Here is a 72,089-nt window from a genome sequence, read left to right on the forward strand (position 1 = left end):
CAACTCACTGTTTATACTGATTTAACATATGTTTGTTGTTGTTGTGGTCTTCAGTCCTGAGACTGGTTTGATGCAGCTCTCCATGCTACCCTATCCTGTGCAAGCTTCTTCATCTCCCAGTACTTACTGCAACCTACATGCTTCTGAATCTGCTTAGTGTATTCATCTGTTGGTTTCCCTCTTCGATTTTTACCCTCCACACTGCCCTCCAATGCTAAATTTGTGACCCCTTGATACCTCAGAACATGTACTACCAACTGGTCCCTTCTTCTTGTCAAGTTGTGCCACAAACTCCTCCCCAGTTCTATTCAATAACTCCTAATTAGTTATGTGATCTACCCATCTAATCCTCAGCATTCTTCTATAGCACCACATTTCGAAAGCTTCTATTCTCTTCTTGTCCAAACTATTTATCGTCCACGTTTCACTTCCATACATGGCTACACTCCATACAAATACTTGCAGAAACGACTTCCTGACACTTAAATCTATACTCGATGTTAACAAATTTCTCTTCTTCAGAAACGCCTTTATTCCCATTGCCAGTCTACATTTTATATCCTCTCTACTACGACCATCATCAGTTATCTTGCTCCCCAAATAGCTAAACTCCTTTACTACTTTAAGTGTCTCATTTCCTCATCTAATTCCCTCAGCAGCACCCAACTTAATTCGACTACATTCCATTATCCTCGTTTTGCTTTTGTTGATGTTCATCTTATATCCTCCTTTCAAGACACTGTCCATTCCGTTCAACTGCTCTTCCAAGTCCTTTGCTGTCTCTGACAGAATTACAATGTCATCGGCGAACCTCAAAGTTTTTATTTCTTCTCCATGGATTTTAATACCTACTCCGAATTTTTGTTTTGTTTCCTTTACTGCTTGCTCAATATACAAATTGAATAACATCAGGGAGAGGCTACAGCCCTGTCTCACTCCCTTCCCAACCACTGCTTCCCTTTCATGCCCCTCGACTCTTATAACTGCTATCTGGTTTCTGTACAAATTGTAAATAGCCTTTCGCTCCCTGTATTTTACACCTGCCACCTTCAGAATTTGGAAGAGAGTATTCCAGTCAATATTGTCAAAAGCTTTCTCTAAGTCTAGAAATGCTAGAAATGCTAGAAATGTAGGTTTGTCTTTCCTTAATCTTTCTTCTAAGATAAGTCGTAAGGTCAGTATTGCCTCACGTGTTCCAATATTTCTACAGAATCCAAACTGATCTTCCCCGTGGTCGGCTTCTACCAGTTTTTCCATTCGTCTGTAAAGAATTCGAGTTAGTATTTTGCAGCTGTGACTTATTAAACTGATAGATCTGTCAACACCTGCTTTCTTTGAATGGACAGAAATCCCAACAAATGATTACACATCTGATTCCTCTCATAAGTATATACAAGAAAATATAATAATAATAATAATTATTCTTATTTTTACTAATAAATAAAAAATAGTAATAAACATAAAAAATAATTTTTATTTTATTATAAAAAAAGAAATAAGTCTCTCCCTGTCTAATACACACACACACACGCACACACATTCACAAAACAGCTGACTGCAGAAAACTGAGAATGTTGGTAACACTTAGAAAAACAAATGAAATTCTGTATTAAAAAGGCAGTTAGAGTGATGTGTAACATAAACAGTGAACTGAAAGAGAACTGTAAGATGTCCACCTGGTTGCCAGATGAGAAAAAGCAGTTTGCTTGGATGCAATTAATTAGGAGTTAACCTGTAAGTACCTTTCCATTTCATAAAAAAAGTAAGGAACTTTTTTTAAAATCTATAACCTAGATGTGAAACCATAGCCTATGCGTAAAAAGGACAAATCATGTAATTTTACAGGACCCCCACTGATGATGCCTTGTAAAAAAGGCGAAACGCGTCTGGGTGCATAAATAAAACTAAAAATTTCCATGAGCAGCATGCAAAAAAGGCATTTTCTTTGAAACAACTGCAATTTATATACAGCTGCTGCGAAAATGGCCACTACAAAAAATGTGTTATTGGGAGCATTTTAGGAAAGAGTGGTTCACCTGTAAAGGAGACCGCATATAGGACACTGGTGCGACCTATTCTTGAGTACTACTAAAGTGTTTCGGATCTATACCAGGTTGGAATGAAGGAAGACATCGAAGCAATTCAGAGGCAGACTGCTGGATTTGTTACAGATAGTTTCGAACAACACGTAAGTATTACGGAGATACTTTGGGAACTCAAATGGGATCGCCTGGAGGAAAGGCGTCGTTTTTTTTTTAAACACTATTTACAAAATTTAGAGAACCGGCATTTGAATCTGACTACCGAACTATCCTACTGCTGCCAACATACATTGCGCGTAAGGACCACAAAGATAAGATACGAGTAACGAGGGCTCATTTGGAGGCATAAAGATATTCGTTTTTCCCTCGCTCTATTTTCGAGTGGAACAGAAAAGGAAATGACAAGTAGTGGTACAGGGTACCGTATGGTGGCTTGCGGAGTGTCTTTGTAGATGTAGATGTAGCAAAAATAAGAAAAGATTGAAACATCGTGCCTAGTTTTGAAAGTATTAAAATAAGTCTGAAATCAGCAAACGAACTAGTAGAATGAACTACAATCGGCGCAAAGCATAAAACATTACGTGCCAAGCATGCGGATATGCTCATGATCAGTTCCCTTTGAACTTACCGTAATCACATCAGGTCACTATCCACTTCCAGTCTTTCATGACTTTTGGTGATACAATTACGACTCTGCTACTGGGAAACGTATATATTACATTGGACTGAGAGTTCATTATTATAAACTGAAGAACAAAGAAACTGGTACATCTGCCTAATATTGTGTAGAGCCCCCGCAGAATTGCCGTAGCACGACGTGGCATGGACTCGACTAATTTCTGAAGTGCTGCTTGAGAGAACTGACACCATCGATCCTGCAGGGCTGTCCATAAATCCGTAAGAGTAGGAGCGGGTGGAGATCTCTTCTAAACAGCAGGTTGCAAGGGATCCCAGAGATGCTCAACAACGTACATTTCTGGGGAATTTTGTGGCCATCGGAAGTGTTTAAACTCAGAAGACTGTTCCTGGACCTACTCTGTATCAATTATGGACGTGTGGGGTGTCGCATTGTCTTCCTGGAATTACCCAAGTCCGTTGGAATGCACAATGGACATGAATGGATGCAAATGATCAGACAACATGCTTAATTACGTGTCACCTGTCAGAGTCGTATCTAGACGTATTGGGATCCCATATCATTCCAACTGCACACGCCCCACACCATCACAGAGCCTTCATCATCTTGAACAGTCCACTGCTGACATGCAGGGTTCATGGATTCATGAGGTTGTCTCCGTAGCCGTACACGTCCATCTGCTCGAAACAATTTGAAAACAGACGCGTCGACCAGGCAATATGTTTCCTGTCATCAACAGTCTAATGTCGGTGTTAAAGGGCCCAGGTGAGCGTATAGCTTTGTGTCGTGCATTCATCAAGGGTACTTTGGCTCTGAAAGCCCACGTCGATGATGTTTCTTTGAATGGTTCGCATGCTGACACTTGTTGATGGCCCAGCATTGAAATCTGCAACAATTTACGGAAGGTTTGCACTTTTGTCACGATGAACGATTCTCTTCAGTCGTCGTTGGTACCGTTCTTGCAGGATCTTTTTCCAGCAGTTGCAATGTCGAAGATTTGATTTTTTACTGGAGCCCTGATATTCATGGTACACTCGTGGAATGGTCGTCTGGGAAAATCCCCACTTCATAGCTGTCTCAGAGATGTTGTGTCCTTCGCTCGTGTGCCGACTATAACACTACGTTCAAACCTACTTAAATCTTGATAACCTGCCAGTGTAACCAATCTAACAACTGCCCTAGATACTTCTCTTATACAGGCGTTGCCGACCGCAGCGCCGTATTCTGCCAGTTTACGTATCCCTGTATTTGAATTCGCATGCCTATACCAGTTTCTTTGGCACTTCAGTGTATGTTGACATTAACAAGACATGGAATATTACTTTCATTACATTTTCCTTCTCTTGTTGGAAAAGTCACGGCCGCCTTTAGTAACTGAGAAATATGGAAGTAACATCATTAAAAGCAGCAATTTATCCGATTATACCATTCCATTCTTCTGTAACTATGCACCAGCCACTTAGAGCACTAGCATCGCTTCACCTATCAAAACTTTTGACAGCTGTGACTGGCGTGTAGTAACTTGAATCAAAAGATTGCACATTTTTGCCCTTTTGAGATTTGTGACAATTTGTCTTAGTCTGGGGTACAATCATAAACATATAGTTATTTTCTAAAATCCACGGTAATTATCAATAAATACAGATACAATGATTTCCTGTTTGATATTGTAAGTAATCAGTCGTCCTCTGTGTGATGGTTAAGAACAAAAACAAATACTTTTCACTTCTTGTGATGTTCATTGCTCCATAGTAATTACACAGAAGTTCGGAACAGTTCTTGACAGGAGATGTTTTAAAAGCGTATCGATATTAGGCATTCGTGACATAAATTTAGTTACCTTAAAGTCATATTATTTCATGTTTTCGTTCTGCTGATAGCACTCTTATTGAATAAGGTCCCTATTGGACAAATAATAGTGTATCTGTATTACCATTTCTGTTAGGTTGTCACTGCAACTACTTTTCTCATAGAATGTGGGTTAAGTCGTAGTGGAGAGAGTTGCCTGACTTGTACCACGTGCAATATTTTATTTATTATAGTCTACATCGTGAAGTTACAAAGTTATTGAAACAATACCATCCTCAATTGCAGAATGTAAATATTGCTATTTAAAGAATGGAACTTCTGAGAAAAATAAACAAAGTACACTTAATTTTCTAAACATACATAAGCAGTCAAAATAGCCCATCCGGTTTCCTAATTTGTACCAGTGCGAGCATAAATTGTATCACCATTATAAAGTACCTGAACTTGAATTTATATACTAGTGTAAGTTTGTTGTAACCTGTTGTGACCGCGACCAGAACGGTCGCGGGGTGGCCGGGAAAGCGCGGCGGGACCAAATAGAGAGCGGCCCGCAAACAAACAAACGAACAGAAAGGACGGACATGAAACAACGACGGTTGATAGAAAGAGACCTTACGATGACAACATGCAAGAAACAATGGAGTGACAGAGACAACCGAAGGAATCCAAGACATCCACTAGTAATAAAAAAAAAAGAATGATAAACAAGCTGTCTGTCGTGAAGGTGATGTGTCGAGACTCATGGAACAATTAGACTTGCTGGCTGAGCGAGAGGCCGGCTCTTAAATACTCTATTGCGGGCGCCGCTATTGGCCGCTGGAACCACGTGTTCCACTGTGGAGCCCTCACACTAAATACGAGCCAGGACACGCCCGCTGCCACAGCATACGGCGCGATGATGCAGAGACCTCTAGGGGTCTTCGACATCCATGATGTCTGGCGGGGATTCATATTCCGTGGCGCGTGGTACCAGATCCCTCCCCCCTGAGACTTGCGCATAGGGACGGAAATGCCCTGAACGGTGCCGAGGTGGGCGGCCGTCGGGAGAAGAGCCGGGCTCATCAACCGCTACTGGCGGGGAGGAAGGGACACCTGAGGTATCCATGACAGCCGATCCAGAGTCCAAGGTGGGAGAGGGAGCTGCTGATCCACCCAGGGGTGGAGAGGGCTGGCAGCAGGCCCACAGGGAGACAGCAACAGGGGGCAGGGACAGTGACTCGAGGACCACGTCTGCACCTGAAGGAGGTAGGGGAAGAAGCGGCGGCGCGACTCCCATGGGGGCACGTGGGTGGAGCTGATTATGATGGCGGTACTCCAACCCTTTCGAGGTCTACACCAATATCACACACTGCCCATGGGCTGTGACGACTATGGCGGGTGTCCAACCCACCTTGCCCCCGTACTCACGGGCCCACACAACTGTGCCAGGGGTATACTGCTGAGAGGGCTGGGAGTGGGGGCGGGAGGGGGATGGTGTCAGCAAATGGAGCAGGGTCTGCGGCTGTCGCCCATGAAGGAGCTCTGCCAGACTGCATCCGTCAATTGGCGTGGTGCAATAGGTGCTCAAAAACAGGGTGAGGGTCGACATGGTTGGAGATGTGTCGACCGCCTTTGTCAACTGGTGTTTAAAACTGTGGACAAGACTCTCCGCTGCGGCATTGGACTAAGGGTGGACAGGCACGCTACGGATACGTTTGATACCGTTGACCTGACAGAAGTTGTGGAAGGAGGATGCCATCAATTGGGGACCATTATCGGAGACCAACGTGTTTGGCAGGGTCTCAATGGCAAGAACCTGGGCCAGGGCCATGAGTGTAGCCTCTATGGTGGTGGAGGCAATGCGGACAACATATGGGTATTTGGAGTAGGGCTCAACGATGAGTAATCACATGGACCCCAAAAATGGGCCTGCAAATTCGATATGGATGCGATCCTAAGGCCGGCGAGGCACAGGTCAGGGTGCAAACGTCTGAGGGGGGGCTTGCCTAGTGACATGCAAAAATGGTTCAAATAGCTCTGAGCACTATGGGACTTAACATCTGAGGTCATCAGTCCCCTAGAACTTAGAACTACTGAAACCTAACTAACCTAAGGATGACACACACATCCATGCCCGAGGCAGGATTCGAACCTGCGACCGTAGTGGGTGACACGCACAGACAGTGCACCCACTGACCAGGTGCTGAATATTGCCATCAATGCCAGGCCAATACACGTGCCGGTGAACCAAAACTTTCATATGGGACATGCCCCAGTGCCCGTGGTGTAACAAACCGAGCACCCAAAGCCACAACTCCGGTGGGATGACCACTAGATGGGCATCTGACTCTGTGGCCAACAGAAGGACATCATCAACCATGGAGAGCCTGTGGGACAGGTGGCGCCAGGGGCTGAAATTAGACTGCATTTGACGAGTAACGTAGGAGGGCCACCTGTGGACCATGTAGTTGAGAACCTGCCACAAGACATGGTCACGGCGGGTAGCTGCAGCAATGTGAGCAACCATAACAGGCAGACCATCCAACACATACCGGTGGGCGGAATCAATGTGAAAGCAGAGGACCTCCTGTTGACCAAAGGCAGGATTGGGGCCTACCGGGAGATGTGACAAAGCGTTCACGTTAGCATGGTGGGCGGTGGTCTTATACTAGATGGCGTAAGCGTAATTACGTAAAAACAATGCCCAGCGCTGGAGACGTTGAGCCTTCCACTCTGGAAGGTGAAAGTGGGGTCTTAAAAGTGTAACCAAGGGTTTATGGTCTGTAGTTCAGATAAGTCCTTGGGACGAGGAAGGGCCTCAATGGCCACGACATTATGACCTGAACGGTGAATGACATCTTTGCTAAGCCAGTGGCTTTTCCATTTCCTATCGAAAAAAAACAACACTTGTCCAGCCGACAGCTTAAACCAGCAGACTGCAGAGCGTGAAATCATGTGCTGAGGTTTTGCAAATGTTCCTGGCAGGAACGCCCGGTGACCAAGATGTCATCCAGATAATTCACACACTCGGGGATAAGTTGTGTAAGCTGCTCCAGGAATTGCTGGAAAATGGCCAGCGCCGAAGAGAGACTAAAGGGAAGGCACTTGTACTTATACAATCCGAAAGGCGTGTTGATAACCATGATGTTCTGAGATTTGGCATCTAAGGGAAACTGGTGGTATGCCTCAGCCAGGTCGATCTTTGAAAAATACTCTCCCCCTGCAAGCTTGGTGAGAAGGTCTTCCTGTTGGGGAATGGGGCAAGTGTCAACGAGGGACTGAGCATTGACTGTAGCGCTGAAGCACCCACACAGCCGAAGGGACCAATTGGGTTTCTGTATGACCACCAGTGGCGTCACCCAGGCACTGTAAGTTACAGGCTCCAGAACGCTAGTGGCCTGGAACCGATCAAGTTCCTGCTTGACCGCTGGCCGTAAGGCCACCAGAAGGGGCTGGGCCCAGAAAAAGTGAGGCTGTGCATCCGGCCATAGGGTGACGTGCGCCTGAAAGCCGGAAGCACATCCAAGATCTGTTGCAAACAATGATGCAAAAGCAGATCACAGATCGTCCAAGTCCTGAAAAGGAACAGTCGTGGAAACGACCTTAACTTCGTCGGAAATTGAAAAGCCAAACAGTTGAAACGCATCCAGGCCAAAAATATTCGAAGCCGACGGATGGTCGACGACAAAGAGGGTAAGGAGCCAGGGAGCACGCTTGTACGTCGCCTGGAGGACGGACTGCCCACGAAGGGGAATGGAACCATCTCTGTAGGTGACCAAACGGCGAGAGGGAGGTGACAACTCAGGAGAGCCCAACAGGGTATATGTTGCCATATTAATCAGGGAGGTGGTGGACCAAGTGTCGACCTCAAATCTGACATCCTCAGTGAAAATGCAGAGACTGAGGAAAAGCTTCCGCACTGATGGGTCATCCTGTGGGACGACCGATTGCAGAGCATGGATTGTATCTTTAGGCCCAGGAGGGGCAGGACTGGAGCGAGTCGAGCAACTACGACAAACTGATTGGATGTGGCCCTCCTTGTTACACAGCGTGCACGTTCTCCAGCGGTGGGGACAATCAGCCTGTGAATGTGCAGTAAAGCACTGTGAGCAAGATGGAAGTGGGCCATGCGACCGGCGAAGATGGGCGACCGAAGGCGCCTATGCCTTAGAGACATCGGACAACAAGGCTGGCCTCTGTCGGTTGGGCCATGTCGACGTCGCGAGGGCGGACCCCGCTGTGACGCCGCAATCGCCGCGCCTGTGGTCGTGCCAAGAGGTTCGTTAGCCGCTTGAGCAATCTCAAAGGAGTGGGCGATGTGGAGAATCTCTTCCAAAGAGGGGATGTCGAGTTTCAACGCCGCAGTACGGACTTCAAGATCGGGAGCCAGCTGAACCACCACATCCTGGATTAGGGAGTCCGCATATGAAACCTTACACTGCTGATTGGTGCACTTAAAATCGCATCGACCACTGAAACCTTGCAAGTCCATGACCCAGGAACACTACGATTGAACAGGCTGTTTATGGTACTGGTGGAACTCCAGCCGAGAGGCGACCACATGGTAGCATTGGGAATAATGGTTTGTCAGCAAAAGGCTTATCTCCTGGAAAGAGAAAGCCACAGGATCGGACAACAGTGCTAACTTGCGCAGAAGAAAGAATGTGTCTGGGGAGGCCCAAGACAAAAAGAACGACTGTTGCAAGGAGTCGTCCGTGACTTGAAAAGCCGTGAAATGTTTCAGCTGATGTAAGTAGGTTTCCTAGTACTCTTTACCGTCATTAAAGGGTGGAAACGACGGCGGACGTGGGAAAGCATCAGACATCCAAGGACTCTGAAGCTATTGTGGTAACGCGTCCCGGGCATCGACTTTGACTGGTAGCAACTGCAGCGACTTTTGTAAGATGTCTAACGGAGAGCAGTCCGCAAACAAATGAACGGAAAGGACGGACACAAAACAACGACCTACGATAGAGAGAGACCTTATGACGACAATACGCAAGAAGCAACAGAGTGACAGAGACAACCAAACGAATCCAAGATGTCCACTATTAATGAAAACAAAGAACGATAAACATGCTGTCTGTTGTTGAGGCGATGTGTCGAGACTCACGCAACGATTAGATTCGCTGGCTCACTCCGCTCTTTACCTAGTTGGATAGTGCCTGACTATCTCTAGGTTAAGCAAGTTAAGTGCTTTGCACTATTCCTGCGTTTCCTAATATGTATTTTGAGTGGGCCTATCGTGTGTGTTGGTCCTAATTTTGTGATGAGCATTTTATGTTAGTTAGTAATCGTTACTGTGGTGGTTTTTACTGCCGTAGCAGGTCGGGCCATCTTGTGGTGCCCCTTCCATGTATCTGGTTCCCGAGGTTCGAGACCAGTCTGTTCTCTGACTGCTGTGATTTCTCATAGAAAAATTGAGCGGTCTGTCTTATTCTTTCCTTTATTGGCTGCACTCCAGTGATGGTATGCAACTCCCTAGTGGGAAAATCACGCGGGAGTTTCCAGATCATCCTAAGTACTCTACCCTGGAGGCCCTGTAATCTCCGGATGTGCCAGTCTGCCACGTTGCCCCACACTACTGCCGCATACTCCATCACTGGCCTTATAAGGGCGAGAAACAGCGTAATGCCGCAGCGTGTGTGTAGGGTTGTCTTCGGGTTCAGGATTGGGTATAGCGCTCTCAATCTGCCATAGGCTTTACCCACAATGTCCCTTATGTGTGGTCCCCACGTGAGGCGCCTGTCTAGGGTCACCCCAAGGTATTTCGCAGTGCGGGTCCATGTGATGGGGCCTCCCATGATCCGCACCGGCTGTAGGTCGATGGGGATTCTTTTCCTCGTAATGATGATTGCCTGGCTTTTGCTGGCATTGTATTTCAGGCGCCACTTTGTGGCCCATGTAACTAGAGCTTCACATGCCGTCTGGAGGCGGTGGCGCATGAGGTTCACGTTCGCGCTTCTGGTATACAACGCGGTGTCGTCGGCGTACAATGCGAGCGAGACTCTGTTAGCCTTTGGCGTGTCCGAGGTATATAAGGAGTACAACAGGGGGCCAAGGACAGAACCCTGTGGCACTCCCGCCTGTATGGGCCTTGCTGTGGATAAACCCGCTCCCGCATGGACATTGAACGTTCGTCCACTAAGGTAAGACTTGATGAGTCGAACGTGTGGCGTAGGTACCCCCATTGCAAACAGTTTGTAGAGGAGGCCCTCGTGCCACACGCAATCGAAGGCCCTAGAGACATCAAGCAGCACTACCCCTGCGTACTGTCGACTCTCCAGGGCACCCATCGCATCCTCCACAAGACGTAACAGCTGTTGCTCTGTGCTATGTCCACGTCGGAAGCCGAATTGTTCCGGCGGGATCAGCTCCTCTGCATTTACGTGAAGCATTAGCCTTTTAGAATACAGGCGCTCAAATACCTTAGCGATTGCTGGTAAAAGGCTGATCGGCCTGTAATTCTGTGGAAGCCTGGTGTCTTTGCCCTGTTTTGGTATGGCAACCACCTCTGCATGTTTCCATGCAGAGGGGAAGTTGCCAGTCTGCATGATTCGATTGAAGATCGCGGTGATGGGGCAAATGGCTGCTTGTGGTAACTGAAGAAGTATTGCATTTTCTAGCTGGTCGCACCCCCCGCTTTCCTCGGGTTTAACTGCTTCAATTGTGCCTGTACTTCCTCCTCTGAGAAGTCTTCTATGTCTGTTCCTGCATCACTTTCGAGGAAGACTGGGAGCCGTTGCTGCACTAGACGAATGTGCTCCTCATCAATGGGATCCTCTACAGGAGTGAAGTTCTCCGCAAAGACATCGGCCAAGGCACTGGCCTTGGAGTCAGGCTCGCATATCGCCTCACCCCTGACTTGTACGCGAGGGATGCTTTGACCTTTCCTCAGAAAGTACTTTGTCGTTTTCCAGGCTGACCCATCGTTTATCTGCAAGCTGGCTATTTTCCCTTCCCATTCCATATTACGATGGCCTTCCACCGCCACTTTCAACTCTCTCCTGAGCCTGTTGAGGAGACACTTAGTGACAGGACTTCTGGTTACTTGCCATTCCCGAAAGACTCTATTTTTGCGGGCTATAGCGTCTATTAGCGAGAGGCCGGCTCTTAAATACTCTATTGCCGTCGCCGCTATTGGCCGCTGGAACCACGTGTTCCACTGTGGCGCCCTCACACTAAATACGGGCCAGGAAGCGCGCGCCGCCACAGCTTACGGCGCGATGGTGCAGAGACCTCTAGGGGTCTTCGACGTCAATACGTCTGGCGGAGATTCAAATTCCACGGCACACGGTACCAGAAAGTTTAAGGAAATTTTCTGTACTTAAGTTTGCACATTATCATTTGCAAGAATTACAATATAAATTATTCTCTCCATTCCCCAACCTTGCACTCTTTCTGTGAAACTACATTTTGCATTTCATGCATCTGATCATTTTTCTCTATTTGATCGTCCTCACACAAAAAGAAATTCCCTTGCTTTCCTGTAAAGTCCCCAGATCATTTCTTTTTCACAGATGAAGCTGCAGTTATAGATTTATTCCTTATTTTAGTAATTTTTTTTGTCTAGTCTACTCAATCCTTATTTTAGTAATTCTTTTTTTTTGTCTAGTCTACTCATCAGCTGAAAGGCTCCTTAGTTAAGGCTTGAAGTCTTGCTTAGAGTTTTCATCAGTTGCATAGGATTCGGTGACATTTCATGGATGGACATCGTTAGCCCACATTTTGACTGCCATGGCCTTTTTATAGGGATCTGTTTCATTGTTCACTGTCAAACGTAGTTTTTTTTATATCCAATGTGTTTGAACCGAAAGTCGTCTCATCAAATGTTAGATTATGCTCTTCCAGTTCGTTTCAACTTTGTTGGAAAACACTTTCTTGTAGCCAAACATTCTCCATGCCCATTTTAATTTTTATTTTCAGCTTGGTCTTTAATTGTTGGCTTAGGTACATTTTATATGCATGAACATTCGTTTGATCCATGATCGCCATTTAGATATACTGTTACAGTTAAATACTATTTGTCTGTTTCCACTCTCCGTAACACCTGTCTGTCGTCATACTGTAATATAAAATTTTATTGAATGACTAATTTAGGCTAAAGAATGCATTAGAAAACCCACCACATCCTTTCTGAATATTATGTTGCGCTAATAATCCTAAACGCATTTTTTAAGTTCACTATATGAGTAAGTTTCTTAAATTGTACTGGTACAACATCGAAAACCTATAACATTACATTACAGGCAACATTACCATTTTCTCTCTGTCAAGTTTTTACAAACGAATCACAACGAATACAGATTCATGAATGTCTGGAAAGTAAGGTTATTTCACCCACACACAATACGTTATGTTAGCACTTTATGACAATAATCACCTTTACCACATACACAAAAGTTGTATGAAAACCTCAACAGAATAAAAACTGTCTTTGGATGATCTGTTCCTGAATGCTCGGAACTCGTGGCTGACAATATCGTCCCAAGAAGCAGTTTATGCTGACCCTACTAAAGGATGCATACTGTGACAAGTAGGTATTTTATAGTAACAGTGAAAATTAGGAACCAGTACAATAGAGGAAGTTCTCCTCTAAGACTGTAATCCCTTATTTTATACACAACACTGATGTTTTATATTGACTAGGAATAGTTCATTCTTCCTGCTTGTGTCTTATATGCCTGGACCCCATTACCTAGGAGTGTCATAATCACATTTCTCGTTTTGAACAGTATTCAAAATTTTACATTTTATCCATAGAGTTAAAATTAATTTAATATATTATGCCAACCCTCGCAGAGGATTGCAAAAGTACAGATTTCCAAAGGTTTACAAAAGCATAGATTTCCCATTTTAAGAAAGATTATGTTACAAATAGGTCAAGGCATCATTAGCTAGTGACTAGTAACTTTACACCACTTCCTGCACGACTCTTTGTTGCATTGTTGCAAAGAGGGCAATAGATTACATTCATATAATTAAATCCAGATAAGAACTTTTTAGCATTATTACTGAGTGAGGGGAGGGGGGAAGGGTTCCTTTTCTTGGATGCATTAAGGACCATAAACGTGCATACACTGTGGGCAGACACATTACCAATTCGTTCCCCAACATTATAGGGTGTACCTATTGTCAGTCCAACTGCCCACTGATTCAAATTTATGCAAATTCTTTCCTCATATCATGTTAATTGATAGTTTATTAGACAAGAAGGCTACAGTATGTGGTATTCCCTTGCATATAGCAGATGTGGTATAAAATTCCATATTTGATTGCCTGATGGGAAGTGTGTGATGCAGTTTAGAAGTCTATACTGTCTGGAGCATAGAAGATACTGCCAGGTTAGGAGTGCTGCCCATAGCAGCCCCTGGCCCCAGTTTAATTACACAATGACAATACCTGCTACCTCTACATGACCGAATACAACCTGGATGCCAGAGGTCCACACAACAGTGTCTTCGTTCATATTCTGTCCTGCAGTAATTTAAACTAGAGTTTATGTTTGACTTACTAGTTTGCGCTCTGCGCCCACTATATATAATATCACTCTTATACAACCATAAAAAATACATGCCTGCTACATCATCCTCAAAAGGATTTGTAACATCGTAAAATATGACTTATCTATTTAATTTTAATTCATGGTTCAGGCTTCCTTAAACAAGACATCCCTCAACCACAAAAATATTGCTGTGTGGTTATTTTGGCTTACTGTACTTAAACCTATACCTTCGTCCAAGTTCCTTATGTTGTATAACCTATTGTGCAACCATAAAATAATACTTTTCCACTTCTCGAATTTTCAATATTACTCACTTACGCTTAGTCTGCAACAGTCAGTGAAGGACTTACAAAATTCTTATAACAGATTCTAATCTAACGGTTAGTAAATGTCTTACAAAAATACAAAGGAATTCCATTATCAGAGTTGCATCGTGCTCACCTGGTCCTCCTTCTTTCATTCCATGCTTTGGGATGTATCACTTCCTCAGTCCTCAGGGGACCTTCAAACAAATGAAAGTTTTACAGCTTTCTGGGGGATGTCCTAACTCGGACGATATCTCCCATGTGAGATACAGGTTCCTTAGCATCCTAATTATTGTATATGCTTGACATTCTTCAACTATGGGAGTAATCTAGATTGATATGGAAATAAAAGTAAAGAACCTCAGACAGCCAGGATCGCTCTTTTGCAGCATGTATTTATCTTAGCAGTATCAGCAAATAGATCGAAACACTTATGCACAAAAGGTTCATACATAATGTGGCGAGACACATTTTTACATACACACATCAAAAAAGTTTTGCATCACCACGTTTCCCAGAACTCCTGAAGACAGACGTTGACTGTGGATATTGTAACACAGACACAGTCCCTTGACTGCTCAGAGATGTCACTAAACCCGCTCAAAGACGTAAACAACCATGCATGAGCAGCGCCTATTAGACGAAGGGGGTCCGACAGCCGATCAGTTCCAGTGATTCCACGAGGAAGGAGGTACCCAGCTCGTTTTGTCTGTAGTTTAACAATGCCTAGACGGTCAATACCGCGGTTCATCTACATCTACATCTACATACATACTCCGCAATCCACCAAACGGTGCGTGGCGGAGGGTACCTCGTACCACAACTAGCATCTTCTCTCCCTGTTCCACTCCCAAACAGAACGAGGGAAAAATGACTGCCTATATGCCTCTGTACGAGGCCTAATCTCTCTTATCTTATCTTTGTGGTCTTTCCGCGAAATGTAAGTTGTCGGCAGTAAAATTGTACTGCAGTCAGCCTCAGATATTGGTTCTCTAAATTTCCTCAGTAGCGATTCACGAAAAGAACGCCTCCTTTTCTCTAGAGACTCCCACCCGGGTTCCTGAAGCATTTCCGTACACTCGCGTGATGATCAAACCTACCAGTAACAAATGTAGCAGCCCGCCTCTGAATTGCTTCTATGTCCTCCCTCAATCCGACCTGATAGGGATCCCAAACGCTCGAGCAGTACTCAAGAATAGGTCGTATTAACGTTTTATAAGCGGTCTCCTTTACAGATGAACCACATCTTCCCAAAATTCTACCAATGAACCGAAGACGATTATCCGCCTTCCCCACAACTGCCATTACATGCTTGTCCCACTTCATATCGCTGTGCAGTGTTACGCCCAAATATTTAATCGACGTGACTGTGTCAAGCGCTACACTTCTAATGGAGTATTTAGACATTACAGGATTCTTTTTCCTATTCATCTGCATTAATTTACATTTATCTATATTTAGAGTTAGCTGCCATTCTTTACACCAATCACAAATCCTATCCAAGTCATCTTATATCCTCCTACAGTCACTCAACGACGACACCTTCCCGTACACCATAGCATTATCAGCAAACAGCCGCACATTGCTATCTACCCTAACCAAAAGATCATTTATGTAGATAGAAAACAACAGCGGACCTACCACACTTCCCTGGGGCACTCCAGATGATACCCTCACCTCCGATGAACACTCACCATCGGGGACAACGTACTGGGTTCTATTACTTAAGAAGTCTTCGAGCCACTCACATACTTGGAAACCAATTCCATATGCTCGTACCTTAGTTAGGAGTCTGCAGTGGGGCACCGAGTCAAACGCTTTCCGGAAGTCAAGGAATATGGCTTCCGTCTGATACCCTTCATCCATGGTTCGCAAGATATCATGTGAAAAAAGGGCGAGTTGCGTTTCGCAGGAGCGATGCTTTCTAAAGCCGTACTGATGCATGGACAGTAACTTCTTTGTCTCAAGGAAATTCATTATACTCGAACTGAGAATATGTTCGAGGACCCTGCAACAAAACGATGTTAAGGATATTGGTTTGTAATTTTGAGGATCCGTCCTTCTACCCTTCTTATATACAGGCGTCACTTGCGCTTTTTTTCCAGTCTCTCGGGACTTTACGTTGGGCAAGAGATTCGCGATAAATGCAAGCTAAGTAAGGAGCCAATCCAGTAGAGTACTCTCTGTAAAAACAAATTGGAATCCCATCAGGACCTGGCGATTTATTTATTTTCAACCCATTCAGCTGCTTCACAACCCCAGGGATGTCTGTCACTATGTCCTCCATGCGGGAATCTGTACGAGACTCAAACGGCGGTATGTTTACACGATCCTCCTGCGTGAAAGATTTCTCAAATGAGAAAATTTAAAATTTCAGCTTTCATTTTGATGTCTTCCGTTGCCAGGCCAGACTGGTCAGTGAGTGACTGGATGGAAGCCTTCGACCCGCTTACCAATTTTACGTAAGACCAGAATTTCCTTGGGTTTTCAGCAAGATCTTTTGCTAAGGTATGACGGTGGTAGTGGTTGAATGCTTCACGCATCGCTCTTTTTACAGCAGCACGAATCTCTAAGAACTTTTGCCTGTCCTCATTCTCCCGATCTTTCTTGTACCGTGAGTGCAACTGCCTTTGCTTCCTGAGCATTCTCCGAACTGCGCTGTTAAACCACGGTGGGTCTTTTCCGTCCATAACCCACTTTTTTGGCACATACTTGTCCAATGCGTGATTTACAATGTGTTTAAAATTTGCCCATAATTCTTCCACGTCCATCGCACCGGAAGTAAATGAAGTCGATTCATTTACTAAGTGGAATGCTAACAACTGCTTATCTGCTCTTTCTAGTTTGAATACTCTCCTAGCCTTCTTGACCGACTTTTTAACTTTCGTAATCATAGTCGTAATGACAACATCATGATCACTAATCCCTGTCTCAACACTGACACCATCGATGAGGTCTGGTCTGTTCTTGGCTACCAGATCTAAAATATTTCCATTACGCGTTGGCTGTCTATTTAGCTGCTCAAGACAATTTTCGGATAATGTGTTCAAAAGTAATTCACACGACGGCTTGTCTGTACCACCTGTAATGAATCCATAGACGTCCCAGTCTATACTAGGTAGGTTGAAGTCGCCTCCGACTAATATATCATGATCCGGGTACTTCTGCGATACAGAATGTAGACTCCCTTTGAATGATTCTAGAACTGTCACGGTGGATCCTGGTGGCCGGTAATAACACCCCACAGTTAACTTTATTTCCCCTAGCCCTGTTAAACGTGTCCAGATAACTTCACAATCACACTCTACTTCGACCTCAGTAGACACAATATTTTTGTCAACTGCAATGAAGACACCACCTCCTACGGTGTATAATCTGTCTTTCCGATACACGTTCCAATCCTCACTAAATATTTCAGAACTTACTATCTCAGGGCTCAGCCAGGTCTGAGTCCCGAGAATAATTTGCGCGCCACACGATTCCTGGAGGGCAGTAAATTCAGGAACTTTATTCCGAACACTCTGAAAATTTACTGCTAATATCTTGATAGCTGAAGTGTCTTTATACTGAGCGTGTCCTGATCTCCCTGCCTGCACGTCGACTGGTGAGTGTTCATCAGGACACCTCGCACTAATGCCTAGCCTAAAAACCCCCACGTGCACGCCACAAGTACTCTGCTACCGGAGTAGCCGCTTCCTTTGTGTAGTGCACCCCTGACCTATCTAGGGGCGTCCTACAATTCCCCACCAAATAGCGCAAGTCTAGAAATCTGCAGCCAAGACCGTCACAGAGTCGACGAAGCCTCTAGTTGTGACCCTCCACTCGGCTCCAAACCAAAGGACCCCGATCCACTCTGGGAACGATACTGCAAATAGAGAGCTCTGCTTGCACCCCATGTGCGAGGCCAGCAGTCTTCACCAAATCAGCCAGCCGCCTGTAAGAACTGAGGATTGCCTCAGAATCCAAGTGACAGGCATCACTGGTGCCGACGTGAGCAACTACTTGCAGACGACTGCACCCAGTACGCTCGATAGCCGCAGGCAAGGCCGCCTCCACATCTTGGATGAGGCCCCCCGGCAGACAAACCGAGTGCACGTTGGATTTCTTTCCAGCCCTGTACGCTATTTCCCTAAGGGCTCCATCACCCGCGTCCGCATTGTTACTTTGTGCCAGGAAGGAATCTCGACAAGGAAAGTGTCCAGGCGTCTCCGAGTGAACCAAAGCGATGTTTTTCAATCATGGAGGGGATACAAAGAGACAGGAACTGTCGATGACATGACTCACTGAGGCCGCCCAATGCCTGCCGTGGATGACCGTTACCTACGGATTATGGTTCAGAGAAAGCCTGACAGCAAGCAACCATGTTGAATAATGCTTTTCGTTCAGCCACAGGACGTCGTGTTTGACTCAAACTGTGCGCAAAGGCTGCATGATGCGCAGCTTCACTCCCTATGTCCATGGCGAGGTCCATCTTTGCAACCTCGACACCATGCAGTGCGGTACAGATAGGCCCAACAAAGTACCGAATGGGCCGCTCAGGATTGACATCACGTTCTCTTCGCTGATGTCACATATGCCTGCAACCAGACAATCGTTGGAGGCAACCCGGTTAGGCTGAACGCCTTAGACACACTGTCCAGCGAGTGCAGCAAGGTAGAGGTTCCCTGCTGTTTTGGGGTGGCATTATGTGGGGCCGACGTACGCCGCTGGTGGTCATGGAAGGCGCTGTAACGGCTGTTAAGATACGTTAGTGCCATACTCCGACTGATAGTCCAACCATATCGGCAGCATATTGACGAGGCATTCGTCTTCATGGACAACAACTCGCGCTCTCATCGTGCACATCTTGTGAATGACCTTCAGGATAACGACTGGAGTGGCCAGCATGTTCTCCAGACATGAACCTTATTGAACATGCCTGGGATAGATTGAAAAAGGGTGCTTATGGACGACGTGACCCACCAACCACTCTGAGGTATCTACGCCGAATCGCCGTTGAGGAGTGGGACAATCTGGACCAACAGTGCTCTGATGAAGTTGTGGATAATATGCTACGACGAATACAGGCATGCATCAATGCAAAAGGACGTGCTACTGGGTATCAGAGGTACTGGTGTGTACAGCAATCTGGACCACCACTTCTGAAGATCTCGCTGTATGGTGGTACATATTTAATGTGTGGTTTTCATGAGCAATAAAAAGGGCGGAAATGATGTTGATCTCTATTCCAATTTTCTGTACAGTTTCCAGAACTTTCGGAACCGAGGTAAAGCAAAACTTTTTGGATGTGTGTACGAAGAATAAATGTAACATACCTTATGCAATGTGTTTAAGTGCATGTAGGTCATGTGCATATTATGCTCCGCCACAACATAAAAATACATTTCAGGGACATGAAAACGATGGTTTATCGGCACGTCAAGTATTAAACAAACATTATATAAACTGCCATGTGTGTTGCACTGACTATACAAGCTCATGTCTGTAAAATATTTAATTGAAGTCTGAGATTCTAAAATGATCAGGAGAGACATTATAATCAACTACCAGGCGTCACTGTAGCAGTAACTCAATACATCGTGACATACAATTTATAAGGATAAAATAACATCCAATAATTATGCAATGACACCATACAATTTTTTTTTCTGTGCACACAGGATGATTTTTTCCACCATGCACAAAATACTAGGGATAGATCGATGAGAGGATACAGAACAAAAAAGGTCTGGAAATGCGTGGTTTCCTATGCCAGAGACTATTTATTCAATCATACTTTGATACAGAGACTGCAGTTTAAAATCATTGTACCATGAAGCCACTGTTACAGTAAGTATGGTTTCCTCCTAGAGGGTGGTACTGTACCCTAGTTTCCCTTCCTGCCATACTAACCTGGTAATGTGTGCAATTCATTTCTCTTGCTGATTCACCATGTAATGGTTGTGATACAGTGTTGTACACAATGGTTCCATATTCAAATCGAGAGTTGGCCGACATGGCGTTTACTTACAGAAAGACAAATAACAATGGGCAGTGGGCAGCGAGATTGTATCAGAAGGCCTATTCCTGCTAACAACAACCACGGCATTCAATGTTTGCAATAGTATTTCGCCAATTTTCCGAGACAGGGTCGTTCCAGGAAGCATGAAAACATGAAGTAAATACCCAAAATGTTCGGACACCAAGCTTGGAGGAAAATGTGATTAACACTGTGGAAGGCAAGCGCCATGTCAGTACCAGGTAGACAGGGTAAACCAGACGACTGTGTGGAACATTCTCCATGCCAATTGTTACTACCCTTATCACTTGCAGGGTGTGCAGTGCTCACTAGGGAAAGACTTTCCACATCATAGGCAGTTTTGTCACTGGTTTCCTCACCAGGCAACCACGATTCCAGGATTTGTCATCCACCCTATTCACAGATTAGACCACCTTTACATGGAGTGGTATCTCCAACTTTCATAACAGTCATCTGTGATATAGTATGCAGAACCCCCATTGTATGGTGACAGCGAATCATCAACATCAGTGCAGCCACAATGTGTGAACCAGGATAATTGGCGACCATATTTTGGGACGAGTCTTCCGTCGAGGTCGCGTGACAGCCTGGAACCATCGGCGTTTCTTGCGGGTGACTTTGCCTGCCCTGCTGGAAGAAGTGCCATTGATGATTCGAAGGGTTATGTGGCTATTACATGATGGTACTCTAGTCCACTTTACCGTTAACGTCCGGATACTCCTCAGTCCTATCTTCCCTGGTCAATGGACTGGACAAGGGGGTCCAGTTGTATGGCCTGCTCGTTCATCAGATCTCAAACCATGTGATTTCTGGTTATGGGGCCATCTCAAAAGTACCTTGTATGCAGAACTCATTCAAGATATGAAGACACTGGAGCACTGTGTTCATGATGACTTTGACACTGTTTGGATGCAGACTGCCCAACGTGTACATGTTAGACAGAACATGCTACGTCGAATACACATATGGATCGAGGCACATGGAAAACATTTTCAACACATACTGTAACTGTGGCTGCATGATACAGTGCATATTACATCGTAGTCTCTGTAACAATGTATGAACGATTAAATGGTGTCTAGCATGGAAACCATGCTAGAGACATAAGTTCATTAAACGTTTTTGTTCCATATCCTCTCATCGATCAATCCCTAGAGTTTGTACACAGTGGAAAAAGATTGCCTTGTATAACAGGACGTAATCCAATAGCTCCTTGAGGATGAAACTTGGTTGTTAATGTGTACTTAATTTCATATTCTTGTCAGTACTCTTTAAAATAATTACTTAGAAATGTGGTGCCATTGCCTGACAACAACTGATGTGGTACTCTCCAACCTGCATGGAAGTCACGAGTTAGACAACGAATTATTTCTTGAGGTGTAGTTCGCTTTAATGTACATAATTATACTTGTTTGGAACAACATTCCAAAACAACAAAATATGTGACTCCTCCTATACTACAAGGAGGGAGTAAATAAAATCACTGTGTTTAAATTACATTGACGTTTTGAGGATAACTTGATACAATTTATATCTAACAGGAGAGTTCCTATTTGTCACCTTTTGACAAGCTTGGCAGATTCTAAGTATTGTCCTCACTATTCGTTCCATATTTTAAAAATAATAGTATAGGGTGTTATTTATAAATGAAGATCAGGATTTTAACGCTTTCTAATATTTATTATTCTAAACTTTCAGTTATAAATGATATTTCAAATGAAAGAGCAACTCAAACAGATTTACCAAGAAACTTATAAATGTTCAATGTGAGTACCATTTGTCATACAGCACACATCAAGTCTATAGCCGAGTTCATCCCAAATGTTGATAAGTGTGTCTTCAGTGATTGTAGCAACAGCTGCTTCAATCTACACTCCTGGAAATTGAAATAAGAACACCGTGAATTCATTGTCCCAGGAAGGGGAAACTTTATTGACACATTCCTGGGGTCAGATACATCACATGATCACACTGACAGAACCACAGGCACATAGACACAGGCAACAGAGCATGCACAATGTCGGCACTAGTACAGTGTATATCCACCTTTCGCAGCAATGCAGGCTGCTATTCTCCAATGGAGACGATCGTAGAGATGCTGGATGTAGTCCTGTGGAACGGCTTGCCATGCCATTTCCACCTGGCGCCTCAGCTGGACCAGCGTTCGTCCTGGACGTGCAGACCGCGTGAGACGACGCTTCATCCAGTCCCAAACATGCTCAATGGGGGACAGATCCGGAGATCTTGCTGGCCAGGGTAGTTGACTTACACCTTCTAGAGCACGTTGGGTGGCACGGGATACATGCGGACGTGCATTGTCCTGTTGGAACAGCAAGTTCCCTTGCCGGTCTAGGAATGGTAGAACGATGGGTTCGATGACGGTTTGGATGTACCGTGCACTATTCAGTGTCCCCTCGACGATCACCAGTGGTGTACGGCCAGTGTAGGAGATCGCTCCCCACACCATGATGCCGGGTGTTGGCCCTGTGTGCCTCGGTCGTATGCAGTCCTGATTGTGGCGCTCACCTGCACGGCGCCAAACACGCATACGACCATCATTGGCACCAAGGCAGAAGCGACTCTCATCGCTGAAGACGACACGTCTCCATTCGTCCCTCCATTCACGCCTGTCGCGACACCACTGGAGGCGGGCTGCACGATGTTGGGGCGTGAGCGAAAGACGGCCTAACGGTGTGCGGGACCGTAGCCCAGCTTCATGGAGACGGTTGCGAATGGTCCTCGCCGATACCCCAGGAGCAACAGTGTCCCTAATTTGCTGGGAAGTGGCGGTGCGGTCCCCTACGGCACTGCGTAGGATCCTACGGTCTTGGTGTGCATCTGTGCGTCGCTGCGGTCCGGTCCCAGGTCGACGGGCACGTGCACCTTCCGCCGACCACTGGCGACAACATCGATGTACTGTGGAGACCTCACGCCCCACGTGTTGAGCAATTCGGCGGTACGTCCACTCGGCCTCCGGCATGTCCACTATACGCCCTCACTCAAAGTCCGTCAACTGCACATACGGTTCACGTCCACGCTGTCGCGGCATGCTACCAGTGTTAAAGACTGCGATGGAGCTCCGTATGCCACGGCAAACTGGCTGACACTGACGGCGGCGGTGCACAAATGCTGCGCAGCTAGCGCCATTCGACGGCCAACACCGCGTTTCCTGGTGTGTCCGCTGTGCCGTGCGTGTGATCATTGCTTGTACAGCCCTCTCGCAGTGTCCGGAGCAAGTATGGTGGGTCTGACACACCGGTGTCAATGTGTTCTTTTTTCCATTTCCAGGAGTGTAGTTTCTTAATTCAGGGAGGTCTGCTGGTAACAGAGTCACGTACACACGATCCCTGATGAAGCCACAAAGGAAAAAATCGCATGGCGTTAGGTCGGGTGAACATGGAGGCCATGCAAAGCAAGCCCTATCATTGGGCCCCTTGCGGCCTATCCAGCGCTTGAGTACAGTGAAGTTCAACCAATCGCGTACTTCACTATGCCAGTGAGGAGGCGCACCATCTTGCTGGAAAATGAGAATGAAGAGGTAGTCAGTCGTCAACTGGCTGTCTTCCTCAATGCTGAGGAGGACCCAGAGGACGAACCCATACTTTTTGCCCCCGAGGACGTGGCAAGAGTAATCAGGTCCCTCCCTACAAAAAAGGCGCCAGGGCACGACAGTGTCACAAACCAGTTAGTCAAAAAATTCCCACCCACAGCGATCACACACCTCGAGAACGTCATCAACGAGATTACTCGTTCCCGCGAGTTCCCAGCTTGCTGGAAACGCGATACACAAACCAGGAAAAGACCCTCTATTCCCGCAGCACTACAGGCCGATTAGCCTCTTGCCAACACTCAGCAAGATCTATGAGCGCCTCCTGCTAAAACCCATACATGAACATACTACCAGAGAGCAAATTCTGCCGGATGTCCAATTTGGATTCCGGCAGAACCACTCTGCCCCACAACAGGTCATGAGAATGGTTGAAGCAGCCACAGAGGGCTTCAACCACAGAGGCTACTGTGGGATAGTGCTACTAGACGTAGCCAAAGCCTTTGATTCAGTATGGCATAGAGGGCTACTCTACAAGTTGTACTCACAAGGGTTTCCAGGGAGCATAGTTCAGCTAATCAAGAGCTACCTCACGAATAGGACTTTCTTCGTCAAAGTAGAAACTGCCACCTCCACCAGAAGGCGTATTCGTGCCGGGGTGCCACAGGGATCGGTCCTGGGGCCCGTATTGTACAGCTTGTACACTGCGGACACTCCAACGGCCCCCCTGGTGCACACCGCGCAGTATGCAGACGACGCAGCCTTCTACACGAGAAATGCGAACAAGGACCTGGTCATTCGTAGGCTACAAAGGGTTTTAGACTACACAGAAACCTGGGCCCATCGCTGGCGCATCACCATCAATTCGGAGAAGACGCAGGCAATGCTGATTACCCGCAGGCTCGGAAGGCGCGAACCTCCTCAACGTCCCCCCCTCCACCTCCACCTAAATGGAACCCAACTCCCCTGGCGCAGAACCGCCAAGTACCTTGGCGTAATCTTGGACTCTCGTCTTACGTGGAAACCCCACATAGACGAGGTCCACAGGAAGGTCTGCGCCAGAACGTCCATCCTATACCCTATCCTGAACACAACCAGCTCCCTTCCCTGCCCAGTAGCAGTAAATGTATACCAGGCCCTGATCCGGCCAGTAATGGAGTATGCGTGCCCTGTCTGGGGATACGTGGCAAAGCAGCACCTGGACAAACTCCAGAGGCTGCAAAACCGCGCCCTCAGAAGGGCACTGCATCTACCTCTCGGATTACCCATAGACGACCTGCACGCCGCAGCCGAAATCCCACTCCTGAGAGAGTGTTTCCAGGATCTGGCAAGGGCCTTCTATGAAGGTACTTCCAGATCCGGAAATGCACTCATCCAATCCCTAGGTCGGTATGACATGTCCCGCGATAAACACAAGCGCCCTATGACGATCTTCGACGATTAAGTCGAAGAGAAAATCCCAATACCCAATCCCTAATCCAGTTCCTTCCCATATATCACCAATCATCTCGCCTACCTCGGGCAAGTACCAGACACACTCACAACAATTCATCACATATCACAGACACCAAAAATATAAAGAAAAATCACATACACATGTACACAGGGGAGTAAAAGCCAAAAGGCTACAAACTCCCCCTCACACTTCCCCAAAGAGGGGAAAGTATTAGATGAAAGCAGCAAAAGCTGGAAAATGAAGTTCTCTGGATCATCTTCTTCCAACTGAGGGAAGAGCCATTGCTCTAGTGTATCAAGGTAAGAAGTGCCAGTTACAGTAGGTTCACCAAAGAAGGAAGGCCCATAAACTTTCTGCCGGGATACGGCACAAAAAAACAGTCACTTTAGGGGAATCTCGTTGCATTTGTATCACCTCGTGAGGATTTTCTGAGCTCCAGATGTGTAGATTGTGAGTCTTAACATGTCCACTAAGGTGAAAGGTCGATTCATCACTGAAGACAACATGATCCAGAAAATCTTTGTCATGAAACAACATTTCGTTTGCGACGTTGGCACGTAATCCATGGTCTGCCAGCTTTAGAGCCTGTAATAACTGTAAACGGTAAGGACGTAGTTATACGCGTTTTCTTAAAACTTTCCAAACAGTCGACACGGGAACTTGTAATTCGCGACTAGCCTTCTGGACTGATTTCTTTGGGCTATGAGTGAACGACTCTCTCGCTTGCTCAAAAGTCTCTTCACTAACTCTTGGTCGTCCTGTGTTCTTCCCTTTACAAAGGCAGCCTGTATCTTCAAATTGATGACACCATCTACGAATGTTGTTATCACTTGGAGGATCACAACCGAACTTCAGCTGGAATGCACGTTTCACAGTAACTTCAGATTCGGTCTTTGCAAACTGCAAAGCACAAAAGGCTTTCTGTTCACTAGTCGCCATCTTCGCTATTAATGCTGCCTAGCGGATTGCGGCGGAAACATTGCGCGCTGTGCATGCACACTGGTGCCAAATACAACTGTTTGAGTTGCTCTTTCATTTGAAATATCATTTATGACTGTAACGCTGTTTAGCGCCCGAAAACCTCAAACCACACACACACATGACTGTAAGTTTAATGTAATAAATATTATAAAGCGTTAAAACCCCGATGTTCATTTATAAACACCCTGTATTTTCTCACTCCAAAACACCCATAGCCTTCAAGTACATAGGTGACCAGTTCATCAGTTACTGAACAAGTTACACGGACCCTCCACGATTGCTGTAAATTAAAAGGCTTCCAATAAATTACATCATTATGTATTAACCACTGTTGTGGGATATTATTGCTATTAGGATCTTATCCTTCCCTTACAGTTTGCCTCATCATCACAAGTTGTGTTACATACCTGTTCAGTCTTTATTAATTCAGCAACCTTCCTCACCTTTTTACTGTTCTCTCCACTTCTTAAAAACATAGATTTGATGTTTGGTTTCCGGTCCTTAATAGATCTAGTATCGTTTATCCCCACAGGGAGCCGAGACAAAGTGTCAGACACAATATTTTGTTCTCTCTTTATATTATATCGAACCTCAAATTCGAATTCTTGAAGACAAATTAGAAATCAACTCATAAAAGCGATTGGGCGATGGCACCTACCTTTATTATATAATGCCCCTTGAAACTCCTTGCGAGATTTCTCATAATCCGAGGCATCTGTTGACATTTTGAACACCTGCTAAAATTAGTATGAAACAGAATTGGAGCATTTACCAAGTCCCTCTTTATGTTATTAAAAGTACTCTCTTTTTATTTATCCCAATGCCCCACTGATTTTTGTTTAAGTGGGAATAAGTAGGGTAGGATTGGTCAAGTGGGCTCTTGGTAGAAACCATCCAAAAATTCCATTGTCACTAAGAATGACTTAAATTGTTTCCTATCTCTTGGACTAGGACACTGAGAAATAGCTTCTGCTCAAGAAGGGGTCCTATCTAGCACCGCTACTATCTATAATATGCCCCAGAAATTTCACTTCCCTTCTTTCAAAATGTGACTTTGTTAGCTTACTTGTAATTCCTTTCACCTTTATTCTCATAAATAATTCTTTTAATACAGCAAGTTGTTCCTGCCATGTTCTGTTTGTAACTAATAATCCTCCATATAAGGAATTAATTCCTGCAACAACTGTTCACCTAAGAACATATCTAATGTCCTTATAAAAGCAGCCACTGAAATTTTCAACTTGAAAGGTAGGGCCCTGAACTGGTAAGATATGCCTTCAGAAAGGGAAGCTTTGTACTTTCTTGAATCTGGATGCAAGTGGATCTGCCAGTAGCTGGGGGTGAGATCCATGCTAATAATGTATTTTTCTCCACCAGGCTCAATTAAAATGTCTTCCATGGGAACAGAGAGATCTCTCGCCATTTAGAAAAATGATTGAAACATATACCATCTCCTGGTTTCTTCACCACTAGTATTGATTTATTGAAAGGACTCTGTGATCTCTTTATAATCCTCTGTTTCATCATCTTTTCGATTTCTCTCGCTGTAGCCTCTTTTAACTCTATGGTTATGGCACACAGATGTTTAAAAAAGGATCAGTAATCTTAATTTTTAGCTCGCACACATATTCTCTGACAGCTCCTGGATTATCTGAGAATATTGTGCAAAATATTAATAATGCCTCCAATTCACTTCTTTCTCTCACATTTAATGAATTATTTTAATTACAGTTAGCCTCAGTCTCTTCTTCCATAATGGTGACAGAATAACCTAGCTCAGCACTACTTTTTGATTTAGTTCAGTTTTTAAACTAGTAAGATCAGTTTTCATACTTGCATTCAAACTGTCTAAGATCAGTTTTTAAAATAGTAATCTGTTGCATCACTAAGCTGATCCCCAAGGGCAGGTCCTCGTTTCATCTGACAGTATTGCTAATATAGATTACTCTGATCAATGCCATCTCTATAATTCGTATTTACATATGGTTATTGGAACCTGTTAAACACTCTCACAATACATTATTTAATTACTTCATGTAACACAGTACACATTTCACTGTCAACATGAATTTAACACACTGGGAAAAGCTAACTGTTGACTATTGGCGGGAATAGGGGACATAGTGCTATCCTCAGACAACAACTGCCCTAGCTGCTGCCACCAGGAAGTGAGGTCTCGTCATAGACGGTGCCTGACTGCTAACACCAGAACGCAACGTCTTGTAGTCATTGTCTGCAAAGTCGCTGGACATTGTGGGAATCTTCTCTGGAGTGTTCCTCAAATCGTTCAAATGGCTCTGAGCACTATGGGACTTAACATGTGAGGTCATCAGTCCCCTAGACTTAGAACTACTTAAACCTAACTAACCTAAGGACAGCTGCCACCATAGCAGCAGCATGGCTCCGGACTGAAGTGCCTAGAACCGCTCGGCCACAACGGCCGGCAGTCTTTTTCAATCAGATCAATTGAGTGTCAGTTAATGGCTATCCTAGTACTTTTTTTTGTCTATCTGACGTTCTGTGGAATTCAGTCGACAAGTGCGGCGTTATAGCCCTACATTTGGTAGAATATTTAATGCAATTTTTCCAGTGTCTAATAAATTTCAGGTCGTGTCATAGACCAAGCCAAGTGGGACTTTACAGCCCCTGGTTCCGATGCATAAGTATAGCTGAAGGTCAAGTTTCAGTTAATCAGCCTTACATTCGACTAAATATTGATTTAATCTTTCTTGACTATGTTCAGATTTCTGTTATTCAGGGAATTAGCAACAACTAAATTTTTTGAGGTGTTCTGGTTAGCAGTAGGCAGGTTAGAAAGCACTACCAATTGTCCTGGTAAAAAATTTTAACTTAACCGATAATTATCAATCATAAAGCCTGTCTCTGGAATGCACAGCACTGCTAATAACCTGTCTGAACTGTCAGATTTACGTACATTCATTAATGTAAAATTATATTCTAAAATCGACAGTAATTATCCATCAACGCAGATAAAATAACTTTCTGTTTGTTACTGTAAATAATTAACCACTATATAGTTCTTGACTGAAAACTAGGATAAATACTTGTAATTTCTTGTGGTCTTTATTACACTTTAGTAATTACACAGAAGTTTGTAACAGGTCTTGACAGCACTAAGTTAACAATCTTGCTAATACATAACCTCATTACATGATAGGCAATTAACACAACGAAATACATTTATTTTTCAATATCTTTCGTAAGTAATTTAGCTGAAACAGAGATCGGCAGCAGTCGCTGGCAGGATCTTATTCTCTGTGCTGGCCATCGCTCTGCGTATTGTAGTGGTTGGTTTATTATCTTTGGCAACAGGGACGAATATGCTGCAGTTGATGCGTTGTGGCACTCTTCCTCAGGACATGGAACAAAAGCAAAGAAACATTTTTGTACAAAAAATATCAAAACATCATATTTAAGGAAGAAAATAAATGTTGAAGCGAAGAACTTAATAGCTATCATATCATTGTCTTATCTTCTCACATACACTTACTATGGCGGTAAGAACCCTAGTGTAACTACAGCTAATTTCTGTCACACCACGAAGGAGAGCCGTAGAGGAGGGGAAGATAATAATTAGAACATCTACATCAAATAATTTAGAATGTTGTGTATGACAGTTAATTGGTTAAATAGTTATTTGCATGTTCTGCAGATCATAGTCGTGACATCTCTCCATGACGTCGAAATAATTACGTTTACAATTTTAGCACAGTTTCTCAGTCAAAAATATGGCAACATGCTGACCTTTTACAAGATTTTTTAAGTTTACTTACACACACACACACACACACACACACACACACACACACACATGCGCACAAACAACCTGAGTTGGCACTGGGATTTTTACATGATTCATCTTTTGCACCATAACATGCTAAAAAAAATATCAGTCCTCTCAACTAATAAGGTCATCACTGCACAGCGTTGAGGTGTAATGGACCTAAAGTAACTATAAGCATGTACCATTGTCTTTCTCGTATTTTATGACATCTGTATAAATCAAGATCTTTACAGCAATCAGTCATATATTCTGTGTCTACCATGGTTTCTAACTCAGAAGGAGATTAAGACCCATCTATAAATATTAATGAATTAATATTGCACCAACTTACCAGTTATAGTGAAAGTTCTCTTTCGCTAATCACCTTTTCTTCCTCAGTAAAACTGTAGCAACATTTCAGCGATGTTATTCCAACCAGACATATCGTGCGTTACATACAGTGTTAGTGGTATAGTTACATACTATTTGGTGGAGCTAGCAATATTAAAATTCAAGATGGGGGAAATAGCCCAATTGTGTTAATAGAAAATTTAAAACGCTCTCCCCTCCCCTTCCCTTACCCCCAGCTATCGTAGCGCAGTATTAAAATTCCAGATGGTGCAAACAGACCAACTGTATGCGTTATTCCCCCTCCTGCCCTCATCTTTCCAATCAGTCAAAGCATAATATTCGAAAATAGCGTACTTGTACTCCTCCTTTCCACCTTCCGACATCCAATCAGTCACAGCACAGTTTTAAAAAATCCCCAAGACGATGGGAACAAACTAATTGTGCTTTATACCCCATGGCCTTCCTCTCTATCTCCAACCAGTCAGAGTATAGTATTTAAGTGATGCATAAATATGGTATCAGATTACATCATTTCTGACGTACACATCATGTCAAGCTCCTTCCACGCCCCTACCTCTCCTTAGCTCCTGCCGATCAAAATGATGGAAACAGATCAGTTGTATAGGTTATACCCCCTCCCTCTCCTCTTTACAACCAATCAGAGTGTAGTTTTTAAAACGATGCGGTAAAACTTACGTAAACTGCACTTGAAAATCAAAGATATTAATTATTTCCGGCCAAAGGCGTTCATTCGATACGTTCCCGGGTACAGTGGGAGGATACGGGTTAGACCCGGCGTATTTTTAGTATTTTGGAAGACGCTTGGCGACTTGCAAGTAGCAACAAAAAATTCCTGTTCCAACCCTGTTAAAAACATCGTTCTGTTACTTAAATACTTGGCCACAGTACTCATACGCTATAAAAATACCGCATTATTTATCTACTTTTTTTAAAACGTGTTACTGCTTAGCAACACAAATGCAAGAGCGGAGTCTTTGTACCTTAATACAGAAACCAAACTAAAAATGCACACGTCATAATGTTTTACAATGGTGTTGATATAAAAAACCAAGCTGTAAGGTAAATCACGATGCGTAGGTCAGTTTATGGATTTCATACTAACATTTATCTGAAAAAGCAAACTTTCGTTTTACCGAACAAGTCAGTCTCTTTGTCCTCAAAACCAGGGTTTTTGATCGTTTTCTGTGGACAATAAGAATGCACAAGAATGGCAGACGGTCCTCACCACTAGGATTTCTCAGCCAGATCTTCACTCTACGGAGTGTGATGAGAGAATTCTCTAAGGCGATGGGGGATATGGATGGTTTGGTAGAACATAAAAAAATGCTTTACATCAGGGAGAAATAGTTTCTACAAGTATATCATGGAACTTTCTTTCTTTCTTTCTTTTCTTTTTGGAAACATTTATCACGACGTCATAAATTAATCTGTCTTCTGCTTCCAAGTCGTCGATCCGATAAAACTTTTTTATGTCTCTAACGAAATCTTCTTTCTCATCCTTTTTCGTTAACTGTGGGTGAATAAATCTACATTTGAAAGTTATGTCTTGATTTTTTTTCGAATCTTGTGGTAAGTAGCGTGATTATAGAATCCATACACGTATTGTAAATTGGCACTTGGCAATAGTCTTCGGGCGATGGGTACTGGACATTTTCATTGCATCTGTGGGTCTGCCTTCCAGCCAATCTTGACATTTTTATATCGATATAAAGCAAGCTATTTGGAATCTTCTTTTACCGTCTCGAAAATTTCTTTGAAATCGTCATGGCTTTCTCTCTGTTTCTGAAAACTGGCTAGCAGGCCAGTATGGACGTATCTGTAGATAGAGTAGAGATCCGTATCAATATACTGGAGTTTGTGCAGTATTGGTTCTAGACACGAAGACTACCTTGATATAATGTGTATACACATAATAAATGTAGTTGATGATCTTGCGCTACCTACTTGGCTGGCATGCAATCTAGCGTTTTCATTGTTATTCGCAGGATGATTGAGACTATCTTTTATTGCAAAGAAGTTTTCGTTGAATACCCTGATTGATGTATATTTGTATGACCGCATTGTTTCACACAACACCGGAACGTTAGGTAGTGCTTTCTATGCAGTACATTTTTTGTAAACGACCTGATGACTTCTTTTACTGTTCGGGCTGTGGACACTGCTAAGATTATTTACAACTAAGTTTACTCTCTGTGAAGCACAGTGTAAATAAACAGCTGAAGGATACTTTTCTCAAATCGCAACCTGCACTCCAGTTTCGTGGCCTGCCATTGTCGAACAGCCATCAAAGCTCAAGCTAATTAGCTCATTAATATCAAGGCAAAAATTTTCAACAAATTTTAAAATAGAGTAAACAACTCCCTTAGCATCCAATTAGTTAGTTCTGCAAACCCTAAAAATTCTGCTTTCAGGGTAAAGTTACAATTTATCGTCTACAAATCGACCTCCCGCCGACAGTTGTTCATTCCTACTGTCAGCCGTTTGATTAGACAGTAATGAAAATGCTGGTGATCTGTTACCGCATCAACAATCTCGTGTCGTATCACAGAACAACACGTTCTTATTAAATTGTTTTTAACTATGTGTGATGTATATTTTTCTTTCCCACTGTGGTTTTGTAAATTATCCTCTACCACTTTGTCACCTGCATTTACTCTAAACAAACGTAAATCTTGAAAATTTCCTTCACTCGTATTCTTTACTCTAATGGATATGTCATAAATGCTACAAAAAGTTGAAATAGCAAGAATTGTTTTCAGTTTTTTTTTTATTGGTACTTACGAGAAGTGTGATTTCACCGCCTAACTGCTCGAGCACGTTTTCCTGTTTCATTTCTAAGGACTCTGTGCTAAAGAGACTACTTACACCACGATAGTTCACCCTCTTCTGGGGTATTGCTGTGAGCATCAGGTGGAACTGACGGAGGACACTGAAAAAGTTCAAAGAAGGGCAGCTCGTTTTGTGTTATCGCGAAATAGGGGAGATAGCGCCACAGACATGATACGTTAATTGAGGTGGGAATCAATTAAAAAAAAGGTGTTTTTCGTTGCGGCAGGATCTTGTCGTGAAATTTCAATTACCAACGTTCTCCTTCGATTATGAAAATATTCTGTTGGTGCCCACCTAAATAGAGAGAAAAATTCATCATGGTAAAACCAGAGCTCGCACGGAAAGATTTACGTGCTCATTTTTCCCATGCGTCGTTCGAGAGTGTAACAGTAGAGAAAGAGCTTGAAGGTGGTTCGAGGACCGTGTGCCAGTCATTGTGAGTTGCGGAGTAATCATGTGGATGTAAAACTTTGCCTCATTTGTAGATTTGAAGATGCCAACTGCTCTTTTCATGGCTTCGAGCATCTCCACAAAAGTATTTGTAATCTTTTTGAGCCTTTTCCAGAAAAAGCACCAAATATTCCTCTTTTTAACACTGTTTTGAAAATGCTCCCTTCAACTTGAGTGAGTATGTTAGTCTGAGTACTTTTCTACCCAACTTTTTGAAAAAGCCTATTTATAATTTTTGTTGGTGTCATTGTCCTTTTTGAAATCATAAGACGTATTTAGAGCATTTAGTTTTTTTAGTAGCTGATACTTGACTTTGTTAGACTCTGAATGGTTTATTCATTCACTTAAATCAAAGCTGTAATTAACTGCTAATGGATGTAGTTCCTGCAGCTTATGAAAGTAGTATCTGAAGCTGATGGGCTGACGTCATCCCACTCAGTAGTGTCAGATATAGTGATATCAGCGGACTTAGCACCAATGGTGGAAGAACATCTTCGCAATGACACTTCTGACTGGCAGTGGTACCGATACCGGTATTCTATTTCAGAATAACCGACAGTTTTCGGTATTTGTTTGGTCTCGGATATAACAGATGTTTTTTTATTTTTTACTGGTAACCAGGTAATATAATTCAAATATCAATTAGCCACAGCAGCAGTGTCGAAATTTTTTTATTTCAATAAAACTTTTCTAAAAAACTAGTATTTTTTTGTAAAATGTCTATTGCTTTGAAATGTTGCCTCATTATAGGAAATGGGAAAGGAGATCAGTGCTATTTTAATAACAATGCCAACAGAAACGGGCAACAAACACTTGACGTAGGATTTTGTACCGTACTGCTGACACAACAATGTACCTGTTGCCATGTGTGGTGGCCTACTGGATGATACAGTTGTACATGCAGTGCTCGAGACTTTCTCCACCTGGCCTGTATGAAAGTTCACGCTGTCGGCGTCGGTGCGGTACCAATGAAGTACTCGTAGAGTGTTCCGCTTCCTTTAAAAGATTAAGAATGGGAGGAGCCACAACAAACTGGGGACATCATATAAAGAGAAAACTTATAACTTATTTGTTCATTCATAGTTGAACATTAAAAACTGAAAATAGCTGATCTGGTTCTTGCGTCTACGTAATATGCTTTTATCTGCTTGTAGCCCTTGTAAACAGACTAATTAAAATGAAAAATAGAGTTCTTGAAGCTCAGTTTTCACCCTTTAGGGGTGACTATTCAAATGCCCAAACAGCACTATGATCCGATTACATCGCTATGTTTGAGCATAGTTTGAAAAAGTTAGTACCAATTGGAGAATACTGGTGATTTCTTGTAGTATTCAATCACTTATCACTTTTCGAGAAAAGCAACGAACGGTGGACGGACCGAGTTTTCTTTTTAATTGCTTGTTTCGTTTATAATTTTGATTCTATGTATCTTGAAGCTGAGGGAGTCAACATTTTTAAATCTTTGTTCGATTTCTACGTATATTATGGGAAATAATGGGAACAAAAACAGAGAATCAGTTATTTCAGAAACCAGTTATTTTGAGCGGTTTTAGCACTCAGGCTAAACTGGCGTTAAATAAACCCGATATAACCGAAAATCAGTTGTTTCACCAATAATCGCCGTCGCTAATAGAGGTTATGCTCGATAGATAACGTGGAGTTAGAAGTTTGTGCTGGGAAAAAAGTAGAAGTTGTCGTGGGACACACTTTCACCGGAACTGGACCTGGAACTGAGGTTCCTTTTCTGTGAAGCTGAAACACCTTTTTGTTCAAAGAAGTTCCTGATATCAATCTATGAAATAAGTACAAGGATACTTCAGAATATGTAAGAGTAATCCCCTTAAGAGTTTCTCTAGCCTGTCATTGTGCATGGATGCCATTGTTTCTGGCATAAAAATGGCGTCATTCTATATTATTTACACACCGCCCTCATATATACTTCTGAAGTGATATTAAATGGACGTGATTGTTTACGTTATGCACATACGTAGCTCTGACATAATAGAAAAAAATGACTAAAAGGTCAGAGATATCCATTGTATACGCATACACACATACCTCTGTATTTAATGCATCAAATTCTGTACTCCGTACAAACATCTCTCTCTCTCTCTCTCTCTCACTCTCTCTCTCTATGCATCAAATTCTGTACTCCGTACAAACATCTCTCTCTCTCTCTCTCTCACTCTCTCTCTCTCTCTCTCTCTCTCTCTCTCTCTCTCTCTCACACACACACACACACACACACACTGTGTAACGGGCTTATTCGACATTGTAGTCCTACTCATTTAGGGTTCTATAAAAACATGAATAAAGTTTGTTGTATCTTTCTTTCTTTTTCTGTTAACGTTGCTTGCATTGTACAGATTGTTAACTAGTGTGGGTATTTTGCCAATTGCCCTCTCAATATATATATTCTTTACTAACGTTTCTTGTCCACAGTATCAGCTTATTCCCAAGAATTAGAAGCTTTTACTCAGTAAATACCCGGCAGAAATCCAGTCTGCATTTGGATCGGATTTCCTTAACTCCTTGTGCAGAGAGGTGTGCAGTATACTGCTGCATCCATTTTCAATAGGCTACCACAAGAATTCAAAACTCTTAGCAGTAATCCTCGCTCTTTCAAATCGAAACTGAAGAGTTTCCTCGTCACTCCTTCTATTCTGTTGAGGAGTTCCTTGAAAAATTAAGCTGATTTTTACGTTATATTGTTGATTGCGTTTACTTAAACTTATGGCTTGACTTTTTTGGGTTGATAAACGTTTCATTTTATCTGTTTTACTTCTATGTTGTGATTTCATGTACTGACACGTTTCATGGTCTCGAAGATTTGCTCCTCAATTTAGTCCTACGGAAGGAGAGTGGTTACCACGAAAGGAATTGATAACCTTCACCAATCCGATTTAGGTGACTTGATTATATATTCCAAATACAATTCAAGCTATAAATATTTGGTAACAGTAATTGGCCTGCACTCCAAATATGTAGGGGTTGCCACTCGAAAGACTCAAACTGTCGTTGAGGTTGTAGGTGAATTTAGAAAAATTTACAGAAAGAGTAGTATGATTCCAAATCATTTACAAGCAGACTTGGTAAAGAATTTTACAATATGGATTTCAAGACGATGATGGAAAAACATAAGATTAAACACTACTCATTGTTTTTGGTCTTGAGAGCTACAGTTGTGGAACGATTCAAGAGAATTCTTAAAATAAAGATGTTTAAACGTTTCACTGCTCAGGTTTCTTTCAAGTGGACTGATGTGGCACAGTATCTTGTAAGTCGATACAGCTATACAAATTTAAAACAATTAATACGAAACCTGCTGATGTGAAAGATAACAGCGTTTGGACTACCGTGTATAATAAGACAGATCCACGAGAAACTAAATGGAAAGAGTGTGTCTTTGCTAAAATTAGTAAAAACAAGGCAGTTTTTCCAGAATAGATTACACCCTCAACCAGTCTAGTGAGACATTCAAAATTCGAGCAGTTCAGGACACTAACCCAAGAACATATCTACTGTAGGATTATACAGGGTGAGTCACTAAATATTTCCACCTAGAATAACTCAGAAAGTATGACAGTAGCTGAAATATTTGTGGGACAAATGTTGCACGGGACAACGGGGGTCATAATATCACATTGGATTTTTGTTACTGGATGGGGTCGCGTCAGACATATGAAGGTCAACTTTGTTTTTTAAATGAGATGGCATGGTTTGGTAATTATTTTCTGACAGCAGCTATCGAGTCGAATCCAGTGATGTGTAACAGTAAAGTCGTTGAAGGTCAACGAAGGTCAAAAAGGTGGCATGAACATCCATTTACAGAAGGTATTCGAAGTGATGACCGTTGGTGTCAATGCAGTGCTGCAATCTTCTTATCACGGATTGAGTTGTATTCCTTATCACTTCGGCACTTATCGAAACACATGCTCTGACATTCTCTCTCGTATATCGTGCAAACAGTAAATATTCGCCGAATACGGCGTAGCCATCTAAAGTGCCATTGACATGTAGACACCATTCGATGGTTACGCAATACAACACTAATAGGAACGGTAAGACTAGTATCGTCGACTCTGGCGAATGTGAATTATTTATTCCTTCGAAGAACAAGTCGATATGCTTCTCATTTACGGAGAAAAGTTCAGTAAGAGCTAGAGACTTATACGCTGAAAGATATCCTCAACGTACTCACTCTACACGTGGTACATTTAAATATGTGTATGATAAACTGAGGACAAATGGATCTTTAACGCATCGGTAACACATCTGGCAAAGGAAATTTACTAACGAGGAAACGGAAATTAGTACCTTGCCACTGTGGTTAGCGATCCTTGTGTTAGTTCGCGTCGAATCGCAAGGGTATCTGGCATGAGCCAGAGTAATGTTGTTCGTGTTCTGCATCGCCATAAATATCACCCTTCCCATATCAGTCTCCACCAAGAATTAACTGGTAGGATTGGGCAACTGAAAATCCATGTTGGCTGCGGAAAGTTACACACCAAAAACCGTGGTCGGTGAATGTATGGTGTGGGATTCTGGAGGACAGAATTATAGGCCCCTATTTCGTCGAAGGAAATGTTAATGGTAGGAAGTACACCACATTTCTGCAAGAGACATTAGTTCTGTTATTGGAAGAAAATTTTTAGGAACAAGGGACAGAATGTGGTATCAACACGTTAGGTGTCCGGCACATTTTTCGCTGGTGACTAGAAATGAGTTGCAGAGACAATTATCAAGTCGTTAGATTGGACGCGGAGGAGATGTGTCATGGCCGGAACGTTCGCCAGACTTGACACCTCTGGATTTTTTTCTTGTGGGGATTCGTAAAAGACGTTGTTTATAAAGACGTTCCAATTACACCGTAAGATATGCGAGAGAGAATTGTCAGAGCATGTGCTTCGATAAATGCCGAAGTGATGAGGAATACCACTCAATCCATGATAAGAAGATTGCAGCACTACATTGACACCAATGGTCATTACTTCGAACACCTTCTGTAAACGGACGTTCATGCCACCTTTTTGACCTTCTTTGACCTTCAAAGACCTTACTGTTACACATCACTGGATTCGTCTCGATAGCCACTATCAGAAAATAAGTACCAGACTATAGCACCCACTTAAAAAAACAAAGCTGACCTTCATATCTCTGAAGCGACCCAACCTACGAACAAGAAACCAACGTCATATTACGGCCCCCGTTGTCCCATGCAACTTTTGGCCCACAAACTTTTCAGCTCCTATCATAGTTTCGGAATTATTCTTGGTGGCAATAGTTAGTGACTCGACCTGTATTTCACGACCTGTAGCAGGTGGTTTCTACAGCACCGACTACAAAAAAAGATATCCATTGAAATACCTAGTTGAAAAAGTAAACAAAGCTTTCGTAAAATGACTTTGTTTTCAGAAAACGTACAATTCCTGTATTACTTTGTAAAAGAGTGAGAGAGAGAGAGAGAGAGAGAGAGAGAGAGAGAGAGAGAGTAAGAGATCACATGTTTGTAAGGAGTATTGAATTTGACGTATTAAATACAGAGGTACGTTTGTATGTGCATGCATTATATATCTTCGACTTTGGAGTCATTTTAATTATTAAGCTTGAGGTATGATTTTGCGCGTGTGCGTGTGTACTTAAATAATATAACATGACACCATTTTTATGCCGGAAATAATGAACAGCTTTGACTTTCAAGAGCAGGTTACATATTTTTACTACGTTTCTAGGACATCAACTTAAATACCACACTCTGGTTGGTTGGAAAGAGGGGAGGGTATAAAGTACATAATTGGTCTGTTTCCTTCATCTTGGTTTATTGGAGGTAAGGAGAGGGAGAGGAAGGGAAATTATATGACATGTTATGTACGTCAGAACTAATATAATTTGACAACATTTTTACAGCCATTTAAATACTGCACTCTGGTTTGTTGGAGACAACACTGCACTATGGGTGGTTGGACATAAGGAGGGGTCTTGCCTTCCTCCTGATACGGATGATGACGTCACAGATAAGGTGACAACAACAGGAGTTCATGGTCATGGATGGCGTCGTGCATGACCATCAGGACCACGTGATGATCATGAAGCTCAATAACCGCGTTCAAGGTCAAAATCAGAATATCCAGTTCGTGTCCCGTAAGCATTCTAGCTGCTCCAAATAATCACCAAATGTACGTGTCAGACATAACAAGGTGCACTAAGAGAACTCCTTGTTATGAGGTAGCTCGCTTGCACGCAGCAAGTATACAGGCTCATCACTGGGCCAAAGAGCCGATGAAAACACAAACTGTCGACAATTTACAATAATTTATAAATAGAACGATACAAATACTTTACAGAAACTAAGATATGGCATAGCAACAAGTCAGTATTAACTTGCAGTGATCTGTCTTTAACTCTGTTCCACTCCTGAATGCGGTGTCGATAACTAGGCCCATTATAGAAAGTCCAGTCTATCTCTTCTTGGTGGAAACACGATCCTGAAACTATCCTGAGGTACTGTTGATGCTGTCGTTAACACAGTGCGGATTGTGTTGATTCCGTCTTACTGGAGTTACGTGTCCTCTTATATCCACACTTGGCGCTTTTCTATATGTGGCTGTGTGCCGTATCTCTTCCGGACACGGTATCTGGTTTCTGCTAGATGACATTATTTAGTACTTTATGAAGTGATTTTTCCTTATACACAGTTTTTTCTGTTATGTTAAGATTTTCACCATTCATCTGACTGTTTAATTACTTTCCCCTGGCTAGCGGAATCAATTACTTCTCAAATAAGGCTCGACAAATACATCCAATGTATATTCTTATCACAGTTAAATAACTACTGTGACTTCCTTATAACCTTTTCAGAGGAAAGTAAAATATATTTTCAGTCTATTTTATTATTTAATTAAACATCAAATCTACTTTGGGATAATTAGAAATGTAATTTACTGTACACCCTTTTTGATTTTTATGATGCAGAAGAGTATGCTTTTTATTTTTCTTTTCTTGCGCACACTCTTCGAGTATTACCAAAATTAACCTATTCATGGCCTTTCCTAATAAAAAGGTTGTTTCCACCGGCACTACTAACCTGTTTGATACAGACTAAGCAAATCTCTCATGTTTAGGCCGTTGGAGTCTCGCTACACATAAATATCCGAAACAGACTTGTTACAATAAATAGTCACTACTCCAAAGTAGCCCATTCTTCAACTAGAGAATGATGCTATTCCTCGCTTGCTACAATTCCAAGACATCAACTCAAAAGCCGGTAAACTAAAACTGATTGTGTGTTGAACTCAGTACCAATAACTTCATATAATATTTCGGAAAAAGCGGAAAACATTTCCCATAGGATCCAATTCATCAGCAAAATAGAACCTACCCTACAATATCAAAAACTAGCCCCGTTCTCACTGGATACGGTGCTTGATACGGATAGCTACTAAATCCGGATAGCTGTCGTTACAGTGTGTAAACTTTTAGATGGCAGACCTCTCCGTAGTCCTGAATCGGTAGAAGTCGGTAAACGTCGGGAGGCTTCGGTAGGCACGCAGTTACGACTGCTGCCAACATCACGTAGCTGACTGTGTTGTACAAGGTAGCCATTGTCGTCTGCTTCGTTATTGTTTTGCGCTGTACTGTTCTGCGTATTTTTATAGTGCAGTTGTGCTAAACATTATCAAAATGAGTGAAGAGGCAGTTGCTGGCCCATCTCAGGAGTCGCCAACAACCCCTACTGGTAGGCCTACGGTTAGAAGGAAACGAGTATTACGGAGCGATGCTCGCAAAATTATATTGCGTGTGATTGAATGCTGCGAAAGGGAAAGGGAGCAGAAAAAATTGTTTCACCCCATTCACAAATCTTCAGTGAGAGCTGCTACATACACAGGACAAAGCATGCGTAGCATTGGAAGATTCAAACAGTTTTCCAAGAATCATCCTGGCGTATCACCACAAACGCCTGGCAAGAAAAGGTGAGTTTCCATTTCAGATATTTTGTTCGCGATCACTTTGAAGGAGCCCCCTATTTCGTCCGAATTACCTTATATTTCAGTTTTCCTTGCTACCGTGTTGCTTTGTATGGAAACACCACTGGTTACTGATTATTTCGAAACACATTCCTATTAGAGTAAATTTCCAAATTCAAAAAATACATGCAGTGCAGAAGGCATTTTCTTATAAATCTTCCTCTCTCTTTTAACTTAGGAAAAGAAGTGGAGAAATCGAAGTAATGATCGATGATTTCAACCAGCGTGTCATTGAAACATTGTCCATTACTCTTTTCTGGTGTTCTGAGAACAACTCACCAAAGTTTCATTGCAATCGGATGAATGGTTTGTGAGCGCGTAGTAGAGAAACATATACACTCCTGGAAATGGAAAAAAGAACACATTGACACCGGTGTGTCAGACCCACCATACTTGCTCCGGACACTGCGAGAGGGCTGTACAAGCAATGATCACACGCACGGCACAGCGGACACACCAGGAACCGCGGTGTTGGCCGTCGAATGGCGCTAGCTGCGCAGCATTTGTGCACCGCCGCCGTCAGTGTCAGCCAGTTTGCCGTGGCATACGGAGCTCCATCGCAGTCTTTAACACTGGTAGCATGCCGCGACAGCGTGGACGTGAACCGTATGTGCAGTTGACGGACTTTGAGCGAGGGCGTATAGTGGGCATGCGGGAGGCCGGGTGGACGTACCGCCGAATTGCTCAACACGTGGGGCGTGAGGTCTCCACAGTACATCGATGTTGTCGCCAGTGGTCGGCGGAAGGTGCACGTGCCCGTCGACCTGGGACCGGACCGCAGCGACGCACGGATGCACGCCAAGACCGTAGGATCCTACGCAGTGCCGTAGGGGACCGCACCGCCACTTCCCAGCAAATTAGGGACACTGTTGCTCCTGGGGTATCGGCGAGGACCATTCACAACCGTCTCCATGAAGCTGGGCTACGGTCCCGCACACCGTTAGGCCGTCTTCTGCTCACGCCCCAACATCGTGCAGCCCGCCTCCAGTGGTGTCGCGACAGGCGTGAATGGAGGGACGAATGGAGACATGTCGTCTTCAGCGATGAGAGTGGCTTCTGCCTTGGTGCCAATGATGGTCGTATGCGTGTTTGGCGCCGTGCAGGTGAGCGCCACAATCAGGACTGCATACGACCGGGGCACACAGGGCCAACACCCGGCATCATGGTGTGGGGAGCGATCTCCTACACTGGCCGTACACCACTGGTGATCGTCGAGGGGACACTGAATAGTGCACGATACATCCAAACCGTCATCGAACCCATCGTTCTACCATTCCTAGACCGGCAAGGGAACTTGCTGTTCCAACAGGACAATGCACGTCCGCATGTATCCCGTGCCACCCAACGTGCTCTAGAAGGTGTAAGTCAACTGCCCTGGCCAGCAAGATCTCCGGATCTGTCCCCCATTGAGCATGTTTGGGACTGGATGAAGCGTCGCCTCACGCGGTCTGCACGTCCAGCACGAACGCTGGTCCAACTGAGGCGCCAGGTGGAAATGGCATGGCAAGCCGTTCCACAGGACTACATCCAGCATCTCTACGATCGTCTCCATGGGAGAATAGCAGCCTGCATTGCTGCGAAAGGTGGATATACACTGTACTAGTGCCGACATTGTGCATGCTCTGTTGCCTGTGTCTATGTGCCTGTGGTTCCGTCAGTGTGATCATGTGATGTATCTGACCCCAGGAATGTGTCAATAAAGTTTCCCCTTCCTGGGATAATCAATTCACAGTGTTCTTATTTCAATTTTCAGGAGTGTATATATATATATATATATATATATATATATATATATATATATATATATATATTTATTTCAGTTTCGTTTACGAACAAAATTTAAAGCGAGTTTTACTTCCAAGCCTTTCATCTGCTTTCGTGTAAGCATGACGCGCAATTTGTAGTGCCTTACCCCCCCCTCCCCCCTCCCCCCTCAACGGCTCCTCACCCCTCGCCAGCCAATGCTTGCTTCCTCCTCTCCCTGCACTCCCCTCACAACTCTGCCGTCTTACAGTTAACACACTGTACAATTACCGGTCATACAGTTTCCATCTTAACATATATCAAAATCTGTTCGAGAAGCAGGTTACTTCGCGATCGACTAGTGATAATTATTTCCACCCCCAACATACTATTCCTTCTTCTGGTTTAAGTATTTCGCCTCTTATCTCCGCCGGCCGAGGTGGCCGAGCGGTTCTAGGCCCTACGGTCTGGAACCGCGCGACCGCTACGGTCGCAGATTCGAATCCTGCCTCGGACATGGATGTGTGTGATGTCCTTAGGTTAGTTAGGTTTAAGTAGTTCTAAGTTCTATCGGACTGATGACCTCAGAAGTTAAGTCCCATAGTGCTCAGAGCCATTTGAACCATTTTGAACCTCTTCTCTCCGTAACTTAGAGAAATCGGATCAAAAGCCACGGTAATCGGAAATGTACTAATGAACACAACAAGATGTACACATGTTACCCATCCAAAAAAAGAAAAAGTGCTTTCTGTTACGATTTGGATGACCATACTTCGGCAGCCAACGTAGCCAGTTGACTACAAACTAAAAACAACTGTTACATAATTTTTTTTTCATCCTGAGTACAAACTACAAAAAGGGAAAGGAATAGGGCTATTTACTTTTTAACCGACAATGATTGTGTGTAATAGACGTCCGTTTGTTTTACAGCGGTCAGCTTCGATGGCATGGCAGTTCTTTAGCACCCATGGCGTGTGTTCCAAAGCTCTTGCAACACACATTTCTGACAGATCGGGATATCCTTCCTCCACTGTAAACATCTGCATTAACACGAAAGTTTCATATTATTTCACATCAATACAAAAAAATCTCAATTCACATAATTTAAACCACAAAACACTTTCCTGTATTTAGACGCAGGAAAGGGTTTTCTGATTTAAATTATGTGAATTTCAATTTTTTTTTCTGTGGCGAGACGTTTCTAACGTGACGCATTATACTCACATTGGCCTGTCACAAACTATATCTGGACAGCGCTGCGGTTGCAAGTCACGGTGAGGGACATGTTCCGTGTAATGCACTAGGTCATTTTCGAGCATGCGCCAATCACGACGGAAACCACGTTGTTACAGTCTAATTACGAACGTTTTTTATTCCCCCCTAAAGCATTAATTAAATATGTGTAAAGGAAAGTAATGAATCTTCATCTACATCTACATTCCGTTCACAGTTAACTGCCTCACAGACGTTTCATCGAACCACCTGTGAGCTACTTCTCTACCGTTCCACTCTCGGAGAGGGCGTGGATAAAACGAACACTTCAGTCTTTCCGCGCGAGCTCTGATTTCTTTTATTTTATTACGGAGATCATTTCTCTCTATGTAGGTGGACGCCAACAAATTATTTTCATAATCTGAGGAGGAAGTTGGAGATTGGAATTACGTGAGAAGGTCCTGCCGCAGCGTAAAACACCTTTGGCTTAATGACTACCACCCGAATACTCGCCGGCTGGAGTGGCCGAGCGGTTCTAGGCGCTACAATCTGGAACCGCGCGACCGCTACGGTCGCAGGTTCGAATCCTGCCTCGGGCATGGATGTGTGTGATGTCCTTTGGTTAGTTAGGTTTAAGTAGTTCTAAGTTCTAGGGGACTGATGACCTCAGCAGCTAAGTCCCATAGTGCTCAGAGCCATTTGAACCATTTTAACCGAATACGTGTATCATACCTGTGACACTCTCTCCGCTATTTCGCAATAATACAAAATGAGCTGCCCTTGTTTGAAGTTTTTCAATGTCCTCCGTCAATCTTATCCGATGCGGATCCCTCACCGCACAGCAGTACACCAGAAGAGGGCGGACAAGAGTAGTGTAAGCAGTTTCCGTAGTAAACCTGTTACATTTTCTAAATGTTATGCCAATAAATCGCAGTCTTTGTTTGTTGTCCTCACAATGTTATCTGTATGACCGTTCCACTTTAAGGTATTCGTAACTATAATCCCTAAGTACTTAGCTGAGTTTAGATTTGTGTGATTTATCGTGTAACTGAAATTCAGCGTATTCTTTTTAGTGCTCATGTGGATGACTTCACACTTTTCATGATTTAGAGTCAATTGCCCCTTTTTCCACCGTACAGATGCCTTGTCTAAATTATTTTGCAATTCGTTTTGAACATCTGATGACATTATATGACGGCAAATGACCGTATCATCTGCAAGCAATTTAAGAGGACAGCTCAGATTGTCTCCTAAACCGTTTATGTCGATCAGGAACAACAGAGGATCAATAACACTTCCTTGGCGAACGCCAGATATCATTTCTATTTTACTCGATGACTTGCCGTCGGTTATTGGGAACTGTGGCCTTTCTGACAAGAAATCACGAATCCAGTCACTCTCCTTAAGCACACAATTTAATTAGAAGTCGCTTGTGAGGAACGATGTCAAAAGCCTTCTGGAAGTCTAAAAATCTGGAATCGATTTGACGTACCCTTTCGATAGCGCTCATTAATTCGTGAGAATAAAGAGCTAGTCGTGTTTCTCAAGAATGATATTTTCTAAATCCTTGTTGGCTGTTTGTCAATAAATCGTTTTCTACGAGCGGACGGTTATATATGGCTGCTAATTGTGGCGCTATTGTGTCAGCATACTCTGAAAGGAACTTGACTGGCATACAATCTGAACCGCGAGCCTTGCCTTTCTTGATTGTTTTTAGCTACATCGCTACACCAAGGATATTTACTTCTAAGTTTCTCATGTTGACAGTTAGTCTTGATTCGAATTCTGGAAGATTTACGTTGTCTTCTCTTGAGAAGGAATTTCGGACAGCCATGTTCAGCAACTCTGCTTTAGTGGCGCTTTCATCCTAATCATCACTACAGATATCGCGCAGTGAACGTATTGATTGCGTCTTGCCACTGGTATACTTTATATACAACCTGAATCTTTTTGGGTTTTCTGCCAATTTCGAGGCTGAATTTCGTTGTGTTAACTATTAAAAGCATTTCGCATTGAAGTTCGCTCTAAATTGCGAGCTTCTGTTAAACTTCACCAATCTGGGAGATTTCGCGTTCTTTGAAATTTGCCATGCTTTTTTAATTGCTTCTTCAATAGAACTGTGACCTGTTTTGTGTACCATGGGGGATCAGTACCATCTCTTTTTAATTTATCTGGCATATATCCCTCAGTTGCCGTCGATACTATTTTTTCGAATTCAAGCCAAATCTGCTCTACTCTTACGTAATCAGATTGGAAGGAGTGGACATTATCTCTTAGGAAGGCGCCAAACGAATTTTTGTCTGCTTTTTTAAATACATATATTTTGCGTTTATTTTCGCTGAGTTTGGATGTTCGGTATTCAGTCTAGCCACAACGACCTTGTGCTCACTAATCCCTGTATCTGTCATGATGCTCTTTGTATGGCCAGGATTATTTGTTGCTTAGACGTCAAGTATGTTTTCGCAACCACTTACACATCGAGTAGGCTCCTGAACTAGTTATTCTTAAACTACTGCTGAGCGTTGGGAGAAAGACGACAGTTGGTAAGAAGTTTTATTACTAATTTTGTAAAAAATACGTTACATATATACTGCAAAGAACGTCCGAGCCCACTCGCAGCATCGCTTTCCCAGGAGTGGATTATTCAGTGAAGTAATGTGGATGCGGCGAAGTCGTGGCACAATCACCCTAGAACAAGAGACACTACGAGAGCCACTGGCGTGTGTTTTTTTAAGAATAAACAATTAAGGTTTGATTGTGAAATAGAATGTCCTTGTTCTGCTAGGCAATTTACACCAGTGTAGAGCTACTGCCATTGTTATTGATTCAAGTTAGTAGACAAATTAGCAGGTGCGACAGTGAAACGGCTAACTTTGAAGCCTCCACGACCGATAAAGTTTATGCACTGCAATATAAAAGAAATACAACATGAATTCACAATGCTTGGAATTTAAAATGACCATCAATTGAAAATTGTGGACGCCATTTTTTTTCACAGACGTTTCAGTTCTTTTAGGGAAGTTAGAGACCACATCTTGCAGGACTGGCACTAGAATTCGAACAGGTCCTGAATGATGTGTGGTGGGTCGCACCGGAAGATCTGAGATTTCAAATGATCCCTCAGGAAGAAATCACGGTGAAAGGTCAGGTGGTCTTGGAGGCCACGAAGTGTTCCCGTTCTTGGAGGTGGGATGACCAAGAAAGATGTTCCGCAGCGCGGTAATGGAATACCGCGAGGTATGGAATGTGGCGCCATCTTGTTGGAAGAATGTGGTTGAAGCTACAGGAAATTCCGCAAGCTGTCGCATTAGAAGTAACGTTCAATATTCACGGTAACAACATTGGCGCGGTCATCTTTAAAAGAAAAACAAGGCTCTTTGATTCGAAACGGTGATACGCCGTCCCACGCTATCACTTTATAACTCCGAACTGGCATTTCATCAAACATTTGACGATTATCATGTGACCAGTATCTCAAGTTTTGCTTGTTAACAAAGTCTGATGTATAAAAATTGACCTCATCGCTCATGATCAAATTGATACACGGGTCTGGGTTGTCGTTCATGAGTTCCAATAAATCCCGGGAAAAGGATAGTCTCTTTGGGAGGTCGTCCGTATTCAGTTTTTGTACTATATGAATTCTGTATGGGTGATATTGCAGTCCCTTGTGCAATATTCGCCATTTACTGCGGTCGGATGTGTCAAGTTACAGTGCATGCTTATGTACAGAACGCTTGAACTTCCCCTAGTCTTCTTCCACACTTACAACATTATCTGGTGAGCACACGCGTTTTGCACTTCCACTCCTCGTTCGCACCGCACAGCGCGTTGCCTCAAAGTTCAGTATCCATTCTTTGATGCCATATGCCGACGGGACTGGTGCATGACTTGCGAGATAGTAATCAATACGAAATACATGTTGCGTGGCCACGTAGCTGTCGTCGTTCTGTTAAACGCCTGCAAGGCAACGGCGTGTTATTTACCGGACTACGATACCATCTCGACTGAATGTGATATCAAGGTCATCGGCAATGGTTTGTTGTCCAGAGGACACCACTCCCGTTTTCTGATTCCTAACGTAACGTGCTATTTCCATGGTTGACAATTCTCCCATTTCACTGCGACACCTGTTATTATTGAAAAGATGTGTATGTTTGATCCTCAGCAATAACTTTATTCTTTTCGAAATGAACTGTCGCGAAAATGTGCTTCCTGTGTTTTCAGCTTGTTATGTCGTTGTTATGTCCCCCTCCATGAACCATGGACCTTGCCGTTGGTGGGGAGGCTTGCGTGCCTCAATGATACAGATAGCCATACCGCAGGTGCAACCACAACGGAGGAGTACTGTTTAGAGGCCAGACAAACGTGTGGTTCCTGGAGAGGGGCAGCAGCCTTTTCAGTAGTTGCAGGGGCAACAGTCTGGATGATTGACTGATCTGGCCTTGTAACAATAACCAAAACGGCCTTGCTGTGCTGGTACTGCAAACGGCTGAAAGCAAGGGGAAACTACAGCCGTAATTTTTTCTGAGGGCATGCAGCTTTACTGTATGGTTAAATGATGATGGCGTCCTCTTGGGTAAAATATTCCGGAGGTAAAATAGTCCCCCATTCGGATCTCCGGGCGGGGACTACTCAAGAGGACGTCGTTATCAGGAGCAAAAAAAAAATTGGAGTTCTACGGATCGGAGAGTGGAATGTCAGATCCCTTAATCGGGCAGGTAGGTTAGAAAATTTAAAAAGGGAAATGGACAGGTTAAAGTTAGATATAGTGGGAATTAATAATGAATAAAAAAATAGGAGTGCGGGTAAGCTACTACAAACAGTATAGTGAACGCATTATTGTGCCCAGGACAGACACGAAGCCCACGCCTACTACAGTAGTACAAGTCTATATGCCAACTAGCTCTGCAGATGATGAAGAAATTGATGAAATGTATGATGAGATAAAAGAAATTATTCAGGTGGTGAAGGGAGACGAAAGTTTAATAGTCATGTGGAATTCGAGAGTAGGAAAAGGGAGAGAAGGAAACATAGTAGGTGAATATGGATTGGGGGTAAGAAATGAAAGAGGAAGCCGTCTGGTAGAATTTTGCACAGAGCATAACTTAATCATAGCTAACACTTGGTTCAAGAATCATGAAAGAAGGTTGTATATATGGAAGAATCCTGCAGATACTAGTAGGTATCAGATAGTTTATATAATGGTAAGACAGAGATTTAGGAACCAGGTTTTAAATTGTAAGACATTTCCAGGGGCAGATGTGGACTCTTACCACAATCTATTGGTTATGAACTGTAGATTAAAACTGAAGAAACTGCAAAAAGGTGGAAATTTAAGGAGGTGGGGCCTGGATAATCTGAATAAACCAGAGGTTGTACAGAGTTTCAGGGAGAGCATAAGGGAACAATTGACAGGAATGGGGGACAGAAATACAGCAGAAGAAGAATGGGTAGCTCTGAGGGATGAAATAGTGAAGGCAGCAGAGGATCAAGTAGGTAAAAAGACTAGTAGGAATCCTTGGGCAACAGAAGAAATATTGAATTTAATTGATGAAAGGAGAAAATATAAAAATGCAGTAAATGAAGCAGCCAAATAGGAATACAAACGTCTCAAAAATGAGATCGACAGGAAGTGCAAAATGGCCAAGCAGGTATGGCTAGAGGACAAATGTAAGGATGTAGAGGCTTATCTCACTAGGGGTAAGATAGATACTGCCTACAGGAAAATTAAAGAGACCTTTGGAGAAAGGAGTACCACTTGAATGAATATCAAGAGCTCAGATGGAAACCCAGTTCTAAGCAAAGAAGGGAAAGCAGAAAGGTGGAAGGAATATATAGAGGGTCTATACAAGGGCGATGAACTTGAGGACAATATTATGGAAATGGAAGAGGTTGTAGATGAAATGGGAGATATGATACTGCGTGAAGAGTTTGACAGAGCACTGAAAGACCTAAGTCGAAACAAGGCCCCGGGGGTAGACAACATTCCATTAGAACTACTGACAGCCTTGGGAGAGCCAGTCATGACAAAACTCTACCATCTGGTGAGCAAGATGTATGAGACAGGCGAAATACCCTCAGATTTCGAGAAGAATATAATAATTTCAATCCCAAAGAAAGCAGGTGTTGACAGACGTGAAAATTACCGAACTATCAGTTTAATAAGTCATAGCTGCAAAATACTAACGCGAATTCTTTACAGACGAATGGGAAAACTGGTAGAAGTCGACCTCGGGGATGATCTGTTTGGATTCCGTAGAAATGTTGGAACACGTGAGGTAATACTGACCTTACGACTTATCTTGGAAGAAAGATTAAGGAAAGGCAAACCTACGTTTCTAGCATTTGTAGACTTAGAGAAAGCTTTTGACAGTGTTGACTGGAATACTCTCTCTAAAATTCTGAAGGTGGCAGGGGTAAAATACAGGGAGCGAAAGGCTATTTACAATTTGTACAGAAACCAGACGGCAGTTATAAGAGTCGAGGGACATGAAAGGGAAGCAGTGGTTGGGAAGGGAGTGAGACAGGTTGTAGCCTCTCCCCGATGTTATTTAATCTGTATATTGAGCAAGCAATGAAGGAAACAAAAGAAAAATTCGGAGTAGGTATTAAAATCTATGGAGAAGAAATAAAAACTTTGAGGTTCGCCGATGACATTGTAATTGTGTCAGAGACAGCAAAGGACTTGGAAGAGCAGTTGAACGGAATGGACAGTGTCTTGAAAGAAGGATATAAGATGAACAACAACAAAAGCAAAACGAGGATAATGGAATGTAGTCGAATTAAGTCGACACTTAAATAGTAAAGGAGTTTTGCTATTTGGGGAGCAAAATAACTGATGATGGTCGACGTAGAGAGGATATAAAATGTAGACTGGCAATGGCAAGGAAAGCGTTTCTGAAGAAGAGAAATTTGTTAACATCGAATATAGATTTAAATGTCAGGAAGTCGTTTCTGAAAGTATTTTTATGGAGTTTAGCCATGTATGGAAGTGAAACATGGACGATTAATAGCTTAGACAAGAAGAGAATAGAAGTTTTCGAAATGTGGTGCTACAGAAGAATCCTGAAGATTAGATGGGTAGATCACGTAACTAACTAGAAGGTACTGAATAGAATTGGGGAGAAGAGGAGTTTATGGCACAACTTAACTAGAGGAAGGGATCGTTTGGTAGGACATGTTCTGAGGCATCAAGGGATCACCAATATAGCATTGGAGGGCAGCGTGGAAGGTAAAAATCGTAGAGGGAGACCAAGAGATGAATACACTAAGCAGATTCAGAAGGATGTAGGTTGCAGTAAGTACAGGGAGATGAAGAAGCTTGCACAGGATAGAGTAGCATGTAGAGCTGCATCAAACCAGTCTCAGGACCGAAGACCACAACAACATGTCGTATGTAGGTTATGAATCCTACCTGAAGCTACGACACCCACATACATCTTGTATTCACTCTGTTTATTCAGTTTTTCAGTTAAGTGAGCTGGAACAGTCAGATGTTAATGTAGGGCCACAGTTATGACTTTTGTAGCAGCAAAATAGTATTTCCAGGTATTTTTATTTAGACCCTTGACGCGGTGGTTCACCAAATTAATAATAAAATTTGAAAAAAAGATCAAATTTTTTGTGAAATGATTTGTCTAGAAGTAAGAAATAAAATAGACTAGAGAAACATTTGACGGCCCTTTGAATGATGCTCGGAATCATGCACACCAAAGGAGGTACATCAAACGTGTCTGCAATCTTCTATATTTCTTACTTTTAGACAAATCATTTCATAAAACGTTTGACCGTTTTTCAATTTTTTTTTAATCTTCAAGTTTCTTTGAGAGATCATGAAATGCAATATATTTGACCACCGACTGGATTTCTATTATGAAGATTATGTGTAAGGACCGATCAAAAAGTTTCCGTTTCAGGGAGTTTCTGCAGCGTATGAAGAGCCCAGCGCGGCTCCGATACGTAGGAAAGAGGTTGGTGTGGCCTTCGGACGAGAACATTTGGATCGCCTCTTGTACATCAAGAGAAAGCAGAAAAATTTTAATGTATGCTGTGATTTGATATTTCTTTTCTTTTTTTCAACGTGAAAGAAAGAATTCCACAATTTCTACAAAAATATATCTACTTGTGCGCGAAGTGGAAAGGCCTTGAACAGATGAACCTTGTGACACTTCGTTTACATAGCTAGGAGCTGCTTTTCGTGAAATACTTCAATTTTCCCTTAAATCACTAATTAAATTTATCTTAATAATTTTTATTACTTTCAAGCAATTAAACATCTTTTTGAAAAGCTAGATCTCACGCTGGACAATTTAATACCAAATTCGTCAATTTCTCAGTCTTGTTTTGGCTAGGAGCTGCTTTTCGTGACATATTTCAGTTTTCGCTCAAATCACTAATTACGTTTTTCTTAATTGCCCTGATTACTTTGAAGCAATTACATTTTATTTTTTTTTGCAAAACTGGACCTCACGCTGGTCAGTTTCATACCACATTTGTCCGTTTCACACTCTTGATTTGGCTATAAAAATTCGGATACACATCCATAGCGTAAGCTCTAACGAGTCTTACTTTCGCTCCGCCCAAATACACACTAAGAAAAAAAATCGAAGCACAACGAAGCAATTAACAAAATGCGACGGAAATTGGTAGACGTGATGTACTTGATTAGACAAACAAATGATTATAATTTCAGAAAAATTAGATCATTTATTCAAGAGTAAGAATTTCATAAATTGCGTAAGGCCATAACGCGTTGGTTCACCTCTGGCTCTTATACAAGCAGCTATTTGGCTTGGCATTGATTAATAGAATTGTTGGATGTCCTCCAGAGGGATCGCATGCCACATTCCGACCGACTTGCGTGTTATGTCGTCAGAATCCCGAGCTGGATGGAGGGCTCTGCCCATAATGCTCCGACCATCCAGCGAGGGTTTGTGAAGCACGAAGACAAGCAGTAGAAATTCTCGTCGTGAATGGGCGTGCATTATCTCAATGATATATAAGCCGAGGATGTCTTGCCGTTACGGGAAACAAAACAAGGCGTAGAATATAGATGACGTACCGCTGTGCTGCAAGGGTACCGCGGATCCCACACCATGCATTAGCTATCCGGAGCGTCTCCAGGCAAGTCTTCGGCCTGGAAATTCATTGATTGAAGTACAGTTCTCTTCAGTGATGAGCCCGCTTCGAATTGAGACCCGATGGCCAGCGAAGACTTGCCTTCAGATGCCCGGGACTGAGGTGGGATACCAACATGACTGTCGCCCTCCTTACAGCCTGACAGCCAGTTGTGGTGATCTGGGGTGCCATCTCATTTAATAGAAGGACCCCTTTGGTTGTCTTCCGCGACACCCTTACAGCACAACGGTACGTCAACTATATTCTTCTCCCCGTTTTGTTGCCCTTCACGTCGAGCCATCCTCGGCTTATATTTCAGCAAGATAATGCCCGTCCGCACACGGCGACGGTTTCTACTGCTACAGTCTGCGCTTTCTGTACCCTACACTGGCCAGCAAGGTCGCCAGATATCTCCCCAATTGAGATCGTTTGGAGCATAATGAACATGGCCCTCCAACAATCTTGCGATTTTGACGATCTAACGCGCCATCAGTGCCAAGCCGAATAACTGCTTGCTCAATTTGTGAAGGTCTTTCTCTTGAATAAATGATCCAGTTTGTCTGAAGTTGTAATCATTTGTTTTTCTGTCACGTACATCACATCTACCGATTTTCGTGGCATTCGGATAATGTCTTCGTGGTGCGTAGTTTGTGTGTGTTTTGTTGTGTATAAGACCAAAAAGCGAAATTACATTTTGCTGACCTTTAGCGCTCGGAACTGGAGGCTATCAAATTACTTGTAAATAGACTCTTCGTCCTTATTAAGTAATGGAAACGTAGCAACGTTTGACGTGCTTGATAATGAGAGACGTGTCCCGTGTGAGTACGGCTTATAGTAATTTTAAAGAGCGCGGAAGGCTTGCGGCAGCGTTTGCGCGTGGCGGGTCCCCCCTCCACGGTAGGCTACCCGGCGGGCTCAGCTGTCGCGCCGGCTGCCTGCAGACGTGCGCGCGCACAGGCCGGCCGCAGCCTCAGCCGCTGGCGCTGCGCCTGCCTTGAGCCGGCTGAGGTGCGGCCGTAGCGTCGCGTGGCTGCCGGCAGTGCTGCGCGCGCTCACCCGGCGGCCGCACCCGCTGCCGCTACTGCTGCCGCCCCATGGCCGCCTCCGGCGTCGCTCCCAACTGGTGCGTATGGAACAGCATCACCTCTCTCTCTCGCTTTTGTTCACTCTCACTCACACACATCCATACACACACTCAATCTGCCGCTGTACAACACGCACCGCTCTCCCACGTGCGGAAGCTGAGCACTTGCTAGAACTATTTTCTCACTACGTCACTGATCAGCCACATGTTAGCGTTGCTCTCTGTCTACGCTTTACCGAGCAGATGAACATCAGTAACAGACATATATAATGTTGCTCTGAAAGTAACAGTTCAAGTAAAAACGCAATTCCAATTCTTTTCGGAATAGCTTTTAGCTTTTCTGGGATTGTTGATGGACAACTCTCTCTCTCTCTCTCACACACACACACACACACACACACACACACACATATATATATATATATATATATATATATATATATATTTTCCCCGTTGCAGTCTAAAGCGCCCAACGTATATTTATTTAATACAGTAACATATTCGTCAGCTCACTGCCATCTGCCCTTGTATGTATGCGGCTATATGCTTGTTTAGTACTACTCAGTTCGCTGCGTAGGCCACTTAAATAATGCAAAAAAATGCTAATGTGTAATGACTGCTAACATATAATGTCAAAGAGCTACAAGCACTCAGATTTTTTGAAATACATTTGCCCTCTTTGCGTTCTCCATCAACAATTCTTACCTGAATAACTGCCGCGGTGTTAGTTAGTTTCATGTTCCGTGGATCATTTTGCACGATAAACCGTAATTATGTGGTATGAGTCATTTTTAATTCAAATCGCAAATTACGTTGTACATATTGTAACATGGCTACGTTCTGAACATTTCTAAGGTTTATTTTATTTTATTTTATTTTACAAAAAGAAAAAAAGATATACAGATGTGAGTGCCCACCATCTTTTACACGTTAAAGGAATAGAAATTCTCCTATGTATCAGAAGGAGTTCTCAGGGAGGAACTTCCTCAGTTTGTTTTCAAATTTTACTTTGCTGTCTGTCAGACATTTTATATCGCCTACCCACCACCATTACGGTAATACAAAATTTTCTACGGAATAAGAGTAGTTGTCATGGAGAAACTTTCTCAGTTTGTTTCCAGATTTTATTTTTCTGTCTGTCAGACATTCTGTATCACTGGACGAGTGATCAAAATTTTTTCTTGTAGCATTGTGCACGCTTTTTTGTGCTAAAGACAACCATAATGTGGAGTAATGAATGCTATTTTTCCTTCTGGTATTGCAATTATGCATGTGATTGTTCCTTTTGGGCTACAGTCTAATATTTACAACCATCATCATGAGGGAATAAATATACTGTGAAGTAGTAGTCAGTGTGCCCAACTACTTACACAGATGTCTACAAGATGATCGTGGGTAAGCACCACATACTATTCTTACAGTACGTTTTTCAGCAACGAAAATTTTCTTTCTTAAAGATGAGTTACCCCAGAACATTATTCCGTATGATATTAGTGAATGAAAATATGCAAAATATGTCAACTCACTGATTTGTCTCTCGCCAAGATTGCACATTGCAAATGAGGCTGAACTAAGTTGTTTTACAAGTTCCAAAATGTGCTTTTTCCAGTTTAAATTCTCATCTATATAGACATCTAGACTTTTGAAGTTTCTACTTATTCAAAGAGATCAGGCATGTACTAAATAATATTTTCTTATTTTAACAGAATTTTCTGTCGGTGCTTGCCAGAACATGATAACAATATTAAAAAAGAAAGCACTTCCTCAGAGTTGTTTGTATAAACTCACTTGCAAGCAGTGTCAAAAAGTATATATTGATCAGTCAGGCAGAGTTGTGGCAATTAGGTTACGTGAACATGAGAAAGCTGATCATCTTTTAGCAGAAAACCATTCATATGATGTAGAATGTGAAGTTAAGAAGATCAGAAAGATGACCCTTTGGATATACTGGAAATCAACAAACACATAGCACAATATGCGACATAATATTAAACGCTCAGAATCGATTTCCATTTTCCTTTTTGTTAAATATGCTTCTGTTACAAATACTGGATTCGAAGAGTAAATTCATCTTATCTCTCATCAGCTGCTAAATGTATCTCAACATAAAACTTTGTTTCCCCAATTTTTAGGTAGTGTAATTATTTCCACGTGACAGAAGAATGTAATGTTTTTCTATGTCAAGACTCTGTAATTTTTCTGTCTTTTGTTGAAATAATATCTGTGTAAGTCGTACATCATGTGTATTTGTGTTTGCGACATTCAGTTGTGAGATAAAAATTGCCTGAGAAACCAAAAGCCAGTTGGTGACCAAATAAATATAATTTTGCAGGAGATTAGGAAATGTTCTCTCATTTAATATTTTGTCACTGTGTCACCGATGCCTAATTCATTTACTTCTCTTTCATAGCATGCATTCTAGAGGTTAATGTTGCTCGTTTTACATAATTAAGTCTCTTGTCAGCGTGAAGATATGGCGCATCATCATCATCAGTCGGTGCACTCATTGCTGAGCGCCGAACCTCATTTCTTCATTCATTTCTTAAGCAAATGAATCTTCGACTAAGCGGTTCCATCTACAGCGATCCTCAGCTGTTAATAACATAATGTGAAGAGTAAGGCTGGTAATCTTCGCTTGATCCAACCATGTATTTGCTACTCTCATTGTGGTCTTCTGCCTTCCTTTGTGGGTATGTAGTAAAGAAAGTTCTGTTAGAAAAGTAACAATAATTGTAGATAGCCCTATCAATGTGTAACGCTCACGACTATGCAGGGCGAATTACCCAACACTTGCAGCAGTTTCATTTGTTGAATGGTGCAAAATATCGAAAGGAATTTTTCGGAAAATGACAGTAGGCAGAGGGGAATGCAATTTTGTTGTATGGGTAATACCTTTTAAATCTTGTATCAACCGAGATAATGAAACAAGTAATTATTGTAATAGAGCAGTCCACTATTTTAATATCATTCGAAAGCTGTTGAAAATACAAATGCAGTGGTATAATACTTTTTATATTGGCGTTGAAACTATTCGCAAAATATCCGAGAAATGTGCTAAAACTGAAATACAAGGTCCCTGGAATGGGCCGTTGCCGTGTAAACATCGCCAGGTGGAGCATTATGCCCAGCTTCGTCGTCGTATCAAGTCTGGGGACTGTTTACTTATTTACACAAAAGGTGTTCACTTGAATATGAGGCTGTATATACGTGTGAAATAGCTTTCCTAATACCCTTCCGATACACTAGAAGCTAGCATGTAGTACCATTTACAACAATCATAACTGACCGTACACCTACATCAAATAAATATGCCTAAGACGAAATACGTTATATCTTAGTAGCGTAATCCTTTCTTATCGCTGTGTACAAGGTGCTCAGAAACAGTCTGAAAAGCTTCTAAGGAGGTTGAAAGGTAGTTCATGCTGACTCCGAAAAGTAATTGTTAAGGCAAAAATTCGATATGTTGCGGCGTTTCCGAATTACTTAGCATTGAAGTTAGCCAATCATGCCTTTGCGCGCATTAATTCAAGCGGCCCACTAGAGACGGTGTTGCCAAAAGTGCTCTTCGTTTCGTTTCCTAAATCCGCATTAGAGAGCGATACGAGATTTGGACATGGGACAATAGTACGGATCGAACCCGAGCCAAAGGCCGCGCAGCCTCGTATGCTATCATCTACGCTATAGCAACAACTGACAAATTGTACCTCGCGGGCCGCTTGAATTTGCGAGCGCAACGGCCTGATTGGCTAACTTTAAAGCTAAGTAATTCGGAAACGGCGCAACTTGTCAGTTTCTTCTTAACAATTATTTCTCATCACAAGGTACTCTACAACATCCTTACAAGCTTCTTAGAACGTTTCTGACCACCCTGTATAACGATGAGGCCTATCACAGAGTCCCTCACGGTGGCGTTTGCTTCGCAGCGGCCGATCCCACCCGCTTTGCTGGATTACAGTCCATTTCTCGGACATGTTTAAACGCCAACATTAACAACGTTACGTTCTTGTACCTGTGTTTTAAAGAGCTTTAGAATGCGATTAAAAGTACATATTTCTGTTAAAAAATCCATCTGCGCATCTGCCTACTTTCATTTCCAGAAAGTCTCGTTTCGATACCTTGAACCTTTCGTGAAATACAAGGGGTGCAAGTACACTGACGGAAAAAAAATCCCAACACCAAGAAGAAGTCGTGAGCCACAAACGAAAGTTGGTAGGCATGTTTCTACTGAAAAATAACGTCTATCCAAATTTCGCGACAGTCACATTAGAATGGCACTGGTAGCGCTACTATGAGGATGCCAATCAGGTTTGCTTTAAGAACACGCTGTAACGATCGTGAGCGATAGCTACCTCTGAGACTGTACGTGGTGAAATGCTGTTAGTCAAGAATGCCTTTTAGGCAACAAAGACGCCATTACCAACACCTCACTGCGTTTGTACGAAGTCGCGTAATATGGCTACGAGAAGCTGGATGTTCCTTCTTGGATACTGCAGAAATACTTACCAGGAATATGGCCTCTGTACAGGCGACTGTACGGTCTCAAGCAGACCGGCCTCTTGACAGTTAAGTGGTACTGCCGAGATCGAAGACCGTCGTGTTCGGCCTATGGCTCTGGCGCATCGTACTGCATCTGCAGCAACAGCTTGAGGAGCAGTCGCCATCACAGTGACACAACGAACTATTAGAAATTGGTTACTTCAAGGACAACTCCGAGGCAGCCGCCCTGTATCATGCATTCCACTGATCACAGGGTGGAGGGCTGTTAGGTTTTCTGATGTTGGCTGATTCTGCCTCGGTGCCAGTGAAGGCAGTATTTTGGTTAGAAGGTGCCCAGTTGAGGATCTGCAACCAACCTGCCTGCGTGGTAGACATACTAGACCTGGAGTTAAGGATTGGGGTGCGGTTTCATATGGCACCAGGAACACACTCTTGGTTATCCCACGAATCTTGTCTGCAAATCTGTACGTCCATCTGGTGATTCGACCTGTTGTGTTACCATCATGAACTGCATTCCAGGCGGTGTCTTCCAACTGGATAACGCTCGTCCACATACCGCTTTTGTAACCCGACATGCTCTACAGAGAGCCGACTTGTTGCCTTGGTCTTCTCGATCACCGTATCTGTCTCGAATCGAGCACATATGGGACATCATTGCACGACAACTCCAGCGTCATCCACAGTCAGCATTAACTGTCCCTTTATTCACCTAGTGCAACAGGCATGGAACTCCTTTCCAAAATCTGACATCCAGCACCTGTACAACACAATGCATGCACGTTTGCATGCTTATATTCTATATTCTGGCGGTTACACCAGTTATTAATGGACCAGCATTTCACATTTGCGATGGTTTATCTTACGCTTACAGTAACTTGTGATCTTGCAATGTTAATCACTTACAAATGTTACCTCGTCAGATGTATTCCCCAAATTTCATTATTCTACATGAACATTGTTGTTACGATTTTTTTTCCGTCAGTGTATCAGGGGATTCACGCTGCATAATTACATCTTCCAACGACGGCGTACTGCTCTAAAGCATATTTGATAGTGTTTTTCCTACATGACACACATAAGCTATCCTGTATTTAAATGAATCCATGCTGAAACTTCTGACAGCCGCAATAAGATGAGTCACTCTATTTTGCTACCAGTTAGGGCCATAACCGGCACCTTAGCATCTCCACGTCGAAACAATCATGACGTCGGAAATTATCGTTCTTCGTCAGTTCGTTTTTATAAAGGTCAAATCTGCTACAAGACACTTGTATCCATAATAACTTCAGGACTCAAACACAAGCTGAGATTATGTTACGAATGTTAATTCCTGCTTCTTTATTAATAAGATTTGGTTTCTGTACCTGAGAATGATCGTTTCTCATCGACAATGAATGCGAAACAGAGAGATTTATTGTAGCACCTGTCGGTGCTTTCAATCTGCCTTTCTTTAAATACATAACAGCTGTGGAGGATAACTTTTTGAAGACATTCTGCACTATTTTAGAAAAAGAAATGTTTATATGCATGAGAAACAAGATGCAGTTTTTGTATGAGATTTCAGGAGGGCTCAACTTCTTCTCAAAAAATAGTTATTTCGAGATAAGTTTTGAGTTTGTTCGATATCCCCAGATTGTGTATTTGTTGCATTATGTTATAAATGTTGAGTTAGTCCTAAATCAAATAAAGTTTGTATAGGAAACTATTCTTCTCTTTCGGTATCGAAATTACAATCAAAGATCTCACTATATGTTTTAAAGAAGTATGTATAGATCATCAGTTTCATACCTTAAGAAATATCTTTAGTATTACGTCACTTTCCTGCTAGCTGTCAATAACCATGTTTGACGTTGAAATCCCACGGGAATGTCCACTAATAAATCGATCGCCGTAAGTCTTTGTCTCTTCTCCTTGAGTGCGATGGATCTAAAACGTCGAAGTATGTCAGTGTTTAGAGAAACGTACGCTGCAATAGCTTCGACAAATTAAAATCGTACGTTGAACGGATCCTGAGATTTTATGTCTAAGACCACTTCCAGACATTAACTCATACTATAGATTAGACAAACCTCGAATAAGGGTAAAATTACAACCATGTTTTGTCAGTGTCAAAATATATCTTTCGCACATTCTGTTGCGAACACATTGATTTTCCTTAGTAGTTTGGAAGCAACAACATCTACATCTACGTGATTACTCCGCATTTTACAATTAAATGCCTGGCAGAGGGTGCATCGAACCACCTTCGAGCTATTTCTCTACCGTTCCACTCTTGAACAGCACACGAGAAAAACAAACACTTAAATCTTTCTGTGTGAGCTCTGATTTATCTTATTTTATTATGATGATCATTCCTCCCGATGTTGCAAGCGCAGTACACGAAGAATAGCTCCTGATTCTTTGAAATCGTTTGAGATAGAAATGTGGTTGTCGTTTACGTTTCTCTTGAAGTAGAACTAAGTCCATTCATTACCTTGAAACAGGTGTTGGCATTAAATGAACCTGCATAACAAGTCAGGGAGAATTTTCAGGTACTTTTGTAACTTTTAGTCTACGATAGCGTAATAATCCGGTCTACGGATGGGGTGATCATGGCGCGAGTTTCTTTCGTCATTTTCCGTCGCTGGTAGTGTAACGGACGTGCATTTGAATATGGCGGTCTCCATGTGAACTGTGCACTAGAACGATGGGAGAATTAATTCACTTCCTAGCGATCAATGCGCTTTTCCGCAAATAAAGTTATAAGGTAAATGATAATTAATTGAAACCATCAGCTGCCGACCGTTGTTGTTGATATACGTCGATGGGGACAGCTGAAAACGAATGCCCCGACCGGGACTTGAACCTGGGATCTACTGCTTACATCGCAGACGCTCTATCCATCTGAGCCACCGAGGACACTGATGAATAACGCGACTGCAGCGACTTATCCCTTGCACCCTTCCCGTGAGACATTCCCAACTGTCCACAATCCACATATGTAATGTTCCTAATAGATATTTGCCCATCCACTCATTACTCGGGCACACTAAGGTGACGATTCCCGTAAGAGTTCGGACAGCCTGTGCGTATTCGCACAGATGAAGGTCAATGGCTGGGTAGCCTTTACCTATATATACGAAGATAGTAACTGGTCTTGAAAGAACAGGTACCATTGACGACCGTGCAGCTTCTCTAGAATAAATGATAATTAATTGAAACCCTCAGCTGCCGACCGGTGATGTTGATATACCTCGATGGGAACACATTTTCAGCTGTTCCCATTGAAGTATATCAAGAACACCGGTCTGCAGTTGTGGGTTTCAATTAATTCTCATTTATTGTAGAGAAGCTGCATAATCGTCAATGGTATCTGTTCTTTCGAGAACAGTTACCATCTTCATATATACAGTTACAAGGATTCAACGTGTGTTAGCTGTTAAATTAGTGATACTTCATGTATAGCTTGCTCTAAATGTAGAACAACGTAGGTTAATACGGATAAGTAGGAAAAAAGATCTTATAACTTTCGAGTACAACATTGGCAGTGTGCTGCTTGACACGGTTACATAGATTATAGGGGCCTATATCTAGGCTTATCGTTGCAAAGCGGTGTGAAATGAAATGAGTACGTCAGATTGGTAGCAGGGAAGGCGAATTTATTGGGAGAATGTTGGGAAAGCGTAACTCATCTATAAATGAGAGGACGGTTAGAACGCAACTGCGGCCCATTTTTGAGTACTGCTCTACTGTTTGGGATCCCCACCAGTCCGGGTTACAGGAAGACGTCGAAGCAATCCAGTGGCGTGCTGTTAGGTCTGCTATCGGTAGACTCGATGAGCATGCAAGTGTATTACGGAGACACTTCGTGAGCTCAAATGGAAATAAAGAAAGGAAATATGTTTCTCGCTTACTATATTCCACTGTTCATACAGTAAAAATTCAGCATGAGAGCTGAGTTTTTAATTTATTACTTCTTTATTACCGATTCTACTCGCAACACAGTGTGTAGGCGGTATCTACTTATATCACTGCATGTACCTCCAAATTACATAACGAGGGTTGCTCAGAAAGTTAGTTCCGATCGGTTTCAAAATGGAAACCACAGTGAAAATCAGAAATTTTTTAATTGCAGGAGTTAGCAACACCATCCTTCTACTTTTCTATAGAGTTACCGCTCTGACCTTGAGATTTTTTCTAGCGCTGTACCAACTTTCCAATACCCTCGTCATAGAAGGCAGCCGTTTGTGCTTTCCCTGTTTTCTCTACGCTGGTCTGCAGGTCGTTGTCTGTGCCAAAATGTTGTCTTCATAGCCAGCGACTCATATGAGCAGAGATAAGCATCAGAGGGAGCCTCGTCTGGGCTGTATGGTGGGTGATCAAACACTTCCTACCGAAAAAGCTCCGCTGCAGTGTGCGACCGAAAACTGTCAAGAAGAAGGAAATGCATGACAGTTACATTATGAGGGATAACATGAAACCAGGTACCCATACTTGGCGGGAGACATATTTTCTAGACATCTTTACGCGCCCACTGTGCGCTCAGAGCTGCAAAGTGCAACGTGACGTGATCGACGGACATAATAGAGACACTGCCCAACATATCTGTGAAAAGCTTCATAGGATTTTCAGTGTGGTTTCCATTTTGCGGCATATATCGGAACTTACTTTCTGGATACATGCTTTTGCTTAAAATGGTGAGCAAATTACCCTATTTATATTCATCCAGTGTTTCACAGTGAGAGCACTTAGCGACTGCCAACAAACTTTAGCCGGCCGCTGTGGTCGAGCGGTTCTAGGTGCTTCAGTCCGGAACCGCGCTGTTGCTACGGTCGAGGTTCGAATCCTGCCTCAGGCATGGATGTGTGTGATGTCCTTAGGTTAGTTAGGTTTAATTAGTTCCAAGTCTAGGGGACTGATGATCTCAGATGTTAAGTCTCATAGTGCTTAGAGCCATTTGAACCATTTGAACAAACTTTCAACATATTTTCAAACCTATTATAAACTTTCTCTCGCTTACATGCCTAACGTCAAATATTGAACACATTAGCTCATCTGTAAAATAATCAGACGTTTGAAACCATTTTATGCATGGTACTTAGATTCACGAAAAATTGGTGGCTTATTGGTATTACTCTAAATACAAACATTTCTGTGTTCGTCCGTGGCAGGAATGCGTCGAGCTTCAGGCTTGCGTTAATTTAACGTAGAGAACATCCACAAGGGCATGTCAGCATACCGGACATGATATGACATGCCGCTTTAAAGGAGGACATTGGTCGCTTTGGAGCCATTTAGAAGGTGTAGAACTGGTACCAGGCGCTCGGGTAGGCGGCTCTGGAATAGTGTGTATGTGCTAGGCGGGCATACGGAATTAACAAGTAAAGTGTGAGGATGTGACAAAATGATAAATAGCAGCCTTTCAACCAGTTTCTATAGATGTTCACGACGGTTTCCCGCAAGAAACCTACCAGATTCACCGTTTCCAAGATGCTCCTTCCCAGTCGCCGTACCATTACAGTCTGCTCTCTGTCAAAGGCGCTTAGTGAATTTTTCCATCTGCAACCTATGTTGTTGGCAGGATGACTCAAAAATCCTCTGTGTACGACGCTAGCGCTAATGCCGGCTTTGAGAGCTGCATACGCTCTATCATCTGGCGTATGGTTCGTTCAGCCGAGCCGATGACCAGCCGACCGATCGATCACTCTGTCGAAAGATCGCCCGATCGAATAGATAGGCCGTCGGCTCGTTTGTTTCTTCGTTCGTTCCATGTTCTATACGTCATTTGAACGACTCTTTTATGGAAATGGTGTCGAACGAGTCAGTTTACAGGATATGAGTATTTGTTGGTGTCAGTAATGATGAACACGTTGTTTAATCCTACTCATTCAACTACACTTAAAAACGAAAGCTTTTTTACTGGCTATCAGCTTTTAAGTAGAATTAGTCAATGGAATAGAAGGATTTAGGAATAGTCTTGGAAAGAAGTCCGAATCAAAAACACCCCGTAATACGGCCGTAGAGGCAATGGCGGTGTCTGCTCCTACATGAAGCAGCCGTAGGTATCTTCGTTAGTCTTAGTTTTCTGAAGAGGTTGCGCTATATTGTTGACATATCTCTACGAAATGATAGTTTAGTGGAAAAATCTCGGTTGAGTCATTCGTGTTGCTGCATTGCACACCATACTACCGTTTCCTTTTCAGCAGCTACTCCTGCTTTTGTACGTACATATTTCGCAAGCCAACGAGCGTTGGATGACGGGGGATACCTTGTACTCCTACTAGTCATTTCCTTTCTGTTCCACTCGGAATGGAGGAAGGGAAAAGCGAGTCTACGTGCCTCAGTTTCTCATTTCTGTCTTCCTGGCGGTCTTTACGCGAAATGTACGCTGGCGGCAGTAAAATAGTTCTGCAGTCAGGCATAAATGCTGGTTCTCTAAAATTTTTTAGTAATGTTCCGCGAAAATAACGTTGTTCTCAATACAAAGATTCCCCATTTGAGTTTACGAAGTATCTCCGTAACACTCATGTGTTGATCGAAACTGCCAGTAATGTCTTTCAGCAAGCCTCGGAACGTTGGTGGAGCTAGACCGCTCCCCCCTCCCCCAGTATTGGGATCCGAGCAACTCCGGTCGTAGGGCTTCTGTCGTGTGGGGAGCATCCTGTGTAAAGTGATAACGACTCACGATGCTTTTATGGAAAGTGGTTCCGCCTGCGAAGGACTGCGCACATACATATGAAACATTAGCAGTCAAAAGCAAACTTGTGGAAGCAAGTGAAATTCCGATTGCTCGTAATTCATTGGGGCAGTGGGGATAACGAGGCAGGGTGGGCGGAGCCGCCAATGCGAACATCACTTGTGTACTGCGCGTAACTCCACGCACCGTGCGTGTAGGACGTCAACGGCACCTGGGTGCTCTACTGGGCTAAACGCTCGTTGACTTGCAAATGTGACGCCTACGTAAATTCACGCCCGCGCGTGTGTGGGTGTGTGTGAGCTCTCGGAGCGTATGTTTTTATGCGTACATATTATAAAAGTGGATGTACACATATGTGTGTGTATGCATATTCCACGACTCCTCCTAAAACACTGGACCGATTTCGACCAAACTTGGTGAACATATCACTTACTGTCTGGAAAAACTGGGGTAAGAAGCTCTTTCTGTCAAAGGGGTGGGGGTGGAAAAGCAACACAGCCCACGACGCACGGATACCTTTACTTTAGCCGTCCAGAATTTGAGAAAGAGAGAACGTAGTACCTTGCAACAAAACCTTTAAAAAACTTCTTTGCACTGTCAATCCCCACAAAATGTGAGAGAACAAAAGAGTATCACTTAATACATCTTCGCTGTTAACGCATTAAAACTGTCACATGTAGCACTGCGTTTTAATTTATTACTTATTTACTGCTAAATGTATTCACAGCAAATTTTTCGGCCATTTTTCACATATACCACTGAGTGCACCAGCAAAATTACATCATTGTACGACACATTGTTCACGAAATATGATAAATACTAAGATTCTCGAAAAACAGCCACATCATGCATGAAGTTTAAATTGATTACGTCTTTGATACTTACTCTATTCGCAACACTCGCAGACAGTATCCACATATGTCACTGAATGTGCCCACAAAAATATGTAATTTTACGAAACATGGTTCAGGAGATATGACGACAAATACTAAGATGCTTGAAAAACTGCGGCATCTTCTTTACGGCTAACTCTATTCAGTAAACATTTCGCAGAAAGCACCAACATACATCGCTAGATGTACCTGAAAAACTGTGTCATTGTACGGCACATAGTTAAGGAAATGAATATTGACCTGTGAGAAAATGAAATTACAGCGAAATTCGCTAGAGACACTGGTAAAATATATGTACAAATACACTTGAAATACGTTAAATGTACATGAAACATATTTGACTTGTACGTACGTGGACAAGGTCACAGGTAAAAGCTCATCCTAAGCTCCTGGAACGATTTCAATCAAATTTGGTACACATGTTGGGGAAAGAACTACCAATATCCAATTGGTTTGATGATTATAAAGTGGAGACAGAAGGGGGGGAGGAGTGCGAGATTGACAGATAGAGAGGGGGAGGGGGAAGGGACAGAGAGAAGGGAGAAGAGGAGATGGAGAGAGGAAGGAAACGAGAAGAAGGAGGAGGGTTGTTGTCTTGGAAACGTCCCCATCTGTTGACTCAGCCATGCGGGCAAGATACCTGTCATCTCGACTGCTAGTGATACGAGGCCGTTGGGATCCAGCACGGCGTTCCGTATTACCCTCCTGAACCCACCGATTCCATATTCTGCTAACAGTCATTGGATCTCGACCAACGCGAGCAGCAATGTCGCGATACGATAAACCGCAATCGCGATAGGCTACAATCCGACCTTTATCAAAGTCGGAAACGTGATGGTACGCATTTCTCCTCCTTACGCGAGGCATCACAACAGCGTTTCACTAGGAAAAGCTGGTCAACTGCTGTTGGTGTATGAGAAATGGGTTGGAAACTTTGCTCATGTCAGCACGTTGTAGGTGTTGCCACCGGCACCAACCTTGTGTGAATGCTCTAAAAAGCTAATTATTTGCATATCACAGCATCTTCTTCCTGTCGGTTAAATTTCGCGTCTGTAGCACGTCATCTTCGTGGTGTACCAATTTTAATGGCCAGTAGTGTATTTTACTCTGCGTTTGTGGGGAATTCCTCTTGTACTCTCAAATCTGACACAGTTGCTTTTAATTTCACCGGTTGTTTTAGCTTTTCAGTATATTGACTTGCCAAGTTCTGAGCATATTTATATTTCCTCTTACTTCAATCATTTTAATAATTTCTTCTGTTGCCTAATATTTCTTAACAGGTAACTTCCTTATACCTATATCTGTCTGTTCAATTTTTAAAGATGTCCATTCCTCTTCACCTGTACTGCCTATTGTGGTATTCGTTATTACTGTATCTACAGCCTTAGTTGACTTAAGACGCAGCTCGTCGTTTCTCAGTACTTCAGTATCTCACTCCTTTTCACACTGATTCTTCCGGATGATTCTCTTAAACTTCAGTCCACTCTTCGTCAACACTAAACTGCGATCTGAGTCTATACCTATTGCTGGATACACCTTACAATCCAAAATCTGATTTCTGAATTTTCGTCTGACCATGATGTAATTCAGCTGGAACCTACCCATGCCGCTAGGCTTTTTTCAACTACACTTCCTCCTCTTGTGATCTGTGGACAGTATATTATTTATTACGAATAGAAAGTTATTACAGAATTCTTGTCTCATTTGTACTACAGAGCCTAGATTGTCCCTTAACTCTATCTCTGTTCCGTCCTCTTTGACTGCGTTCCTGTCACCCATGTTTATTACATTTTCTTCTTCCTTTGTACACTACATTTCACGTTCAGTATCCTCATATACTCTCATCCTTTTCATTCAAGTTGTCCCACATTTAGCGTAGCTCAGATACACCAGGAATGATATTAGTAGTGCAGTTAGCACATATGCTTTGTTTTCAGGTGTATCCGTTAGCTGCTAGTTCGTCCTAAAAGATTTTGTAAGCATAATATAGGTAACGACACATCACTGGGCTGGTTCGGATTTTCCATTCTTCTAGCGCTACTGGAACAATGTATGTCGTCGGTTGTGATGGTTAGTCTAAGATACCGCCGGAAGAACGTGTGACGAGGAGAGTGAAACTCGGGGTCTCCAAGCAAGTCCATAGCAATGACTTTTTCGAAACATACAGAAGTTGGTCAGAGCACCTGTTAGGAAACAAATGTGACCACTGAAGTTACACTAGCCGTGGATCATGCAGACCACCAAAATAAGGCTACACTTTTAGAAACTCACGAAATAGGTTCAAATGGCTCTGAGCACTATGGGACTTAACTTCTGAGGTCATCAGTCCCCTAGAACTTAGAACTACTTAAACATAACTAACCTAAGGACATCACACACACCCTTGCCCGAGGCAGGATTCGAACCTGCGACCGTAGCGGTTTCAGACTGTAGCGCCTAGAACCGCTCGGCCACCCTGGTCGGCTCACAAAATAGGATGGTTGGTTTGAGCGGTAATCACTTCAACCCGAAACGTAAAATGAATTTGAAAAACCAAATGTAGAGGTCAGCCAATTGTATATTTAAGTCTCCTTCTCACAAGAGATGAGAAGTTTGGCTGAAATTTCTTTGTTCAAGTGACCTTGCGGCCTGCCTCTGTAGTGTACGGGAAAGTGTCGTTGTTTGAGTGACTGTAGGAGGGTACAGGATGACTTGGAAAGGATTCCTGTTTCGTGCCATAAACGGCAGCTTGCTCAAAATTCGGAAAAAATGCAAAGTGAAAACGATCGTATAATACTCGAATACAGTGTTAGGTGTCTAAGAGTTGATACAGTCACGCCGGTTAAATACAAGAAATTTACAAATTAATTGGACAAAAGTAGCCTTTAATTGTAAAAAGAGTAAATACTCTCGGTACATCTTACCGTCTAACACTCTTAGTTCCCAGCGTTCTCTCTACGTGGCATGCACCAATTACACTCATGCTCATAAATTTAGGATTATTGCAGAATCTGGAGCCACACGACGTGGTACTACACAGAACTGGCGCTAATACCATAGGCACATAGGGAACACACACGACACAGATCTGTAAGTCCACGGTATTGGTGATGTTGAGAAAACCGTCCCGTAACACATGTCCTGCAAAACGCCACTGTTTCCTGGGCATGTGCCCTGACATCAATATGGGATATGATCACCATGCACACGTACACCGGCCGCACAATGGGTTGGCATACTTTGGATCAGGTGGTCGAGCAGCTTCTGGGGTATAGCCTCCCCTTCTTGCACCAGTGCCTATCGGAGCTCCTGAAGTGTCGTAGGGGTTTGAAAACGTGCAGCGATACGTCGACCGAGAGCATCCCATACGTGCTCGATGGGCTTTAGGTCTGGAGAACAGGCAGGCCACTCCATTCGCCTGATATCTTCTGATTCAAGGTACTCCTCCACGATGGCAGCTCGGTAGGGCCGAGGAGGAAGGTGGGACCCACTGCACCCCTGAAAAGGCGGACTTACTGGTGCAAAATGACGTCCCGATGCACCTGACGTGTCGCAGTTCCTCTGTCAAAGACATGCAAGGGCGTACGTGCACCAGTCATAATCCCACCCCCACCATCAAACCACGACCTCCATACAGCTCCCTTTCAAAGACATTAAGAGGTTGGTATCTGGTTCCTGGTTCACGCCAGATGAAAACCCGGCGAGAATCACTGTTCCGCCTACACGTCGACTCGTCCGTGAACATAACCTGGGACCACTGTTCCAATGACCATGTACTATGTTCTTGACACCAGGCTTTACGGGCTCTCCTGTGACCGGGTGTCAGTAGAATGCACCTTGCAGGTCTCCGGGCGAATAAACCATGTCTGTTCAGTCGTTTGTAGACTGTGTGTCTGGCGACAACTGTTCCATTGGCTGTGGCAAGATCTTGAGCAAGGCTACCTGCAGTACTCCGTGGCCGTCTGCGGGCACTGATGGTAAGATATCGGTCTTCTTGTGGTATTGTACACTGTGTACATGCTGTACTGTAGCGCCTGGACACGTTTCCTGTCTGCTGGAATCGTTGCCGTAATCTTGAGATCACACTTTGATGCACACGGAGGGCCCGTGCTACGACCTGCTGTGTTTGACCAGCCTCCAGTCGCCCTAGTATTCTAACCCTCATAACGTCATCAATATGTGTTCTTTGAGCCATTTTCAACACACAGTCACCATCAGCACGTCTGAAAAACGTCTGCACACTTACTCGCTGCACCGTACTCTGACATACACCAACACACCTCTGCATATGTGGACTGCTGGCAGCGCCACTGGGCGACGACCGCAGGTCAAATGCACCGCATGGTCACACCCCGAGGTGATTTAAACCCGCAAACCGCCCACCAGAGCGTTGTTTCACCATGTATCAGCATTATCCTTAATTTATGAGCATGAGACTAGTTATTCCAACAGTCATCAGGGACTCGTATAACGCTGTAGAGCGTCCACGGCGTTCTTTTATGATTTCATGAATCTAAACTCGCTGCTACAGTTGAGAAACCATTCAGGATTAAACGTTACATGCCACCACCTCAGGGACATATAGCTATTAATTGATGCAATCGTTTCGCCGAAACTGGCTGTGTGTCACATGGGGCGCTGGGTCAGGGTCGGCCAGCAGTCTCTGACACAGCAACTGAACAAATTCGGCAGTCTTACATTCGTATTCGGGTAAATCAACTGGACGTGCCAGCTTGGAATTGAATATGCCTAGTGATACAATGTGAAAGGTATTACGGAAACGCCTGTCATTCAAACCGTACAAATTGGAACTGTCGCAAGCTTTGAGAGAAAATGACAAAAACGAACTGAGTTTTGTGTTGAAACATTTTCCAAATTGCAGACTAAAGATGATTTGCTTAATAAAATTGTGGTCATTGAAGAGGTTACTTTCCATACCTGCAGCGAAGTCGATCAGCATAATGTTCGGATATGATGTGGGCAGAAGCCACGTCACATAAACGAACATATAGGGAACTGCCTAAGGTAAATGAAATGTTTTTCGCGCCTTTTAAGTTGTATCAAGATTTACGGTCCTTTCATTTTTTCTGGTAACGATGACAGAGGCCGTAGCGAACAAGCACCCTTCTCTCTAAAGTAGACAACGAAG

This window comes from Schistocerca piceifrons, chromosome 3 (genome assembly GCF_021461385.2).
Source record: "Schistocerca piceifrons isolate TAMUIC-IGC-003096 chromosome 3, iqSchPice1.1, whole genome shotgun sequence".
Lineage (NCBI taxonomy): Eukaryota > Metazoa > Arthropoda > Insecta > Orthoptera > Acrididae > Schistocerca > Schistocerca piceifrons.